A 72,089-nucleotide genomic window follows, 5' to 3' on the forward strand; every position below is an offset into this window, starting at 1 on the left:
AAAGGCTTGAAGGAACTCCTACTAATAGATCAAACCTGAACCAGAAAACAGAGGAATCATATGAAATGAATCCTCTACTAAAGACTGAAAATCAGGAGGCTGGTAGGAGTGACGCAACAGAAATTGATCCACTGGTCTCACAAATATGTGTAACGGGACTCGTGGGAAGCGTGTAAGATCTAGATGCGAGCTTTATTATAACACAGTGTAGTCAAGACAGGCAGGGTCGATCTCCAAACAAACAGATACACATAGGCAAGACAAAAGCAAGATCCAAAATAAACAGGCAGGAGGTCAAAATACAAGTGAGCAGTCCAAAAGTAGCAAAATAAACAAGGCTATATGGGCTAAACTATGGCAATGGATCAAGACAAAACTATGGCAAAAACAAGACAAAAACTATGACTATAAAACAAAACCGTGGAAATAACAAAACTGTGGCAATGAAATAGGAAAAACGCTTAGTAGAGACTGCACATGCAAAACAATACCTCACGATATCTGTTTGGAAATGGCCTCCCTTTATGGCCACCAAACAGGAAGTTACCAACGAGGCAGCAGAGGGAGCAGCAACAGTCAGTTCATGGGTAAGGGCTCCCTTTGCTGGCGTGGCGTTACAATATGATAAACAAAACTTGAAGACTTTCTAAATGTATTCAAGTAGTAGGCTATTTTAGAAAGGAAAATGTTAAAGAAGAAAAAGAGGAATTAGGGACAATCAATTAATTGTGAATAATTTATTTTTATTGTGTAAATAAACTTTAATCATGCAATCCATAAAAAGTAACTGTAGTCTTATTACAAGTATTGTAAAATGTAATATAATCTAATTACAAGTACTCCATTTTTGTAATCTGATTATGCAATCCAGATTACATGTGATCAGTTACTACCCAGCTCTGTTGAGGAAATATCTGTATAAAACTCTATTAATGTGGACTCAATTACAGACTGCACCTTTAAACAACTGTCCAAAAGCATCATTACACTGAAAATATCTGTGTAAATTAACTGTCTTGCCTTGAACACAAAAGGCAATACATTCTTGTTGAACTTCAGCCTCTGAATCACATAATCAGAATTCTCATGTTAGTAGGCTATCAGAATTATTGTCAATTTGAAATGTAAGGAAAACATGTACATGATATTAAACAGTTGTTCAAAAGCACATAGATGTTTCTCAGTGTTTCTCAGTCCTACTCCTGGAGAACATTAGCACTGCAAATTGTGTTTGTCTCCTTTATTTGACAAACACTAATTAAGATTATTGACCCGTGACTCTGTAATAAGAGTCACATCCTTTTTATTTGAATGAAATGTGGTTTTTTAGCACAAACAATCACAGATGTACATGACCTGCATGTTGCCATCTTCACTCATGGGCGCCTATATGTTGCACTCATAAATGAACATTTGAACATGGATTTCACCAGTCACTGAATATTTAATATAATAAAATATAATATAATACAAATATATTTGTGCAGATGGTGCAGGATGGACCTGTGCAGCTGTATTTGTGCAAGTGCTGTGGATGATCGCAATGTGCATTGATGAGACTGAAGATCTGGGTAAAATATTAATCATCTACTGCATTTATCTTTCATAAGCTTTTCTATCTCGGTCTAGGTTTATATATGCTTACAGTATGCTACGTGTTTGGAAGTGATTTTCGTTATAATGAATATTTTGCGCTAATAAATTGTCATTGATGGCTCTCTCTGATTGGGGAAATAGCCATTACTTTTACTGTGTGATGCACGCTACCCATAATGCACTCTGATTCACAGTGTTACAGCTGATATTGGTCAAAAATACCAATACACAACTAGTAGTCTAGTCTATATTGCTCATTTGCTGAAAGCCATAAAAATATGAATTTACATTAATGTATATATTGTCACGGGGGCGGAGCAAAGCGACAGACACAGTGGGCGTGACGTCAGGCCTCGGAGAGGCTTTTATTAAACAATAAAACAAAGTGTCCAAAAAAGGGGGAAAAAAGTGTCCAAAACAAAAGGGGGATCTGGTGTCCTCGAAGTGACGGGGTTCCGTGAAGGAGGGGTAGTGTTCCAAAAGGGAAGGGTCCAGGTAAGGGGCGGAGTCCGGCGGCCGCACGCGCTCCCCGCTCAGGTCCGGGGTGCGAGGGGCGGCGGCTTCTCTAGCGGCATCGTCCTCCTCCACCTACGCGGCGCTTCTGGGGGATAACACGGCCCGGCATCCTGGCCCGTCAGCCGTTACGGGTGCGGTCCTCATCCGGACCCGCGGGGTCCGGCAACTCGTCCTGCGGCGCTGGTTCCCTCTTCACCCCTTCCTGGACCCACGAGGACACCAGCGTGCATGCACGGGAAGAGACCGGTCTCCTGAGGAGAGGCGCGCTCGGCATTTTAACAGCGGCGGTGATGAGGCTTCATTCACATCAGGTGTGCCTCATCACACGCCGCCAGACCTGGATGTTTCGGCGCCCCTCCTCCTCCCACACGCCCACTCCCGTCGGGAGCCTGGTGAAGGGCGGCGATTACCGACGGGGTGCAGCTGACAATAAGGGGGGGAGGCAGTCGACTCGTCACATCCCCCCCCCCAAGCGACATCCCCGTCATCCGGTCGCCGCCCACGCAGGAGTGCTACCTTCCTCAACCAGGCTCCAGCGGTCGGAGTGGGCGGGGATTCCTCTCCGGGCGACTCCCTCTCGCAACGCCACCGGACCGGGGACAGAGAAACCGGATTTAGTCGACAGCCTCAACCAACCGCAGGGTAAGTGTTACTAAATGATAAGTCACTTACCCCTTTAGCGGCTGGGAGGCTGTCACCGTAACTCCGTCCCTCCGGGTCCGACTCTTCCTTGAGTTTTGCGAGCGAGAGGGGATGACGTCATCAGGTGATTCCCAACTGCGCTGTCTAGGCTCCGCCCATGCCCGCATTCTCCACCACTTGTCACGGGGGCGGAGCAAAGCGACAGACACAGTGGGCGTGACGTCAGGCCTCGGAGAGGCTTTTATTAAACAATAAAACAAAGTGTCCAAAAAAGGGGGAAAAAGTGTCCAAAACAAAAGGGGATCTGGTGTCCTCGAAGTGACGGGGTTCCGTGAAGGAGGGGTAGTGTTCCAAAAGGGAAGGGTCCAGGTAAGGGGCGGAGTCCGGCGGCCGCACGCGCTCCCCGCTCAGGTCCGGGGTGCGAGGGGCGGCGGCTTCTCTAGCGGCATCGTCCTCCTCCACCTACGCGGCGCTTCTGGGGGATAACACGGCCCGGCATCCTGGCCCGTCAGCCGTTACGGGTGCGGTCCTCATCCGGACCCGCGGGGTCCGGCAACTCGTCCTGCGGCGCTGGTTCCCTCTTCACCCCTTCCTGGACCCACGAGGACACCAGCGTGCATGCACGGGGAAGAGACCGGTCTCCTGAGGAGAGGCGCGCTCGGCATTTTAACAGCGGCGGTGATGAGGCTTCATTCACATCAGGTGTGCCTCATCACACGCCGCCAGACCTGGATGTTTCGGCGCCCCTCCTCCTCCCACACGCCCACTCCCGTCGGGAGCCTGGTGAAGGGCGGCGATTACCGACGGGGTGCAGCTGACAATAAGGGGGGGAGGCAGTCGACTCGTCACAATATTTACATCAACTTAAATGTGTGCTTATTTTTTGTAAACATGTAACTACACAAAACCACATGAATGTAACATGCAGTAACATGTAACAAAAAAAAAAATCAAATAGCTCCTCCAGAACCACACAACAATATCTTAATATAGGAATGATAATAAAATAGAAAATAAATATAATTACATTAAGAATAGTTTAAGATGGATTCTGATTCTAATGGTTAATCAATCATTTTGTCCATAAGTCACTGATGTATGTATTCATTACATTTGATTTCAAGTTTTAGTGCGTAATTAAACATTGTTATGACTCTAAAGAGAATGTATTTTAAATAGGTCATCTGAACAAAGATGTTGAATCTGTTTTACAGATCTGACCTTTAAAAAGATGTTGTATGTGTTTGGATCAGTCGGTGTTGTTTTACTGAACTCTGTTACACTGATGACTGAACTGATACTGAAAGCAGGTGAGTGAACAAAACATCTTATTATGCTACAGTGTTTCATGCTGTTATTATTGAAAAAAAAAATATCATGAAGATGAATTTAAATAATACTAATGATCATAGTGTAATATTTTTATTTGATCTTCAGTCAACAGTGAGCGTACAGTGGGGGATCTGAGAGTTGTCGTCTTCTCCTCTGAAAGTCTCCTTGTCTTTTCTCTGCTGATTTTGTGCATGTTTAAGCCCTGTATGTACAACAGGAATTATTATTTCTGTTTTCATTACAAATCTTCAACATTTGTTTAATGTCCTTTACATTAATTTAAGCAGGTCATTATGTATTCTGGTGTCTTTTGTTCATAATGAAGAATTTCAAGCTGATTTAATGGCTTAATTAATTCAGCCCTTTGTATGTTTGTTAAATTCAGGAATCAGCCATTACCATTAATGGTTTTGTAAAAATATGTTTTCTCTCCTTTCTCTTAATGTACAGGGATTTGTGATATAAAGTGTCGGCCATTCTGTCAGGTTAGTATTATTGCACTGATTAAATATTCACAGTAAACCTGAAATTTAGTTCGTATATTTGATGTTTAGTCATCACACATTTATTACGTCTTATCCATAAAGACGCGAGGTCATCACCTAATGTTCCAGTCACATAACAATATGTTGAACCAGGATTCATCAGGTGATTTATTCTTTTAGATGTTTTTATTGATTTTATAATCAACCTCAATCAAAAGTTATTTGTTACATATTAATATGCCATCCTAAGTCAAGACTGTAACATATGCATATTTTGACCTGAACCCAGACTGATTTATTCCGATACTTATGAATATGCTGACCAGCCAGTCATCATCAAAACAGATGCATAACACAGCAATCATCACTGATTTATTCCTCTCCTAAAGAATATGTTGAAGAGGCTGGTCATCACTGATTTATTCTGTTAACATATGATTCAGTGGACCACAAACATGATTAACATTGAATATGTTGACACTCTTTATCATCACTGATTTATTCTGTTAACTATGAATATGTTGACCACAAGTCATCAAAGATAACATATCCTTATATTGTAATTAAGTCATTTACTTATTTATTTATTTAATTATTTATTTATTTTTAAGTCATCACTGATTTATTCTGTTAACATATGAATATGTTGACCACAAGTCATCACTGTAACATATGCATATGTTGACCTCAAGTCATCACTGATTTATTCTGTTACATACGAATATGTTGACGTCAAGTCAATACTGATTTATTCCGTTACATATGAATATGTTGACCTCAAGTCATCACTGATTTATTCTGTTACATACGAATATGTTGACCTCAAGTCATCACTGTAACATATGCATATGTTGACCTCAAGTCATCATTGATTTATTCCGTTACATATGAATATGTTGACGTCAAGTCATCACCTATTTATTCTGTTACATATGAATATGTTGACCTCAAGTCATCACTGATTTATTCCGTTACATATGAATATGTTGACCTCAAGTCATCACTGATTTATTCCGTTACATATGAATATGTTGACGTCAAGTCATCACCTATTTATTCTGTTACATATGAATATGTTGACCTCAAGTCATCACTGATTTATTCCGTTACATGTGAATATGTTGACCTCAAGTCATCATTGATTTATTCCGTTACATATGAATATGTTGACCTCAAGTCATCATTGATTTATTCCGTTACATATGAATATGTTGACCTCAAGTCATCACTGTAACATATTGTCACGGGGGCGGAGCAAAGCGACAGACACAGTGGGTGTGACGTCAGGCCTCGGAGAGGCTTTTATTAAACAATAAAACAAAGTGTCCAAAAAGGGGGAAAAAGTGTCCAAAATAAAAGGGGGATCTGGTGTCCTCGATGTGACGGGGTTCCGTGAAGGAGGGGTAGTATTCCGAAGGGAAGGGTCCAGGTAAGGGGCGGAGTCCGGCGGCCGCACGCGCTCCCCGCTCAGGTCCGGGGTGCGAGGGGCGGCGGCTTCTCTAGCGGCATCGTCCTCCTCCACCTACGCGGCGCTTCTGGGGGAAAACACGGCCCGGCATCCTGGCCCGTCAGCCGTCACGGGTGCGGTCCTCATCCGGACCCGCGGGGTCCGGCAACTTGTCCTGCGGCGCTGGTTCCCTCTTCACCCCTTCCTGGACCCACGAGGACACCAGCGTGCATGCACGGGGAAGAGACCGGTCTCCTGAGGAGAGGCGCGCTCGGCATTTTAACAGCGGCGGTGATGAGGCTTCATTCACAACAGGTGTGCCTCATCACACGCCGCCAGACCTGGATGTTTCGGCGCCCCTCCTCCTCCCACACGCCCACTCCCGTCGGGAGCCTGGTGAAGGGCGGCATTTACATCAACTTAAATGTGTGCTTATTTTTGTAAACATGTAACTACACAAAACCACATGAATGTAACATGCAGTAACATGTAACAAAAAAAAATCAAATAGCTCCTCCAGAACCACACAACAATATCTTAATATAGGAATGATAATAAAATAGAAAATAAATATAATTACATTAAGAATAGTTTAAGATGGATTCTGATTCTAATGGTTAATCAATCATTTTGTCCATAAGTCACTGATGTATGTATTCATTACATTTGATTTCAATTTTTAGTGCGTAATTAAACATTGTTATGACTCTAAAGAGAATGTATTTTAAATAGGTCATCTGAACAAAGATGTTGAATCTGTTTTACAGATCTGACCTTTAAAAAGATGTTGTATGTGTTTGGATCAGTCGGTGTTGTTTTACTGAACTCTGTTACACTGATGACTGAACTGATACTGAAAGCAGGTGAGTGAACAAAACATCTTATTATGCTACAGTGTTTCATGCTGTTATTATTGAAAAAAATATCATGAAGATGAATTTAAATAATACAAATGATCATAGTGTAATATTTTTATTTGATCTTCAGTCAACAGTGAGCGTACAGTGGGGGATCTGAGAGTTGTCGTCTTCTCCTCTGAAAGTCTCCTTGTCTTTTCTCTGCTGATTTTGTGCATGTTTAAGCCCTGTATGTACAACAGGAATTATTATTTCTGTTTTCATTACAAATCTTCAACATTTGTTTAATGTCCTTTACATTAATTTAAGCAGGTCATTATGTATTCTGGTGTCTTTTGTTCATAATGAAGAATTTCAAGCTGATTTAATGGCTTAATTAATTCAGCCCTTTGTATGTTTGTTAAATTCAGGAATCAGCCATTACCATTAATGGTTTTGTAAAAATATGTTTTCTCTCCTTTCTCTTAATGTACAGGGATTTGTGATATAAAGTGTCGGCCATTCTGTCAGGTTAGTATTATTGCACTGATTAAATATTCACAGTAAACCTGAAATTTAGTTCGTATATTTAATGTTTATCACACACATTTACATACGTCTTATCCAGAAAGCAGCGAGGACTGATAATGTTCCAGTCACTGAAACAAACCAGAACCAGGATTCACAGGTCAGTATCTTTTAGATGTTTTTATTGATTTTATAATCAACCTACAATAAAAAGTGGTTTGCTTCATGTTAAACAGCCATCCTAAGTAAAGATTAAAACATGTATCTTTTCCTGAACCCAGAATGCAGCAGGATCTGATGAAGCTCCAGCCAGTGGATCAAACCAGATGCAGAACACAGCAGAATCACATGAAATGGAAACTCTCCTAAAGACTTTAGATCAAGAGGCTGGTAGGAGTGACATGACAGAAGAAACTCCTGATTCAGTGGAAACACAAACATGATTAACTTTGAGAGGAAAACACTCTTTATCCAACACTATGAGCATTTACTCGAACTCCCACAAGTGCAGAACGTGATTGATGAAAGATCAAGCTTATCCTTCGTTTGTAATTAAGCTTTTATTTATTTATTTATTTAATTATTTATTTATTTTTAAATCTGTTTTCTTGGCTTTGAAAGTAGCTATAAATATGTTAATTGTGGCATTTTTCCCTTTGTGTAATGATTTGCTTTTCAGACAACATGTAAATAGCTGTAGACTAGCTGATTCTAGCTGTAAACCAACTTCAACAGTCCAAATGAAACTGAGAGAGAAGAATTTGTGCTTTAAGAAACAACCAGCTGCAGTGACCTGATGGATGGAAATCAGAAGCAGACTGAAGATTTAATGCATTAGGACATATAATATATTGTTTATATTTCAGGAGATAACAAAGACTAATTTCAAACTAATTTCATCATCATGTTTTGAACTGGAGGGTCTATTTTCCAACATTTAAAGCTTATTCAAAATGACTTTACGATCATATTGTGTCATATTATCAGTCTGTTTAAAGACAAAACTGCCAAACAGAAGTGTACTTTCAAGTTCAGTTCATCTGTATGTTGTGCTGATCTAGAGCTCAGATGCAGTTTCTTGAGTGTTTTGTCTGATCAGAGAGCAGTTTTACAGTGTTCAGGCCAGTGTTTCCTCAGCTCTGTGTTCATGTAGTAATAGATCCATGTGATGAAGGGAAACACAGTGATTCCCACAGCAGTGCAGATCCTGACAGAGCCCACAGAGCTCCTGCAGGACGAAACACACATTCATGATCATAATACAGCTGAAAAACTTTCATACGGAGTCACAGTCATCAGAACAGCATTTATGGATGTTAAAATCATACAATAATGCATTCACCTTCCTGAATGTCGACACAACAGCAGCCAGAAAACTGTCAACGTGAGTCCACAATATTCTCTAAGAGCAAAGAGTGTGCAATAAATGAATTAAATCTGTTTTGAATTGTTGTTACCTTCCTTTCTTTTGTTGGAAAATGTCTGTAATTCTCTCTTTATAAAGTTTCCAGCCCAGAATGACTCCAAATGTAGAGGCTACAAGCACATGCAGATCAGCCATTCTCCTCCATAATAATGACTCTGGAAAGGTTATGACATAACTAAATTCTACCATAATCTCTTATGGTGGTCAAGAAGTGGGATTTTGTATGTGAAAACTGCATGCAAACTGAAACTCAAGTCTTTTGAATAAACTGTTTTTAAACACTTAAATTTGTTTGCACTTATAGTCTATTTGTATTGTCTTTTTAATGCAAAAAGCTTTATGTGGTAAATATTGGAAATCATTGTGTTTTATAGGGTAGACAAATATATAATATAGTTTTATATATTTTATATATCAGATAATACCAAAATCGAATAAAAAATGCAATTATTTTCTATATTGTCATGATAACCGTGTTATTTTTTTTTTACTTCTCCTCCACTAGATGGCAGCATCGCGTTTCATTTTGATTCATGAGACTTCTTCACTTTCTTACCTGTTATTTGTGGTTGACAGCAAAGCAAAAAACACAATCCAGACGGAATGGCATAACCAACCTGCAGAAACAAACACAAAATAATATAATGAGCATTTACACGTTTTACAGTGGCAGAAATGTTTCTCATTTGAGGTGAAAGTGAGTCTTACCATCCACAAAGCAGCATCTGGATAATTTATCTGAAAATAGTCAAACAAATCAGCAGTTAATCATCACTTACCATTTCTTATATACATAAACAAGTGCTTCATTTTCGCTCTTTCAGTGTGTGCAAATAAACCTTAAAGCAACATTTACCTGCACGTAAGCTGCCAGTGAGAAAAATACTGACATGAATAAATTACAAACTCTCCAGATGATCTGAGAGAACGAGACACTCTTCTTGTTCGTCGTTTGGACTCTTGTGCATTTATTCTAATGAGTTTATTAACATTTCTCTGTAACAAAACAAACTGTACGGTTTTCCGGATATGACGACCCGCGGGACAGAGATAAGCATTGTGTGAAATGAAGTTCACGACGTTGGATTCATGAAATCATTTGTAATAACAAGGCAAAAGACTATGAATCAAAAATAAATAAAGTAATCAAAAAATAAATCATTTTAATTAACAAAGCAAACGACTATAAATAAATAAATAAGCTTGACTGAATTCTATTATAAAATTCTATTTTATTCTTCTTATTATTTAAATGTTGTGTCACACGAAATCACATTTTATTCTTTAAAACAATTTATTTAATTTTTCGTTTCATAGTTTACTCTGTACTGTTTCCAACTCATGATTCTATTCTGTTCTATTCTGTTCTATTCTATTCTATTCTATTCTATTCTATTCATTATTTTACTGTAAATGCTGTGTCACATGAAAGCACATTCTGTTCTTTAAAACGATGTATTTTATTTTTCGTTTCATTATTTACTCTGTACTGTTTCCATCTCACAATTTTATTCTTATTATTTTACTGTAAACACTGTCACATGAAAGCACATCTTGTTTTTTAAAACGATGTATTTTATTTATCGTTTCATTGTTTACTCTGTATCAATTCCATCTAACAGTTCTATTCTTTTTTGTTCTGATCTATTCTGTTCTATTCTGTTCTATTCTATTCTATTCTATTCTTATTACTTTAGTGTAAATGTGTCACATGAAAGCACAATTTATTTTCTTTTTCTTTTTACATACTACTTGCAAATCTGTGTGTGTGTACTTCTTTTTGCTACATTGTGGGGACCAAATGTACCCACAAGGATAGTAAAACCTGCGGTCCCCACAATGTTAAAAAATTATTACAAATAGTAAATGATGTTTATCTGAAAGTGTGGCGATGCAAACATGCTTTCTGTGAGGGCTTATATGGCCCTATGAAATCCGTTTTATTTTTTTTTATTTTTTTCTATACTCAGTTTTAAAGGTTAAATTAAATTTTATTAATACAAAAGCCTGTCTAATTAATTGAGTTTTACAGTTTTATTTTTTACAGAATTCTGTGCTTTCCATTACTTTTCTGAATTCAATTTTAATGGTTCCATTAAATTTTAATAATAAAACATTATGTATATCAATTAATTAATTTATTTAGAAATACTGTGTATTTACATTTTTCTCCTAATTAAATTATGGTAAATACTATTTCTGGTAAATACTCCTTAAAAATAATATTTTGTTTATAATTTTATTATTAGTAGACCAGAACATGTGGATATGTTGTCATTCAGAACATGCTGACTTTCTCAGACTTTTGATTCTATTTTCTTTTTATTTCATTTTTATTAGGTTTGTTTACATTGTTACTCTTTTAGTTTTACATTTTGTCAGTGGCTTGTTTACATGTATACTTTTCTGTTATTTTATTTTACTACTGAATGGCAAAGTTGCAAGTTTAAGGAAATGTTCTTAATTAAAATTGTTGATCTTTTGTGGGACACTAATTATTTAGATTAATTGAATAATCACTAAATTAGTCGACAGATTAAGCAATACAAGAATAGTCACTGTGAGCTCTGTTTTATGCTGTTTTTCTTGGTTTTGTAAATAGCTCTGAAATATATGCAGTGTGTTTAATATGTGGAAACACTTTTACTTGGTATACATGTAATGCTGATTTGTTATTTAAAACTAAATAGCTGTAGGCAAAGTTCAACATTGTAAATAAATCAGAAACACTGAGACTGAATAGTTAACCTTCAGAAGGCGTTCTTTATTATCCTTCATTATGACATTATCTAGTTTATGAAAGCATTATGAGACACATTTATACTGTTCATATACTTGAAAGACAAATAACATTATCATGTTTGCAGCACTGAATTTTGTATTTCTACAATGCTTGAATAATTAAAGCTTTCTTCAAGATCAATGGCTGCTGATTGTCTCATCAGTCTCCAGTCAAGTTCAGTTGATCTGTGTGTTGTGCTGATCTAGAGCGTCTTGAGTGCTTTGTCTGATCAGAGAGCAGTTGTACAGTGTTCAGGCCAGTGTTTCCTCAGCTCTGTGTTGATGTAGTAATAGATCCATGTGATGAAGGGAAACACAGTGATTCCCACAGCAGTGCAGATCCTCACAGAGCCCACAGAGCTCCTGCAGGACAAAACACACATTCATGATCATAATACAGCTGAAAAACTTCCATACAGAGTCACAGCTTCAAACTTCAACAACTTCAAAAATCATACAATAATGCATTCACCTTCCTGAATGTCGACACAACAGCAGCCAGAAAACTGTCAGCATGAGTCCACAACATTCCCTAAAAGCAACAATTATGCAATAAATAATTTTATTCCTCTAATGTAATTGAATCTTGGTTAAGAACTCTTCTGAATTGTTGTTACCTTCCTTCCTCTTGTTGGAAAATGTCTGTAATTCCCTCTTTATAAAGTTTCCAGCCCAGAATGACTCCAAATGTAGAGGCTACAAGCACATGCAGATCAGCCATTCTCCTCCATAACAATGACTCTGGAAAGGTTATAACATAAATTAATTTGTAACTCTAAATTCTATCATAATCTCTTATGGCAGTCAAGAAGTGGGATGTTGCATGTGAAAAGTCATGTAGACTGAAATCTACATTTTGTGTCTTCTGAACATACTGTTTTTACACATATATTTGTATTTGTATATCTTTTTATCTTTTTGTCTTTTTAATGCAAAACATTGTGCTTTATGTGTTAAATAAATTAGGTGAATATTGTGTATCATTATCTTTATGGTGTACGTATGAGATATATCGTGTTATTTTGTGATGTACTTCTCCTCCACTAGATGACAGCACCGCGTCTTATTTTAATTCATGAAGAACTTCTTTACTTTCTTACCTGTTATTTGTGGTTGACAGCAAAGCAAAAAACACAACCCAGCTGGAATAGCATAACCAACCTGCAGAAACAAACACAAAATAATATAACCTGCATACGTTTTACAGGCAGAAATGTTTCTGATATGAAAGTGAGTCTTACCATCCACAAAGCAGCATCTGGATCATTTATCTGAAAATAATCAAACCATTTAGCAGTTAATCATCACTTATCATTTCTTATTTGCATAAACAAGTGCTTCAATTGATGATCATCGCTCATTCAGTGTGTGCAAATAAACCTGAAAGCAACATTTACCTGCACATAAGTTGCCAGCGAGAAAAATACTGACATGAATAAATTACAAACTCTCCAGATGATCTGAGAAAACGAGACGCTCATCTTGTTCGTCATTTGGACTCTTGTGCATTTATTCTAATGAGTTTATCAACATTTCTCTGTAACGAAACAAACTGGACTTTATAACTGTACGGTTTTCCGGATATGACGACCCGCGGGGCAGAGCAGGGTGGGAAATGAAGTTCACGACATTGGATTCATTAAATCATTTGGAATAACAATGCAAACGACTATGAATCAAAAATAAATAAGTTAATCAAAAAATCAATCATTTGGATTAACAAAGCAAACGACTATAAATAAATAAATAAACTTGACTGAATTCTATTATGAAATTCTATTCTATTCTTATTATTATATAAATGTTGTGTCACACAAAAGCACATTTTATTCTTTAAAACGATTTATTTCATTTTTCGTTTCATTGTTTGTACTGTTTCCAACTTATGATTCTATTCTATTCTATTCTGTTCTATTCTATTCTATTTTATTCTGTTCTTTTACTGTAAATGTTGTGTCACATGAAAGCATATTTTGTTCTTTAAAATCATTTATTTTTCATTGTTTACTCTGTACTGTTTCCATCTCACAATTCTATTCTTCTATTCTTCTATTCTATTCTATTCTATTCTATTCTATTCTATTCTATTCTATTCTTATTATGTTACTGCAATTGTTGTGTGACATGAAAGCACATTCTGTTCTTTAAAATGATTTATTTTATTTTTTGTTTCATTGTTTACTCTGTACTGTGTACTGTTTCCATCTCACAATTCTGTTCTATTCTATTCTATTCTATTCTTATTATTTTACTGTAAATGCCGTCACATAAAAGCATATTTTGTTCTTTAAATTTTTTTGTTTCATTGTTTACTCTGTACTGTGTACTGTTTCCATCTCACAATTCTATTCTATTCTATTCCTATTATTTTACTGTAAAAGTTGTTGCATGAAAACACATTTTGTTCTTTAAAATTATATATTTTATTTTTGTTTCATTGTTTATTCTGTACTGTTTCCATCTAACGATTCTATTCTTATTATTTTACTGTAAATGCTGTCACATAAAAGCACATTTTGTTCTTTGAAATTTTTTGTTTCATTGTTTTCTCTGTAGTTTCCATCTCACAATTCTATTCTATTCTATTCTATTCTATTCTATTCTATTCTATTCTATTATTCTACTGCAAATGTTGTTGCATGAAACACATTTTGTTCTTTAAAACAATTTATTTTATTTATCGTTTCATTGTTTACTCTGTACTGGCTCCATCTAACTATTCTATTCTATTCTATTCTATTCTATTCTATTCTAATTATTTCACTGTAAATGTTGTTGCATGAAAACACATTTTCTTTACTCTGTTTCCATTTCACAATCCTGTTCTGTTGTACTTGATTCTATTCTATTCTATTTTTATTATTTTAATGTAAATGGTGTGTCACATAAAAGTACCTCTTGATCTTTAAAACAACTGATTTTATTTTGCGTTTCATTGTTTACACTGTATTGTTTCCATCTTACGATTCTGTTCTATTCTATTTTCTATTCTATTCTATTCTGTTCTATTCTATTCTATTCACAGTGTAAATGTGTCACATGAAAGCACAATTTTATTTTTCTTTTCACATACTACTTGCAAATCAGTGTGTGTGTGTGTGTGTGTGTGTGTGAGAGAGAGAGAGAGAGAGAGAGAGAGAGAGAGAGAGCACTGTGCTCTGCTGTTCTGTTCTGCTCTGTACTGTAGGTTGCTCTGCTGTCTGTCTCTCTGCATTGCAGCCAGTGCTGGCTGCTGGAAGTCAAACCCAAATGGCGACATCCAGCCCCAGCAGTAACCCAGCAGCAGCCTCCAGCCTGAGCAGCAGCAACACCGCGCAGCACCACCCGACCCAAAGCCAGCACATCACCACCATGAGCAGCATGCAAGGTCAGAAATCAGCCGAACCGCGCACATCCACCCTACAATGGGATCCAATGACAGTTTACACACATCAGATGAGACTCAATCACACTGCATTACCAGCACAGCTTAGCTTTAGCAAACCTATCGATTTAAATGTGCATTTACACGATTTGAATTGTATATTTTAAACTGGTAACCTCTATTTAGTTGCTTTATAGTAGTAGTTTTAATTGTAATTGTAGAGTCCTGTTAGCCGCACGGCTAGCTGCTCTAGTCAAACACTGACAGGCCCGTGAATATTTATTTTCTCAACGTAATAATTACGTTATTTACTACGTAACACACGTATAAATTAATATTTTGTGAGTCCATATCGCTGTTAGTATTATATTAATTCGTTTAATATCATTGTTCGTTTACTGACTGTCATTGGAGTTTGTTGACATTTTTAGCTGGATGGCTAACGTTAACTGGCTAACGAGACGTTAATGCTAATATGAACTTTAGATAAATGCGAGTGGTTCTTTGGGAATAGTCGTTTCTTCATAAATGGAAAGATTAATGTGCTATTTAAATTATTTATGGAGTGCAGAAATATTACCATTTGATTTCATAAAAAAATGACACTGTTAAATGGCAAGATCACTGTTAGTCTGCATGACTTAAATATCGTAAAGCAGGGGTTTTCAATCATTTAGATGCCAAGGGCTCATAAAATATGATCATCCTCGCTTTATATAACGTTAGTTTTGTGTGTGTGTAAAAAAAAAAAAATAAAAAAATAAATAAAATATATATATATATATATATATATATATAATTTTATAAATGTCTAAAATATTATTTGGATGGTATTTATTTTCAAATATAGTACTTTAATAGTTGAAATGTTAGTTTATAGAGCATTGTTGAAAATGATATATTTTTATTTTTTATTTATTGCTTTATTAATTTATGTATTTACTAATTTATTTTAATACATTTTTATTTGATTTAATCTAATTGTTATTTATATATATCTGCTCATTTACTTTATTATTATTATTATTATTATTGCATGTTTTACACTATTTTTCTCTCAACGTTTTCATGGGCCTTTTATGACTCAAATTGCCACATGATATTTTCACAACTGAATATGAGTCATTTAGATCATTATCTACCATAGCTTTGCATTTAAGGTAGAATGTGAGTTAGTTTAGGACATTAACCAGTGTGAATGTGATTTGTCGTGTTTAACATCAAATGTGGATCTGTGCGGTAAACCGCACAGCTCTAATGAGTTAGTACTAATTTTAGCTTGAAATTTGACTCTTTGAATGGTTTATTTTGGACATGGTGTGGTGTAGTGGTTAAAGATATGGGCTGGTAACTGAAAGGTTTCGGGTTTGAACAAGGACACAAATGTGCATGAATTGTCTCACCAAAAATATCATGACAATTGTTGTTTTGTTTGTCTTGATATTGAAGATGTTTCAGTTCCTCTATGAGATGCGGCCATAAACTGTAATCTGTTATGTGTTAGTTTTGCTCTAAAAGTCACTAGGCCAACCTCAGATGCCTCTTTAATAAAACTGGGTATTCAGTCCAAACTGATGCAGTTCATTTTGATTTTCAGACATCGGCTCATGCAGGAGATTTCAGAGAGATTCAGGTAGTTACTGAGTTTACATTGAACGGTTTGGATTGTAGTTATCATGCAGTGGGACAAATAAAATTCACAGTAAACCTCAATCTTACTCCATGAAGCCTATGTGATGTATGTTAAGGTGAGTCTCATAAAAAAATGTTAAGAAAACATTTTGTTTATGTTTAACCCCAGAATCAAAATGAAAATCAAAATTTACCATTTCTTGTGAGAAAAACTATCGTCATATTGTACACAAAGAGAACTAAAGGTCTTCACAGCAACCCGGCAAAATAAAAGTTTAGTTTAACTTGAAGAAACTGTGACACATACATTATTTAATGGAATGATATTTAGGAAATTCAAGGAATATTTACCACAAAAATGTAAATATACAACACAGTATTTCTGAAAAATAATAATAATATAAAATAAAATAAATTCATTATTTTTGCATGAAATCAATTAATTAGAGATGCTATTTTTGTTCAATTCAACTGAATTTGAGGAGAAAAAAACATTTTGTAGGACCTTAAAAATTAAACTTTTGTTAATAAATTGCTGTTAAATTGTGTACATTTCATATTTTCAATCAATTAATTAACATGGGGGGAGATATTTCAATGGACCCTACATTACCCTACTATAAAAAAAAATGCAAATATTTGAAAGATTATGATGACAAATACTGTCATGATGTCAGTAATTAATAAATATACAGTTAGTGTTATTTATTTATTTTTTTTATTTATGTATATATAATTTATTTAATTATTATAGATCATGATAGTAGTTGGTGGACTGCTTAATACTACTCCACTAATATTTTAAGGTTTTGTAGCAAAACAAATTACAAGAGGACTTGTATTAATTTATTTATTTATTGTTATTGTTTGTTTATTAATTTATTCGTTTATTATAGTTATTATTAGTTTATTAATTACTATTAGAGTTTTTGTACATCATGATATTATTTTTTGTGCTGCTTTTAATTTATTAAGAGTTAAAAAATAAAAAATAAATTTAAATTCATGTTACTATACTTATATTATAAGGTGTTTTAATAAAAATGCAAAAATGTATGTATAAATTATTTATTTATTTAAATTCTGCTTCTGGGGTGAAATATGAGGCTGACTTTTTTTGTGAGATTCACTTCTTGGTGCGTGTTTACTGATTCCTTATTCAGTTTTACACTATTCTGCATTGGTTTGAGGCTCTTTATAGAGCATTTATGTAGAAATAATGTGTGCCCATTTATTTTACTGGTAGGATGAAGTCCTCATTTGAATGTCAAACGCTTCAGTTTTGCATTAGCGTTTAGTCTGTTTTATTTAAAAAACTCTCTTTTTTCTGTGGTTCTCAAAATCTCCACCATCACACCATCATTATCCTGTATTTCCTGAAAGCGCTGTCTGACGTGATTGTGCTTTGGTTGGGAAGGTTTATTCATTTGTTTCACATTTACACAGGAAGAGGAAATATGGATGAGTTATCACATGATATATAAAGTTAATCACTGCGTTCTTATGTTTAGATAAACTTGTTGCGTGAGAAATGCCACGTTTGCCTTTGTGCATCATCTTCATTATGGCTTTGTGTTGCAAAACTTCCTTATTGTTGTAAAAAATTAAGTTGAAATGCGGTTATTGTAGTAAATACTATTTCACTCTTTCTACTTCAAATATCGCATTAATTCAATGTGTTATTTACATTTTCTGAGTGAAAATTGTTTCAAAGTCAATTCTACAGCAAATGTTTTCAGTGTATTTGTCTTGAAATAACCTAATATGAATCTTTTTCCAATATAGACCTTATTTTTACAGTCTGAAGTTCCTAAACTCCAGCTGGACGGATTCTTTTAAATCTGTTATTTAAGCAATGAAACTCAATATTTCCCCTCATGATATTTCTCTCCCTTTATCTCTCGCCTCTTCTTACCCACAATCCTCCCTGATGCCGGACCACGGTGAGACCCTGTGAAATTGTTTTCCCCAGAACAACTGCTGTTTATATTCCCTTTCTGAATGGTTTCATTTTGATTTTTCTCTTCTTCATTTCTCTCTTAGTCTGGTATTTTCCTTTGTTTTACGTTCTGCTGATTTTCCGGTTGCTGTTGTGTGTGAAACTCCTCTGCATGTACACACATTTCCCATGTTTACCGGTTCACTGATGCACATCCCGGCACAAAGGTTTGGTTTGAGCGAGCTTCAGATGCTCAGCGTTAGCTGTTTTATTGTTTTTTTGAGGTTTTATTGAAGAGCAGGTTATGGTGACAGAATTAGCACTGGATTTGAACATATGCAGCAAATGAAGGTGTTTTTCCAGATCAAACCATATCTCCGTTGTTCTTTTCACCACCAGGGTTTCAGATAAACCTGTCTGGACTTCATCAAAGTAAGCCAACCCTTCTGAGCTGTGTTCGCTTGGTTCGGGGAGCCTGTCCTTTGCCAGACACTAATACATTCATAAAACGATTTCTGCTAGACTTGTGCCGGTCTAGGACGGACCATTCTGCATGCTAGTGGTGGTGGGTGGTTAGCTGGTCCATCCTAGAGTCCTAGAACCTATTATCTGCTAGAGGATGCAAATTTTGCAGACGTGTATAACCCTAAAATTAAAAAATATATATAAATAAATAAATAAATAAATAAGAAGAATAAAATATGAAAAATATTGTATTGCTCTTAAAATATATGATGTTTTGCTTTTAAATAACTTATTATAACAATAGCCTATTTGATAAATGATGATAACAAACACAGTCATGGAGTAAATAGTTTTATTTATATATTTACTTATTTATTTACGTATCATGGTAGTATTCATTGGACTGCTTTTAGTTGATGCTTTTATCATTAAAAACTGATTTGTGCTAAACTAGTATTTTGAGGTGCTGTTGTTAACGAATACTAAGAAAAACTATTGAAAAAAAGTAAAATGAAAAAAAGTATTGACTATACTAACTAAAGTATGATACAAGATTAAAGTCATAATATTTTGAGAATAAAGTCAAAATACTGTGAGAATAAAGTCAAAATATTTCGAGAATAAAGAGTATATATTTATTTCATAATAGTATTTGTTGGACTGCTTTTATTTTATACTTTTTTATTAAAATTGATTTGTACTACACTAGTATTTTAAGGTGCTATTGTTAAAAATACTAAGAAATACTAAAATACTAAAAGAAGTATTATTGACTATACAAACAAAGTATTACAGCGTTTTAGTGCCACGTAAATTTTTTTTAAAAAATCTACGATTACGAAATTAAAGTCGAAATATTTTCGACTTTATTCTCGAAATATTTCGACTTTACTCTCATAGTATTTCGACTTTATTCTCGAAACATTCTGACTTTAATCTCGCAATTTAGACTATTCTAAAAAAATATTTAGACTTTATTCTCGTAGTATTTCGACTTTACTCGAAGTATTTCGACTTTACTCTCAAAGTATTTCGACTTTACTTTTGTAGTATTTCGAGTCTTTATTCTCAAAATATTACGACTTTAATCTCATAATATTTTGACTTTATTCTCGTTTCCTTTCGACTTTACTCTCGTCGTATTTCGACTTTACTCTCGTCGTATTTTGACTTTACTCTCGTAGTATTTCGACATTACTCTTGTAGTATTTCGACTTTATTTTCGAAATATTACGACTTTAATCTCATAATATTATGACTTTATTCTCATAGTATTTCGACTTTACTCTTGTAGTATTTCGACTTTACTCTTGTAGTATTTCGACTTTATTTTCGAAATATTACAACTTTATTCTCATTGCATTTCGACTTTACTCTCGTAGTATTATAGCTTTATTCTCGTAGTGTTTCGACTTTATTCTAAAAATATTACAACTTTAATCTTGTAATCTTAATTTATTTTTTAACGTGGCACTAAAACGCCGTCGTACTAAAGCCATCTTATAGTAAAGCAAGAAAATCTCATTACCCTAATATAAAAATACAAATTATATTTGATAAATGATGACAACTAATTAAATATTTATTGATATGTAATTTGTGTAGTTATAAAATATGTAAATAATTTAAATATGTAATCATTTATTTAACAGGCATATTTTTGTTTGGTCATAGTCAACAACAGTGTATCAGCTACACTTAATGTAATAATTTGTGCTGTCCTCATTTGTCATCAGGTTGTATTATGTCTATATCAGCATTATTTAAGACACTCTTCTCTCTAGATATTGTAATTTAGGCCATTGAATAACATATATTGTAAGTATTTCCATTTGAAAACTCCTATTTTTACAATGTACATCTGTATCAAACAACTACATAAAAAGGATTTTAGTGAGAAATCGGCACAAGTCTAAGACTTTGAGCTTCCATTGACTTTGGAGCAGAAAGATTCAATCTCGGACAGTCGATTGGTCCTCACTTTCATTTGATTTAGTCCATTTCATCAAAATCAGCCTTTACTTGATTGAGACCTCTTTAATGATCATGCATGTATGTTCTACACTGATCAGTGGTTGACATACAGTAATGGAAGCTCTGGTGGTTGTTTACTCAGGTATTTTAGACGGCTTTCTACTAACTGGTGCAGTGAATATTGCCTTGTGGGGTTGTAGCTGTCTTCCCTGTTTCTTCGGTTTGCATTTTGTTTAGTGTTGAAGCACTGCTGGGATGTTGTTGGCATGAGCATCTCGAACAAACACGAGCTTGTTGGGACATGGACGCACATGCCGTGAGATTTCAGAAATGTCGTTCCTCTGGTATTCGGATCCTCACATTCTTGCGGTGGAGGGAAAATAGTCCTTAATTTCACAGAGATGTGCTTACCCTCATTTTCCAGTTACTTTTATAAATCTAAAGAAGGTTTCAGTGCTTAGGTGTTGTTTGTTTTATGCTAACTTTATTTTAATTTATCTTTTGTTGTATAACTTAGTTTTCACTTATTTACATATCTTTAGTTTGCAATTATATGGAAACACATGCATTCCATTATAGTTCTGATATCTCTGTAAAGCCCTTCTTATTATTCCTTGAAATTGTGGATTGAGGTGAAATGTGCATCACTTTATTATGAGAAGAGCAGAAATATTGTCACAAAACTGCCCTGTAGATAATTATTATAATGGAAAAAAGGCAAACAAATTACATTTTCCCTTCTCAGAAATTATTTTCAGTATCTATACAAAGCTGAATAGGGTTACAGATCAAAATACAGGGATAAAATACTCAGGGTTCGTACAAGGTGCTTAAAGTGTTTGAAGTACTTGAATTTGACTTTGATTTAATTACATTTTTTTAATAAGCACATATCTTTTCATGCAAAATTCACGCAACTCAAAGAAAAAATCATACCTTTTTTGCTTATTTTAATTAATGTCAGAAAACTAGTAAGCCAAAAAAGGAACAGAATAACCAAATCGGTTGAGTCATTTACGCTGGAGCCGTTTCGATTGATTCATTTCAACCAATTCACTAGCAAGAACCAGCTCAAATTAAAAGAGCCATTAATTTTGGAATTTCAACATTTGTAATGATTTTAAAAAGCACGTAGTGATGGGTAAAATTGAGCTTTTTGAAACTCTGATTTAAACCAGTTAAACCATTGTGTCGCAAAATGATTCTCTGTTTTGAAGCACTCCAATCAGATCTCATATAGCGGTTTCAAATCAGGACTTATTCGTGAATCATTTGATTTAGATTGTGACTTCAGAGCGGGTTCGCAAATCATTTGGCTTAGATCAGGACTTCAAATTGTGTATTGCGAATCATTTGATTTAGATTGCAACTTCGCATATTGCGAATCTTGTGCTTTAGATCTGAACTTCGGAGCGCATATTGATTGATTCAAATCAAATGATTTGCAACAAATCTGATTCAGATCGTGACTTCAGTGTGGGTTCACAAATCATTTAATTCAGTTCAGGACATTGGTGCTGGTTCGCAAATCATTTGATTTAGTTTGGGGCTTTGGAGCACATATGGCAAATCATTTGATTCAGATCGGGACTTCGGTGCAGGTTCGCAAATCATTTGATTCAGATCTGGACTTTAGTACGGGTTCGTGAATCATTTGGTTCAGTTTGGGACTTCGGGAACACGTATGGCGAATCATTTGATTCAGATCGGGACTTCGGTGTGGGTTCGCAAATCATTTGATTCAGATCTGGACTTTAGTACGGGTTCGCAAATCATTTGATTCAGTTTGGGACTTCGGAATGCGTATGGCGAATCATTTGATTCAGATCGGGACTTCAGTGCAGGTTCACAAATCATTTGATTTTGATCGTGACTTCAGTGCAGGTTTTCGAATCATTTCAAAGTATACGCAAATCTCTTAAGAAAATTTACCTTGGTTACATTAGAAGTGAAACTTTACATGTGCTTCACTTAATTTTTGCCATTTTTATTAGTGTATTTTATTTATCTTTTTTTTTTTTTTTTTGAAAGAGTAGACATTGTTTGGTAAGTGAGATCTCTGACTGAAGTCCTCGAAAATCTTGAAAAGTTGTACTTGAAAAGTCCTTAAAAGTCCTGGAATTTAATTTTACAGTATGTGTACGAACCCTGATTACTGAAAAAAGCTCTATTAATATAAAATACTGTGTCATATAAATAGACAATTGCCCACATTTATGTATTAATTTTCAATAATTCAGCAGTCTGATTAATATTATTCCTTAAAAAAGTGGTTATAATCCGTGTTAGATTTGGTTCAACATTTTTTTTTTGTAATTTTTATAGATTCTAAAGTCATAGTATCAAAAAGGGAACAAAACAAAACAAAAAAACAAACAAACAATATTCGTAATATCATTTGTGGTTTCTGTGTTTTCAGTTTAAAAATGTTTTGGATGAAATAGTTTTGGTGGAAACAATGACCAAAACAGTCACATTTATTAAGCTTTTCTTTGATAATGTGTTTTGATGCATTTTCACCATAAGTAAAATGATTCTAGAGTAAATAATTTGTCAAATTATTTGCATTAAAATGCATTAAGGTGAAATATCGAGAAGCCCTGAACAGCATACAGAGTTCAGTTATTCAGATTTACTCACTGAAACTTTATTTTCAGTTTTTAACCAATAAAAATCTAAATTTAGTTTTCTATGTTCCTGTAAAACAAATCAGTCACTGTTTCTGTCATGTTGCATTTGCTTCATTTTAGTGGTGGCTATTTTTAGCGCTTATAAAACACACACCTCTCGCAGTCTAGATAAACCGTGCAAAGTTTGCACGTTACAGATCCATAGGCTAATTTTGTGTTTGGGTTGTGTTAGGTTATGCGTGTGATGAAGGTAAGTTTGTGTTTTTGTTTTCGTTTTCGTTTCCATTTCAGTTTGTCCGTTTTGTGTCCGGATGTGATCAAATCTTCTTAACGCTCTATTGTCTGCCATGAGTGGACGTAGATGGGGAAAGATTTGCTTTATTTGGTGATTTTAAACGCAGGGTTTGAGCATGTCGGACTGCAGTCACTGTCCTCTGCTGCCAGATTTGCTAAAGCCGTCGTCTGTGTTGTGTAATGAAGATGTTAGAAACCTGCAAGCATGTCCTGATGGCTTTAGGAAATCTGGCTCTTGGGTTCCTCTCCTGGTGCTCAGATGTGCATGTCTCTAGTGAACTTTGGTCTCTTCACACGACCCTCCCATATCTTCCATGGCTTAGTTAGAGATCTCATCCTACGGCAACCTGAATAAAATACACCTGCAACTTTATCTTCATGCTGTCTGAGTGTGTTGGTGCGTGTGTTTGTGCGTGAAATTGCTGTTTTCTGACCGTGTTGTTTAACCTGAGGGTCTCTTCCTCCTCTGTCAGGTAAACGTAAAGCCCTGAAGTTAAATTTTGCCAATCCTCCAATCAAACCTACTTCCAGAATCACTCTGAACACTGCCGGACTTCCTTTCCAGAACCCACACATGTGAGTACAGACCGTCTGATGGCCATTTCACCCCAAAAAATGAACATTTGCCGCAAATGTACTTACCTTCAGGCCATTCAAGATGTAGAAGAGTTTTTTTATTGGGTCAAACTTGGAGAAATGTAGCTTTATGTGACTTGCTCACCACTGGATCCTCTGCAGTGAATGGGTGCCGTCAGAATGAGAGTCCAAACAACCGATAAAAACATCACAATAATCCACAAGTAATCTGCACCACTCCAGTTCATCAGTTAACATCTTGTGAAGAGATCCATAATAATGCTTGCTCCAGTGAAAAAGTCTCTCACATCAAAATCCACCAGCATATTTGTTTAGAGGTGCTTGATCTGTGCAGATTTCTCTCCTGATTCAGACCAGATGACGTTTTTACTGAAGAAAGCAATACTATGGATCATGGACTTGTGTTTTAGCTTAAAGCAGTGGTTTGAAGTTAAAAATGTCTTAATGGTGGATTTGTTTCTTACAAACATGCAGCTTTTCGCTTCACAAGACATTAATTGATGGACTGGAGTGGTGTTGTTTTTTGTTTTGTTTTTTTTTTTACTTAAAACCATTGCTTACAGCTTCCATGTTAAGACTTTAGTCTTCAGTTTTGTTTTTTCATCCTCATCCTCAGAGAGCGGCTGCGGACACACAGTATCGAGTCGTCTGGAAAGCTGAAGATCTCTCCGGAGCAGCACTGGGACTTCACAGCCGAAGATCTGAAGGATCTCGGCGAGATCGGACGAGGAGCCTACGGCTCCGTCAACAAGATGGTGCACAAGCCCAGTGGACAAATCATGGCCGTCAAAGTAAGACGCATATCATAAGTAACTGATCAGTTTCAGTTATACTTTAGGTTGTTTTTTTCGTAAAAATTGGCAAGAACTTTCTCGAAAAGGCAAGCTTGCTGGATGCAAGAGTCAGTATAGACCAGGAAAACAAAGTTTTTGTGCAACGACACGAAAAATAAGGTCAAAAAAGGTATAACTAATTGGATTTGTGAGGTTCATGGGGTCAGTCCTTAAATAATTTTTAGTTTGATGCAAATAGTGCCACATGAACAGGAAATCCTTAAACACAGCATGTGTTGTTTGTTTTTAAAAATGTCTATAAAATATTTACTGCTTTTAGTAATTTTAGATGGCTAGAAATTGGGACACAAAAATTTGAGTTTTTCCTGAACAAACTCCTTATTTGCTGCTTATTAATAGTTAGTAAATTAGTTGTTAAGTTTAGGTATGGGGTGGATTAAGGGACCTGAAATATGACCCTGTAGAATAATTGATTAATATGTGCTTTATACGTATTAATAAACAGATAATATACTAGTAATATGCATGCTAATAAGCAACTAGTTAATAGTGAGAATAGGTCCTTAAAAGAAAGTGTTACCATAGTAATTATACATCATTTTTCATTTTAACCAAAAAGGTGTAGACTGAAGACTGAAGATTTTTTATGCTTAAGTCACTTCCACTACTACATTTAATCTATAAGATAAAATAATATACAAAAACAAAGTAGTTACTCAAGAGAGAATTTCTTAAGTCCATGCAAAACTGAAAATAACACCTTTAATAAATTACCGCAGTTGTTATTTTATTTTATATTAATTGAGGTGAAATACATGTTTAATTTCTTGTCATAGTTATTCCAAAGTGTCATGACTTTGAAAGATATACATCTATTTTTTTATAGTTGGTATTTCGTATTTGTTTATTTGTATTGTATTTTATTTTATTTTATTTTAAAGTATGTCATATACTAATTATTTATTTTAAACATGATTTTATTTTATTTTTATTATTGAAGTGAAGTGCATGTTTTTAATTCCTTTTCATAGTTATTCCAAAGTGTCATAATTTTTTTATATATATATTTGATATTTAATATTTTTATTTTATTATATTTATTTATTTATTTTTATTTTATTTTTTAAAGAATTTATTATACTTATTATTCATTTGAAATTATATATTTGTTTTAAACATTTTATTTATTTTCATTTTATTTTTCATTTTTTATTTTATATTATTTCATTTTATTTTGTTTTTGGAGTGAAATACACATTTTTTAATTCCTTGTCATAGTTATCCCAAAGTGTCACCACTTTGAAAGTTACACATCTATTTTATTTTATTTTATTTTATTTTATTCTACTATTTTAAAGTGTCACCACTTTGAAAGATCTTTTTTTTTTTTTTTTTTTTTTTTAATCTTTGTCCTAGCACTTACTGCTTAAAACATTTGCATCTCCCTAAGTTTGTCCTGACATCTCTCAAGTAAATAATATGCTTTATGCAAAATGTTTGCCATTTTGAAATTAACCTGATAATAATAATAACCTGCAATGTGGATCAGACTTTAAGCTGACGGTCTTAATCTGCATGTGTCTGTGTAACAGAGGATCCGGTCGACGGTAGACGAGCGAGAACAGAAGCAGCTGCTGATGGATCTGGATGTGGTCATGAGGAGCAGCGACTGCCCTTACATCGTCCAGTTTTACGGGGCTCTTTTCAGAGAGGTGTGTCCGTTTGGTCTGCTTACCATCTCATACTTTCTTTGAGAGTCTTTCTTCTCAAGACACTTGTTCTGTCTTTGTCTTTCTCAGGGGGACTGCTGGATATGCATGGAGCTCATGTCTACCTCCTTCGACAAATTCTACAAATACGTTTATTCCTCTTTAGACGAAGTGATTCCAGAGGAGATTTTAGGGAAAATAACATTAGCTGTGAGGTTTTTTTTATTCATTTAATCCACTTTGGCATTGATTAAGCGACACATTCGTTAGTGTTCATTAACATGCTGTGTTCTTCTTATCCTTTTCAGACTGTGAAAGCACTTAACCACTTAAAAGAAAACTTGAAAATTATTCACAGAGGTAAGGGAAGCAGAATGACAACGTTTCTCGTTTATGACCTCCATCAGGTTTTTTTGTAGGTTTAAGCAGTTTTAAATATAAATGAGTCCTGTTATACTTAGACTGAAGCTCTTTCCTGGTCTCTCTGCAGACATAAAGCCATCAAATATCCTCCTGGACAGGAAAGGCAACATTAAGCTGTGTGATTTTGGCATCAGCGGGCAGCTGGTCGACTCCATCGCCAAAACCAGAGACGCAGGCTGCAGACCTTATATGGCAGTAAGATTCATTCTTTTATATATTTTATTATATATATGTACACTGCCATTCAAAAGATTGAGGTTAATATGATTTTATGTTTTTGAACAGAAAAAGGTCTCTTCTGCTCAGCAGGGTTGCATTTATTTAATCAAAAATGCTGTGAAAACTCTGAAATATTATTACAATTCAAAATAACGGATATCCATGTCAATATATGTTAAAATGTAATTTATTCCTCTGATCAAAGGTGAATTTTTTTAGCATCATTACTCCAGCCTTCACATGATCCTTAAGAAATCATTCTAATATGCTGATTTGATACATTTTATTTTTCAGGATTCTTTGATGATTAGAAAATCATTTATGTGAAATATTTTTTTTTTCTGCAACAAAAATCTGTAATTTCCTCTCAAATGTTTTGAAGCGTGTGCTGTAGTAGACTGATGCAACTGCAGGAGTGTTTATGAATGAAGCTCGGCTCTGCAGTGGCTCTGCTGCTGCTGCTGATGATGTCATGCTCTAATCTGAGCCGTGATCTCATCATCATCATCCTCCCCAGAGTCTCCTCACTGCATTATGACATCATCAGTCTGTCAGCATCAGAGTCATCAGTGTGTTGACTGACAAGCACAGCTGTTATTATGTGACACACACAGACACGCTGGTGTCTGGACGGAAGTGTGTGACTGGAGCACATCTGTTGTTGTCGTGTTTCGGCCTGTAAAGCAGCTGGATCAGACACAGACTGATGTGCTGGAAAAGCACTCTGCCGCATTTTCAATTCACGGTTATGTATTCATTCAGAGCAAGACGTTTCATTAGTGTGTGTGTCTTAGGAAATGAACACATGATCTTAGGGTTTCTAAAACTATGCTAGTTGAAGCAGCATTGTCAGTACATTTAACCTCAGAAATGTGATGTGTTTCTGAGTGAATTTGAATATTCAGCAATAAATGATGTAGGACGAGACTTGACTTTTTATGTCACTATGAAACTTTTTTTTTTTCAGCCAGTGTTTCAGCAGAAAATTTGATTCAAGAATATATATAATAATTTTTTTAATTAAAATTGTTTTAACAAAACTAATAACTAGATTAAAAGATTGATTATCGTGCTGCTAGCATGATTAACTTGTTAGAATGTTGCTAGCATGTTTCTAATGTGATTAGCATGTTGCTAGCATGTTACTGCCATGTTGTTACCATGATTAGCATGTTGTTAGAATGTTGTTTGCATTTTTCTAATGTGATTAGCCTGTTGCTAACATGTTTCTAGCATAATTAGCATGTTGTTAGAATTTTTCTAATGTGATTAACATGTTGCTAACATGATTAGCATGTTGCTAGCATGTTACCATGATTAGCATGTCTTTAGAATGTTGTTAGCGTTTTTTCTAATGTGATTAGCCTGTTGGTAAAAAATGTTTCTAGCATGATTAGCATGTTGCTAGCATGTTATTGGCGTGTTGTTACCATGATTAGCATGTTAGACATTTTCTAGCATGATTAGCATGTTGCTAACATGTTTCTAGCATGATTAGTATGTTGTTAACATGTTACTGGTGTGTTGTTACTGTGATTAGAATGCTGTTTGAATGTTGTTAACCTTTTTCTAATGTGATTCGCATGTTGCTAACATGTTTCTGACATGATTAGCATTATGCTAGCATGTTATTAGCATATTCACCATGTAGTTAGCTTGATTAACGTAGTTGCTAATCATGTTTCCAGCATGGGTATCATGTTGCTATCATGTTGTTAACATGATGAACGTAGTAAGCATGTTGGTAACATGATTAGCATGTGGTTAACATGTTGTTAGCATTTTTCTAACATGATTAGCATGTTGTTAGCATGTTTCTAGAATGATTCACTCGTTGTTAACATGTTGTAAGTATGAATAGCATGTTGCTAGCATATTGCTAGCATGATTGTTAGCATAATTTACATGTGGTTAACATGTTGCTAAGATTTTTCTAACATGATTAACATGTTGCTAGCATGTTCTCAGCATGATTTACATGTTGCTGACATGTTGTTAGTATGTTTAGCATGTTAGAATATTTCTAGCATGATTAACATATTGTTAACATAATTAGTATGCCGTTAGCATGTTAACATTTTTCCAGCATGATTAACATGTTTCTAGCATGAATTGCATGTTACTAACATGTTGTTAGTATGATTAGCATGTTGTTGCATGTTGCTAATCATGATTCTAACATCATTAACTTGTTGCTAGCATGTTCCTAGCATGATTAAGATGTTGTTAGTAGGCTTAACGTATAGTTAGCATGTTAACATTTTTTAACATGATTAGTATGTTAGTAGCATGTTTCTAGCATGATTGGCATGTTGCTAACATATAACATAAGTTTAGCTTTTTACTACAATGTTGTTAACATGATTAGCATGTTGTTTGGACTTTTCTAACATGATTGTCTTGCTAGCATGTTAATATGATTGGTGTGTTGCTAGCATGTTTTAACATGATTTATCGTATTACTAGCAAATTTCTTGGAGTAATGTGCAGTGGAAAATTATTTCATTTTAATAATAAAATAACTATAATAATAGTAAGTAATGATGATACATACAACATTTGTATTCTTTAGAATAACATACACTGATGATTCGTGCTAAAATTAGAATAGGAAATGTTATGAAAGTGAATAAGTGTAATTTTTCATGTTATGAAATATTTGCCATTTATGTGAGGTATTTCTGAGTAAAACTTTTTTTTTTTTCATTTTATGAATAAGAATTAAACAATATTATTGCTATTTTTTCCTGCAAGTGTTTTAGCAGAAAAATTGGTTCCAGCAATGGAGTAAATTATTTATTCTTTTTATTAATAAAATAAAATCAACACCAGCTACTACTAATAGTTGATCTTTAGAATTGCATGCACAAAAATGTATTTATTTTTTATTAATTTCAGTAATTCAGTGTTGCCGTCATGTCTTGAGTCTTTCTGTATGGTTCACTCTGCATGTTTGTGTGTGTTTGTCCCTCAGCCGGAGAGGATAGACCCCAGCGCTTCCAGACAGGGTTATGATGTCCGCTCCGACGTCTGGAGTTTGGGAATCACACTGGTGAGGACAATGATCTGTCATTTGACCTCAAAAGGAACATTTGTGTGATACTGAAAGTGATTTCTATGTTCTTTCTATGTTAAACCGCTGCAATGTTGTTTCAGTATGAACTGGCCACAGGACGGTTCCCCTACCCGAAGTGGAACAGTGTGTTTGATCAGCTGACGCAGGTGGTGAAGGGCGACCCGCCGCAGCTCAGCAGCTCAGAGGAGAGACAGTTCTCCCCCAAATTCATCAACTTCGTCAACCTGTGGTGAGACACACTCACGCACACACAACCTCAGTCACACTGCAATCTCCACCGTTTCCTCTTTCTCAGAGTTTGCTGACTCAACAGAAAGGATGTAATAACTCAGATTTATTGTGCGATCGCATGATGCACGCGGCGCCTCCTGCTGCTCATTCACAGTAACTGCAGGAACTCAAGATTGAGCTCATGATCAGTTTGACTCTGAAGGGTTTTAATTAAATCTTTTGTTGTTCCAATTTCTAACAGCCTTACAAAGGACGAGTCAAAAAGGCCAAAGTACAAAGAGCTTCTGGTGAGTTCATGTTTCCTGCTGAAAACCACACACACGCTTTTTGAAAGGTTTTCTATCTTTTTGTCATAATCAAACAGTCAGTCAGTTCAATGAGAATTCTTACTGTTATGGAAGACCTGGAAAACCTAGAAATTGGTGTTTTTGTCTATAAAATTATTTCTCCAAATCCTCATCTAAATAAAAAGCCAAGAAAATTTAATTGACCAAGCATGGAGAAACCCTGTGTATTGGTAAATAAAGTTTTAAACAACATTTTTGTAATTCCTGTGTTATATTATATTATATTATATTATATTATATTTTTTTTTATATTATATTATGTTATATTATATTATTGTTATTTTTGTGTTTTTGTTTAGAATAATGTTCATTAATGATTTGTGCCGACATAAGAGCACTTTAAGTATTTTAAGTACTCTTAAGTATTCTTCTTCTTATTAATAATACTAATTATTATTATTATTATTATTATTATTATTATTATATGATCTCATATTATTTAGGAGAATAATATGAATATTATACATTATACAAAATTATACATTATACAAACTAAAAAAAATGTATATGTTGTTTGTCCACCACCTCAAGGCATCATATTTTTATTTTTATTTTTATTTTTATATATATATATATATATATAATTTTTTAAGGGTGGTAACTTATTTAATATTATTATTATTATTATTATTATTATTATTATTATTATTATTATTATTATTATTATTATTATTATTATTATTATTATTATTAATTATTATTATTATTATTATTATTGTTGTTGCAGACCCCGCCCTGGAAGTCTACTCAACAGATGAGAAATGTCTTTTTTTTTGTAGTAAAGAAAGAGAGAGACAAGAGTTTGCCTTTAGTCAAGCAGCCTTCTTTGTTGACTTTAATCAAAATAAATTCATGAAACTTTAACCCATAGTATTCCACATAGGAAAAACATGTATCAGTCTATACAAGCACACAGTAGCAACAAATAAATGGTTAAACGAGGTAACAAACTTCTATCACAGCTTTACACAACTCACACAGCAGACTGGATTCAGGTAAGTAACATAGGTAAGTAACATACGTAAGTAACAACAGTATCTGTTATACTGTATTTTTGTACACACACACTGACAGTTGATAACTTTAACATAAAAACAACCCATCAATAAATATATTAAAATGCTTATTTTATGTACAGTTACTCATAAACTTGACCACTTCAATGTAAGTAATGTAATTATAGTTTTTTTCTTGACATTTGATCATTTTACTAACCTTTTTTTTTGTAGTAAAGAAAGAGAGAGACAAGAGTTTGCCTTTAGTCAAGCAGCCTTCTTTGTTGACTGAAGTCGCCATGGCAACTCTTCTCTCAACTGCCACTCAGTATTTAGAAAATGCAACTTTGTTCTCTTTGAAATACACACTCATAACAATAAAAGTATATAAATACATAGAAATAAACATGCAAATAATAAATACAATATGTACAAATCAATTTTCCTGTGACCTTAACCTCATGTGGGGGTCACATTATTATTAATATTATTATTTATTACTTAAGAGATCTCACAAAAAAATAATTTAATGTCACACCGATGAACTATTTATTTAAAATCTGCAAAAATATGCTTAAAATTTGTGAAAAATTAGTTCAAAGCTTTTGAATTTTGCACTTTCCTTTAAGAATATTATAATTTATACAACAACAAAATGTTGTTTGTCCACTACCCTAAAGCAAAATTTATATTAATATTAAAATTCATATTAATATAATAACAATAATAATAATGAATGAATGAATGAAAATCTATAATTCCAGTATTAATTTTCCAGTAGTTTTTGACAGTTTATTTGGACAGTTGTTGTTGTTGTTGTTGTTGTTGTTGTTATTATTATTATTTACAAATACAATAAAATAAGAGTTTAACATAATTAGAAAAATGTATATTCATCATATAAATTTCCATCACCTATATTTGGTTAATTTCAGTGACTTTTCCAGGTCTAGAAATCGCACCCTGATTTATCCCAGTTTTATTTCCAAGAGTCTCTTAAATAAATGCGACACTTGTTATGATGTCAGTTTATGTCATTTTAGCCATTTTTGCTTATTTAAAATCATATTTTGTCTTATAAAATAAAATAATTTTATTAAAAAAAAAAAAAAATTAAGGAGCTTAACATAATTAGAAAAATATATAGGCTTTATAAAATATATATTTTTCCAGGTCTAGAAATCCAAGACTTTTGGAATCCTATGACAGTTTTTGAGGCAACAAAATAGAATAAGAACTATTATGATGTCAGTTTATGTCAGTTTTAGGTGTTTTAGCTTAATTCAAACCATATTTTATCTTATTTGAACACATTTTAAGCCATCCTTAATGCTTCAGATGTGGTAAAAGCACAGGTCATATGAGATGCATTACAAGAGATGATGAGAAACTCAAGAAGACTAAAGTAGAAGTGCTGCTGAATTGTGAAATGACAGTGGACTTCTCTTTCTCTGTCCGTCAGAAACATCCTTTCATTCAGATGTACGAGGAGCGTACGGTAGACGTGGCCAGCTACGTCTGCAGGATCCTGGATCAGATGCCCGCGTCTCCCAGCTCCCCCATGTACGTTGACTGACACGCGAGCGCAAGACGAGACGCAAGCGTTGGTTTAAACATTTGCTTCATCACAGAACGGCAGTATTAAAACAGGAAAACGTATACGAGGGCATCGCGAGCAGCACTGCGGTGTTCAATTCAAGCTCGACTGTAAAATACCTCCTACCCACGACTCTTTCTCTCTCTCTCTCTTACTGTCTCTCTCTCATCACACACACATACACACACACACACACACACACACACACACCTGTAAAGTGCAAACACACGTATCTGACGGGACGCGCGGTGGCCTGATCTCTCGCGGATGCGCAATAGTGATTTTAAACAGATATTAAATAATGAAATAATAAATAAGCCTGGAATTGTATTTATACTTCTGAAATCACTTGTGGAATATATGATTCGGAAAGCCTTCGACATACTGGAAATCTGCTCGTGTCTCGTCCCTCCTCTTCATGTATGTGATATTAAACGTGTTTTGTATGTTAAGGTGAATGATGATGCAGAGGTGGCCGGGGTTTCTGTAATCCTCACTGTACAACGACTATGTGCTGATATTATAAATAAAACTGAGGAATATGGAAACGACTCTATCTTTGGTGATTTTTAAAATATAGCTCATCTTATTAAAAAAGAAATCTGTTGATTGACATTATCAAATGATTTTATTTACTGCACTGAAGTTCATTTTAAAAATTTATTTATTCACTATTAATATAAATAATAAATAAATAATTTCGTTTACAGTGTAATTATTTTGTTTTATAATTCAGTTCTTCAGTTATACATGACATTTTTATATTACACATCTTTGTTTTTTTAATATTTGCAATGTAATATAAATAAATTTTTAAATATAGAATTATAAATAACGTTATTAATATGAATACTGCTTTTAATTTTTTTAATATTACAGATTTGTATATATAAATTAAAATATAATTAAAATTATTTTGTTTTTTTAATTGAATTCTTCAGTTATATGACATTCTTATATTACAGATTTTTTTTATATTTGTAATGTAATATAAATAAACAATATAAATATATAATTGTAAATAATGTTAGTATAAATGTGATTACTGTTTTAATATTTTATATAAAAGTTTTTATATCACAGTTTATATATTACAGATCTTTTGCAATGGATGTATTATGTATTAATTTATTATTTTTAATTTTATAAAATGTACAGATTTACAAAATATTTAAACTATATTTTGAATAAAAAAATACATTTAATGATTTAAAAAGTATATATCATTCACTTAATATGAATAATTGATGAATAATTTAGTTTACACTGCAATTATTTTATGTTCTAATTAAATTTTTCAACTCTGGCATTTTTATATTACAGATTAATTAATCTTGATTTTTTTTTAATATTTGTAATGTAATCCAAAATGATTAAATGTGTAATTAGAATTAATGTCATTAATATTAATAACAATTATTAATGTATTTTTTATGTATTTTAATGTGATTATTTAATATTTAATACATATTTAATATTTTATAATTTAATTCTTCAATTTTACAATATCACAGATAGATTATGTTTTATTATTTGTAATTTATATATTATAAATAATTATTAAATATATAATTATAAATAATGGTACTAATATGAGTAATAAGAATACTATTTTTCATTTATATAAATTAAATATTATTATTTTGTATTTTATAAACAGTTGCAATATTTTAAATCAAAAATACATTATTTAATTATTTAAAATGTATATTTTTGTATCCATAATCCTAGCGTTTATACTTGTTTCTCCACCAGAGGGCACGTGTCAGCTCAGAAAGCTGATTTCCCCTTGATCCACATTCAAACTTCACGACGGCTTTTCGTTTTACTGCAGAGATTTGTACACTTTAACGTATAATCGTTCAAATTTAATAATAAAAAACCGAACTATTAAGGGTAAATAAAAATAAGAATGCACTACTTAATGACTATTAAACGATTGTTCTGATATAATCTCCCAGCAACTACGAACGACTGTGATTGGTCCATTCTCAACAGCGCTGAGAAAAGTAACAGGTGCAGACGACAGCGCTGAAACAACACTTTGACAGCGCTATCAAATGTACGTATTACTTTTTTCAGCGCTGGTCACAATGGGCCAACTTGAGACGTTTAAATAAAATTGGGGGAACTTTAATAGACATTTAATTAAAAATACGTACCTAACTAACTTTCTGGGCTGCTACGCCTGTTTTAGATATTTTATATTTAACTTTGTAAATATTTTTACGCCGTTCTAGCTAGTTCTATTTCTACGTGCGTCAAACGTCATCATTATGCGTCGGAAGCGCGTCAAGCATCAACACACACGTGAGTCCTCCAAACCGCTGTTCTCTACACAAACTAACAGGACATCGGCTGTGATATTGGGGTTTGCTGAGCAGATAGTCGCTCTGATGAGCCGCTCCTCGTAGCCGCTGCGTGTTTATTATGCTCGCGCGTCTCCGCTGCTCTTTCTTCGCACGCAGAGCGCTCGGAGTCGGTAAAGAGCTTGTGCCGCAGGGACCCGTCAGACTGATGGAGACTCACTCCTGCCGGAAGAGCAGACCTGTCAAAGACACACTGCGCCATGTGAAGATGAAGGAGAACCGCAGGCAGGGCGAGCTGCACGGGCCCTCCACCGTGTATGTGCAGGTGGTCGGCGCCGGGAGTCGAGATAACGGCGCCTCGCTGTATGTCTTCTCCGAGTATAACAGGTGAGCACTGATTCTCACTCAGTATGACAGTGACGTGTGAACATAATGTGCGAAAAGTGTGAAATATTACACTTTATAACCGCCCCCATCAATAACCATGATTACATTTAATGCATAAGTAGTTCATGTTGAATAAAATATGGAAAAATATTAAAAATGTGTGAGGCAGAGTTCAATGACATGTTAACTTATTTAAATAAATTATTATATTAATTGCTTAATAATAATAAATGTCATGAAATATAGGTAAATCTTTGTACTAAGGCTCACATTATGCAGTGCTTAACATATCAGAAGTTTATGAACAGAAGTGTGCATTGCATTTATTTATAAATATGATTAAATGCATAAATGTATGTGTAACCTTTTTGACTTTTTATTAATTTTATTATTTATATAAATGCTTAACTTTCCTTTGAAAAAAAAAACATATTTACAAATATTTGCACACAAATAAAGTAGATAAAAGCATCTACTTGTTCATATTTGAACTTACATGAATCACTAACCATCTAAGCAGTATATAAAATTTGGTGAATTATTAATGGATAAATAATTGAGGAAATTGATTATACAGTGTTAATAAATAAACAAATATAGAACATTAAATGCTTAGTAATAGTAGTAATAATAATAACAACAATAATTGGTGGTAACAATAATAATAGTAATACCGTTGTGTAAAATTACTAATAGTGCAAACATTATTGCATTATGTAATGCTTAACAAAGCAGCACTTTATGAACAGAAATATGCATTATTTACTTTTATATAAATAAATAATAAATCAAACTTGTTCATATGATTTAAAAAAATATATGTATATATTATTTACTGTTAAACTTATGTTATGTAATATAATAGTGTAAGTACATTAGTTGAGGAATGATTTTAAAGATTTTTGCGAAATCTCAGTGCTAGCTGTATTTTTTATATCATCACATTTATTTGATTATTATTTAACTTTATTTGATTATTTATATAATTACTTCTCTTTCAAAAACAACACATTTATAAATATTCTCATTGTTGAAAGATCAGTTATGAAAGATCACATTAAATTCTTGATTCATACATGCATTTGCCTTTGATAATTCGTCTGTTTAATGATTATAGAAATGTATTTCTATAATTCATATATAAGCATTTTTTATCTTTCATTTGCTTTTATTATTTGTAATCTATGTAATATAATTAATTGAGTAGTTTTTTTTAATTTAAAGCATTTTTAATTTTATAAAACGTACAGATTTACAAATAGAAAATAACTATTTTGAATCAAAATACATTTAATGATAAAAATTATTAACTTAAATAATTGATAAATAGCTTACAGTGCAATTATGTGCAGTTATGTATAACATTTTTTATATTACAGATCTTGATTTTTATTTGTAATGTATATAAATAAATTATTATATAATTATAGGTATTGCTATTAATATAAATATGAATGTTTTATAATAGTGCAGATTTTTTTTTAAAATATATAATTTCATTAACATTTTGAATCAAACATCCATTAATGTATTTTTGATGTAATGCATTTTAATTTAATGTAATTTCGTTTTATAATTTAATTCTTCAATTTTGTAATATCACAGATTTTTTATATTACAGATCTTTATTTTTTATTATTTGTAATGTATGTAATATAAATAATTATTAAATTAATACCTAATAATTTTAATTTATAATGTTTTTAATTTTATAAAATTTACAGATTTGCTAATATACTATTTACAAACAGAAAATATTTTGAATCAAAAACAGACATTAATTAATTATTTAAAAATTGTATTTTTTGTATCCAATAATAATAGTTGCTTTAATACACACAGTTTTTTTTTTTTCTCCTCCAGAGGACACCTGTCAACTCAGAAAACTGATTTCCCTTTGATCCACATTCAAATTTCACAACTGTTTTTCGAATGAGAATGCACTATTTAATGACCATTAAACGACTGGTCAGTTATACTATTTTCCCAGTAATCACGAACGACTGTGGTTGGTCCATTATGAACAGTGCTGAGAAAAGTAACGTGTAGATGACAGCGCTGAAACAACACTTTGACATATAGTCATACTTGAATATGCATGAACCACTGACTGTCTAAGCAGAATATAATGTTTGTTGATGAAAGTGATTCTGCAGTGTTATTAATAAAGCATGTGTTTTATGCAGGTATCTGTTTAACTGTGGTGAAGGAACACAGAGACTGATGCAGGAACACAAGTAAGAGATAAAATAAAACTGTTTAAACTACGACGTCTTATAAATATCTGATCAGAGAGGAAAACAAACATTTGATTTATGTGTGTGTGTGTGTCTTGTTTATATCCAGAATAAAAATTGCGCGCTTGGACAACATCTTCCTCACAAGGATGAGCTGGGAGACGGTCGGTGGTTTATCAGGTCAGACTGAAACTGTATTCTGTTGCATTTGAAGCTTTTTCTTCAAGATTTGTACCTTTATGTATAACTAATGCCACATTCGTGGTTGCTTATGAAGCCAATTGAAAACTTTTCTGTCTGATTTGCAACCTTTCACAATCCATGTTTCACAGAGATATGATGCAGTGAATACAGTCTCAGGTCTTGTTTATTGTGATGGTTCATTCTGTGTTTTGTGTGTGCAGGGATGATCCTGACCCTCAAAGACACTGGAGTCCCTCAGTGTGTCCTGTCAGGACCACCACAGTTGGTATGTGAGCAAGTGCAGCCACATGCAAACTGTCTGTCAACATGTGGATTTTATGCAGATCTTTGTGTCCTTCTCACTAAAAAAATTCTAAGCGTTTGGAGAGTTTTCTTTTAGTGTTTACCTGAATTGTGTTTTTTTGTTTTAGGAGAAATATTTACAAGCCATACGGGTGTTTTCAGGACAGCTGGAAGACATTAAACTAGGTGAAGTCCACCATTATCCTCTCATATCGGTTATATGCAGTAGTATTATTGTTTACTCAAAGAAAAACTAAATCTTTTATATGTTTTGTAGCTGGTTTTGTGTGCAACTTTATGTGCTGTCATCTTGACCAGGTCTGCCCGGAAGAAAAGAAAGGATAAATAAATAAATAAATAAATAAATATTGTTAATTGTAATAAATCTGAAATAAATAAGATATAAGACCATATATTAGATGAAAAGCATAAACTAAACAAACTTAAACTAAAATTAAAATTTAACCTCAACTCACTATAAATGAACTTGGCTCAGCTCAGCTAAACTAAGCTAAACTTAATTAAATTTAACTTAGCTCAGCTCAACTCAGCTAAAATTAACTTAACTTAGCTTAGCTCAACTTAAACGTATCTCAACTTAATTTAAGTTAATTGTAACTTAGTTTAAATTAAACTTAGCTGAGGTTAAAACTTAAGCTAAAATTAACTTAAATTTAAATTAATCAGTTCAGCTTAGCTCAGATTAATCAACGATTAATCACAATTAATCGCCTCCAAAATAAAAGTTTTTGTTTACATAATATGTATATATATATTGTGTAAGAAAAAACTTTTATTTTGGATGTGATTTAATCGTGATTATTCATTTGACAGAACTGACTTATATTAAACTGAACGTTTAAATTAAACAACTTGACTGAGTTTGAACTTAACTCAGCTTAACTTAATATAACTCAGCTCAACTGAATTTAACGCAATTAAATGTAAAATAATCTTAAATTAAACTTAAAATAAAAATAAAAAGCTCATGAAACCCCCCAAAAACAAATAAATAAAATTACTAAATAATAAACAAATAAAAAAAATTTAAAGTAAAATTAAAACGAAAACTGGAACTATAAAAATGAAAGCTAACTGAAAATGTTCATATATAAATATTCTAATAGTGTGTAAATAATGCTAAGATAACACTGATTGACTGTGCTTTGATTACTGTACATTTATACATATGAAAGAGTTTTTTATTTCCGTCCGCAGCTGTCAGACCTTATACAGAACCTCAATATAAAGACGACACAATGACCGTCAGTCAAGTTCCTCTGTTCTGTAAGCATCACCTCATCTTTACACCGTTCTCACCCACACTGTTAAAAAAAAAAAAAAAAAGTTGCCTGGCTGCCTTAAAATTTTAAGATAAGTTAAGTCAACTGAACTCAGATAAGTTTAGTCAACTTGAAATGTTAAGTTGTACTAATTAAGGTAACCAGGTAACATTATTTTAAGTTAAAACCACGTTTGTTTGTTTTGTTTTGTTTTATTGCATGAATGTTTAAAACAGGGGTGTCAGTTTGACACCCCTGGTTTAAAATGATTCTCATCTAAAAGATGTGTTTGCTCTGAGCACATCACATATGTGCTCTGTACATGTGTGTTGTCAGCTGAGCGTAAGGCCGAGGCAGGCAGCCATTCCCCAGGCTCTGGGTGCAGCAGCAGTCATAACAGCTATCAGAAGGGGGCACTGGAAGACAGTCAGAGTTTCAGCACCAGCAGAAGATCAGCCAGTCCAGGTGAGACAATGCACAAATATGACACTGCTTTATGAGCTGCTGGATTGGTATGGATCTGTAAACTCTGTATGTTTTACATAGACCTCAAACTATATGTGATTAAATTCAAAATATATTTAATGTATACATGTATTTATTTATTACATATTTTATAATGTTTTTTTATTTACTGATATTATTATTATTATTATTATTATTATTAAAAATAAAAGATCATAATAAGTCAAATAAAAAATGTTTTTCTATTTTCATTTTTCATTGTGTCCTCTATATTGTTATATATTGTCCAATAAGATTAAATTTTGCATTTGAATTGCATCTTTGTGTTTTTTTTAATCCAAGTTTCATTTTGTCCAATATAATATAATATAATATAATATAATATAATATAATATAATATAATATAATATAATTTTGTCCTATCATAATAACAAAGTGATTACAGTTTGTTGATAAATCTCAACATTTTAAATTTAAAATTAAAATAAAATCACTTTGTCTATTGTATTTTGCATCATAACAATAATACTAATAATACTTAGAGTAAAATAGTCATTTTAATTGTATTTTCAAACTTTCCTTTTTCTGTTATTATTTTTGTTAACAACAACAACAACAACAATAATAATAATAATAATAATTGTTATTATTATTAAATAAAAGATCATAAGTAAAAAAAAATGTTTTTCCACTTTCATTGTCCACTATATTTTTATATATTGTCCAATAAGAAGAATACATTTTGCTTATAAATTGCATACTTTGTGTTTTTAATCCAAGTTTAATTTTGTCCATTATAATATAATATAATATAATATATTGTATTATTTGTTCTATAATAATAACAAAGTGATTACAGTTTGTTGATAAATCTCAACATCTCAACATTATTATTATTATTATTATTAAAGTGAGTAAAATAATAAATATTGCATTTTACTTTATATTTTGTGTGGGGAGAAAAAATGTAATGTCTAAATTTCAGCAAACCTTTAAACGAACGTCTCATTTTTACAAAGTGTTTTCATTTACCTGTGCCCCATATTCATGTTTTTGCATTTAAAGAGAGCGGCAGAGCACATTTTTATTTATTTATTTATTTTTATTTATTTAATTCACAGAAGGCAAAGACAAAATGACCAGAGATTCATCTCTTGTGGTGGCTTACGTGTGTAAGGTGAGCAGAAACAGTCTGAAACACATTTCTCCAGCCACATAATGACTGTAAATCTCTTTTCACCTTTTAAGACTCTTATTTTCTGCTCACAACCATATTTTCTGTCTAATGTTTCCTTAGTTACACTCAAAGAAAGGGAACTTCATGGCACTGAAAGCCAAAGAGATGGGCCTGCCAGTGTAAGTGTCTGATATCTGTTCTGTTCAGCTGTCATTATGTGTTCAGAGCTGAAATATAACACACAAACACATGGTTAAGAGCATCATTTCATCGTTTTCTCCTTCACCTGTAGAGGAACAGCAGCCATTGGACCCATAATCGAAGCTTTGAAAGCTGGAAAAACTGTGACGCATGATGGAAAAGAGGTGACTGAGTTTATTTTTCAGTTCTTCACAATAACAGCCTGTTTTGTAGAAAACATCTGTAGTACCTGCAGACTCCAGACTTGATCTGAAGACTGTCAGATCTCCCGGTTTCCCAGCTGAGCATGCAGCATGTTTTTCAGATCAGACCTGAAGAGCTGTGCACACCGGCTGATCCCGGACCTGTTTTCATAGTGGTCGACTGTCCATCAGAGGACTTCATACAGCCACTCTGCACCAATCACGTCTTACAAAGGTGAACAGATGTCTCCTCTAGAGAAATGAGGCCTGTTTTCTCCATACATATCTCATATTATGATGCGTGCAGGTATCAGACCGGCGGATCTGAGGATTCGGCGGCTCTCGTCGTTCACATGACGCCTGAATCAGTGCTGGACACGGATGAGTACAAGAGCTGGATGGAGAGGTAGATATGAAGTGCAGTGATCACAGAGATCTGATCTTGTGCAGTGAGTGTACGTGATGCATCTGTTGTGTTTCAGGTTTCCCAGCAGCACTGAGCATCTGGTGATGAATGAGCAGACGTTCACGCCACACAACACACGCAGTCACAAACTCCAGACACAGCTCAACCTCATCCACCCCGAGATCTTCCCTCCGCTCAAACTCTACAAGACCAAAGTACAACACCACTCATTCACCTCATGCCACTTATTTAACATTAACATTAGATTTTAGTCATCACCAATAGGAACTTATCAATAAATTATTTAACTATTTATTCTTGTGTAATTTCTTATTTTCTTATGTTTCTTTATTACTTTTTGTTTTTCCCCCTAATTTTAATGATTTGTTGTTGTTTTTTTTATAATTTAATATTCTTCCAATTTATTCATTTGATCATTTCTAATTTAAATCCATATTCAATGTTTTTTTTTTTTTATTTAATCTAGTATTAGACTTGTCATTTATTTATTTTCATGTAATGTAATGTATATTTTTAAATGTGTTTCAATATTACTACTTTTTTGTAATATATTCCAAATTTACTAATTTGATTACTTCTAATATAATTTCATATTATTTTTTAATTATTTAAATTAATAATAAACTATTAATTTAAATATTCATATTTAACTTTAAACAACTTTCCAATGTAATTTCTAATTTGTATTTTACATAACATTTTTTAACTTTAATAGGGTTTTTATTTAATATTTCATCTAATTTATTCATATTCAATTCATTTTTATTACATTTAATATCATATATTTTTTACTGCTTATGCTTAATGTACTTGAATATTATTTTTCCGATTTAATTCAATATATTTTTAATATTTATTTAGATTTTTTAATTAATTTCTGATTTATTTCCAATATATATTTCTAATACAATTAACTGTTTACAGTGCGCCCCCCCCGAATCTGTAAGGAAAGATTTATTATTCAATTGTTAATCAGTACGGTGTTTGTTGTTGTTGTAGGAGCCACGGGCTTCTCTCCATGTTCCTAACGTCAGAGCCGAGTGTCTGATGAAGTTTCAGCTTCGGCCCAAACTGGAGTGGCAAAGGTCAGTTCAGGTCAACGATCGACAGCACGTTACAGATGCTGTGCGTAAAACACAGCTTTTAATTGATACTTTTATTGTAGTCTTAATTATCTGAAATACACAAGCTTGTTGTGCAAGCTAATAGGCAAATATAGTGAGTTTATTGATTTTTACAGCTTCCACACACTGGTTCCTAGAAAGTTCTTAGAAATGTCTGACTTCATCTTACTTGAGGAACTTTTCGTGTGTGTGTGTAGAGATGCCATCCCATCTTGCGACTCCGAGGAGTTTGTGAAGGAAGCAGCTGAAGTGCCAAACTTCTTAGAGGAAGTTGAGGAATGCAGGAAGTTCCAGGCGGCTGCGTCTGTCTCCACGTCTGGTGAGCTTTCTACCGAATCAGAGAGGGAGAAGGAGGGATGAAAGTATTGAATTAGAGGAGCAGAAAGACAAGAACACGTCCGCAGCTTGACATTTAATTTCCTCAGAGTAAAACTTTTTTCTTCTCACTTTCACTTTCTACTGTATCTGTATCAGACGCCTCAGATCGTACAAGAGTCAGTGGGTTTGTGTTTCTAAAATGTGGAAAATTGTCATAATAAAAAGGACCTCTGACTGGTAGTCTATAAAATAACTAATCTCTAGGGTTGGGTATCGAATTTCCAAGAACCGAGAATTCGATAAGACACGTGCATTTCGGTTCCGCTTAATGATTCCTGCGTTTGCATTTTAATGTGGTTTTAAAGTTTAAAATTAAACAAATTAACCGCAGGAGGGGAAAGAAGTTGCGCGCCGTTTGTGTGCAGCGCACACATCTGAAGCGCGAGCACAGTTAACAGCGGTCCCGGTGCGGGTTCTGTGTCTGTTCTCGAACCTTTCCGTGCATTTTCACTGCAGAAGGGCCGTTCCAGGCTGGATCTGCCTTCTCTTTGACATTTACTGCCCAATATGCACAAAAATACATCAGTAAATGCATCAGTTTTGCATCATAAACACATCCGTTTTTTGTTGAAAGTGAAAGTAAACAGATGAGAAAGAAAACGCATGTGCAACAGTATTTTTAGATCTGCGTACGTTCGGTGTTAAAGAGACAGCAGTCTAAGAAACATGCTGCCTGTCATTAATGTTAATCTAAGAACAAAAAAATCATTCACCGATCTTAACTGAATAACTTTCGTAACTTTAATGAGGATTAATCTATATTTTATCTATGAAAAGAAAACTATGCAGTGTTTTTAGATTGTTGATTTAAATTTCTATACCTGCAATTTGTTCAGTTGTTTTTTACTGACTGTTTAATTTTTTTTATTGACTTAATGTTATTGGAATCTAAACTAGGAATCGTTAAGAATCGGAATCAATGAGGAGAATCGGAATCGGAATCTATACAATTCAAACTATACCCAACCCTACTGATCTCATAGAGGGTGTGTGGGCTGATTTTGTTCTGTGTTTCAAATGTTTATCAGATTTTTCTTTTAGTTAGTTTGTTTTCTATGCTGGTAAAGGTGAGAAGTTTCCTGAGATCGTGTTTTTGGGCACCGGCTCATCTCTACCGATGAAGATCAGAAATGTCAGTGGAACTTTAGTAAACATCAGGTAATTAAATGTGAAAATCTGAAGTAGAAATATTGAAATAGTATTTTCTTTCTTCATTGATTTGTTTTTTTTTTTCCAACTCTGAAAAGTTATGGTTTGCATTGTGTTGCTGTTTTATAAAAGCAAAAGCAATATCCATCAGTCCATGCAATGCAATCCTTTTACTAGGGCTGCCCCCTAATAGTCGTCTAACCTTTAGTCAACGAAAAAAGGCTTCGACTACAAAAATGTTATTAGTCACAGAAAATAAATAAATAAATACAAATCCACAGTCCCAGTCCATGACCGACAGATCATTAAAGGAGAAGTCCACTTCCAGAAAAAAAAATTGACAGATAATGTACTCACCAAGATGTCATCCAAGATGTTCATGTCTTTCTTTCTTTAGCCGTAAAAAAACATTTCTGCATTTCTGCAAAAACACTTTTTCGACATACCCTAACTGTCTTGAGCTAGAATGCACAGAGTTCAGGGAGAGCAAGACAAGACGAGATTTGAGATTAAAAACTATTTAAATTGTATATATATATATATATATTTTTTTTTTATGAAAATAACTAATCGTTTTGCTAGGTAAGACCCTTCTTCTTCGGCTGGGATTGTTTACAACTGCATTCGGGATCGTTTGAAGCCGCATTTAATCTGCATTTTGAAAGTTTAAAATCGGGGCACCATATCAGTCCATTATATGGAGAAAAACGCTGAAATGTTTTCCTCAAAAAATTAATTATCTGTAAATTTCTGTTCTGGAAGTGGACTTCTCCTTTAATGTCTGGTCTTTGTGGTACAGTACGTAGGGCAGGATATCCAAACGCTCACCTATCATTTATCAATCTAAAATATGGCTTTTCATATGAAAGATGGATGTAGTAACAACTTCACATGGACTCAATCTAATGTTAACCTAGAAAAATGTGCGCTATTCAAGTGTCTGCGGAGTGTGGAAGCTGAACAGTAGCGTGCTCACTCATGACAGATGGAGGCGCCGGTGCGATCACTTGTGTTTAAAATACTCTGTCATTTTTGGTCATACAGATAAAATCTGTAAAGACTACGTTTACTTGTGTGCACTCACAATAACAACGAAACATTGTGCTTTTGTAAAATAATGAAAGCAAATAGGATGCACTTTCTGCCGTCTCGGTCTCTGTGAACTTGAGCATGAAACTCTGTGTATACTTGCCTTACAGACATAAAAAAATATATCTATAGAAAGTGAAATGTCTACTTTCAAATAAGCCAATTCAAATGGAAAACAAATATTCTCAGATTATGAATACGGGCGCATCACTACTGCGGAGATGACGAGCCAGTGTTGCCGACTTCATCTCTCAAACCGAAACCGAAAACAAAGAAAGCTCTAGTTTATCAATAAATTACTAAAATGTTAATGGAGCCTCTTTACTGTTTTTCCATGACACATTCATCAGCCGGTGCGCTGTGGCAAGCAGGCTATGTAGGCAATTAAAGGCTTATTATTATGATTTAAATGGTTTATTAATAAACGTTAAGTTAACTAATGCTTGAAAAGAACGACTACTGGTCGACCAGAAAAATCTTTAGTCGAGGGCAGCCCTAGTTTTTACTGTGGTTGAGGGGGTTTTAGTCCCTCTGGTTCAGATTAGCAACAGAAACACGTCCTGACTATAGTAAAATCACAATAACTCACAGTCTCTTGTGTTTTGTTGCTGTAATATAATTGAGTGAAGTATGTCTGATCTTCTCTGCGTTCCTCAGCTCATCTCAGTCGCTGCTGTTGGATTGTGGGGAGGGAACGTTCGGCCAGTTGTGTCGTCATTATGGCAATGACGTCGACGAGATCCTCTCCAGACTCTCCACCATCTTTGTGTCGCACCTTCATGCAGATCATCACACGGTGAGAGTTACAAACACACCTGATAACATAATGTGCAATGAGGTGGTTGTACTTGCAATACACCAGTTTATGGTTGGTGTCATTATGCTAAAAATACTTAATCACAAAACCCATAATTAACCATTCATGATTAAATATTTAAATAATTCTATTAAATAATAATCTGAAATATGTTTTTGGAATGTTATTTATTGTTCTGCTGACTGTTGATTGCTTTATCTTTTGTCATCCATACAGGGTTTGATTCATTTATTATTGGAGCGAGAGCGAGCTCTGGTATGAATGTATAGTTTTGTATGTATGTTTTGTTTTTTCTTTATGTATGTGGATTATTCTGCTCATTATGGCATTTTCTGTGTTGCAGAACAGTCTAGGTAAAGCGTTCAGTCCCGTGTACCTGATCGCTCCCGTACAGATCATGACATGGTTGAACCAGTATCACGATCACTGCCAGCAGATCCTCAGCCAGATCAAGTACGAGAGAAAAATCTCTTTTAGTTTAGAAAAAGTTTTAGTTTTTCTCTGTTGATCTATGAGAGCATCTGTAATTCTCACAATTTATAGTAAATTATGTAAAGTAAGTTGTCCTTGACACTCATCATTTTTGTTTATAATCGTTCCAGTATTATCCCATCAAAGTTTTTGTTTGATGGTGCTGAGATCCCCAAAGTCAAGACCAAATCCTTAATTCAGGCTGTTCTGAAGAAGAATGACCTTGCTAAGGTCTGTATGGACTGTATAGCCTTTTTGTGATGCAGCTTAAAAATATATGTTGTTGTTGTTGTTGTTGTTGTTTTGTTTGTTTTTTTTTCCTTTGGGCAATGACTAATACAAACCATTTATATGATCCAAAGTACAGTAAAAACAGTAAAAATTTTGAAATATTTTTTACTATTTAAAATAACTGTTTTCCATTTGAATATATTTTAAAATGTAATTTATTCCTGTGATTTTTAAAGCTGAATTTTTGGCATCATTACTCCAATCACATGATCCTTCAGAAATCATTCTAATATTCTGAATTGCTGCTCAGGAAACATTTCTTATTATGGTGAAAACAGCTGAGTATAATTTTTTTTTTTTTTTTTTTTTTTTTTTTTTTTTTTTTTTTTTTCAAGTTTCTTTGATGAATAGAAAGTTCAGAAAAACAGCATTTATAGAAATCTTTTGTAACATCATAAATGTCTTTATCATCACTTACTAAAATTATTAATTCCTGTAAACTCTAAAAAAGCTTTTGAATAGTATGATGTTACATAAGCTTTTTATTGCACATTTTCAGATAAATGCTGATCTTTGGATCTTTCTGCTCAAAGAATCCTGAAAAAAAAAATACTGTTTTAAATGTTGTTGATGATGATAATAATAATAATAATAATAAATATAATAATAATAAATCATTTAATAATAATAAAGAAGTCCATATCCAGAACAAAAATGTATAGATAATGTTCTCACCCCCTTGTCATCCAAGATATTCATGTCTTTCTTTCTTTCTTCAACCGTAAAGAAATTATGTTTTTTGAGGGAAACATTTCAGCATTTTTCTCCATAAAATGGGCTGATATGGTGCATTTTGGAAGTTCAAAATTGGGGCACCATATCAGTCCATTATATGGAGAAATGTTGAGAAATACTGAAATGTTTTCCTCAAAAAACATAAATTCTTTACGGCTGAAGAAAGAAAGACATGAACATCTTATGACAAGGGGTGAGTACATTATCTGTCAATCTTTGTTCTGGAAGTGGACTTCTCCTTTAAAAAAACATTTAATCTTACTGTTCAAAAACGTTTGACTGGTAGTGTGTACATGTATATCTTATGTATCTTAATATTTATGCATTCACTCTGAAGTTATTTTATTTGAGGAACCGTAATTTAATGATATATTATCATTTATTTATATACACCAATGTAAAAATTAATCAGCTTAACCTATTTCTATATTCCCTCAGAGATGCAATTAAAATGTTGTTTGTCTTTTAGCCCTTTTTATACTCACAAATGTATGGGTTTGGTCTTAATGGCCATAAAAATGTGCATTAAAATCATCATAATATACATGATGTTAATTAATTTCATATCAAGAATGGAATATTGTACATAAAACTTTAAACACCCCAACTCTCAGATTACTTTATATTTACAGTGAGTAAACCGTGCATGAGCATGTTGTGATTTATACTTATTGAAACCTCTCTTTCTCGTGATTGTGTAGTTTCAGACGTGTTATGTTCGTCACTGTAAGAACGCGTTTGCCTGCAGTTTGACACATCAGTCTGGTTGGCAGCTTGTGTTCTCTGGAGACACCATGCCCTGCGACGCCGTCGTTGATATAGGTAAAAACCACATGCACACTATGACCACTCATGCACATGTCTGGACCACAAAACCAGTCGTAAGGGTCAATTTTGAAAATTGAGATTTTTACTTCATATGAAAGCAGAATAAATAAGCTTTCCATTGATGTTTGGTTTGTTAGGATAGGACAATATTTGCTCTTAAAACTATTTGAAAATCTGGAATCTGAGGGTGGAAAACAAATTAAAATATTGAGAAAATCACCTTTAAAGTTGTCCAAATAAAGTTTTTAACAATGTATATTACTAATCAAAAGTTAAGTTTTGTTATATTTACAGTAGGAAATGTACAAAATATCTTCATGGAACATGATCTTTACTTAATATCCTAATGATTTTTTCATAAAAAGAAAATCAATAATTTTGACCCATGCAATGTATTTTTGGCTATTGCTACAAATATACCCGTGCTACTTAAGACTGGTTTTGTGGTTCAAGGTTACATATAATGTCATACTGGCCTGAATATTTAGATAAATCAGATAGATGCAAGGGCTAAAATTGACTAAAATTGGTCTTTTAAGTGTTATATTATGATTAGAACATGTATGTAAAAGCATCAGTGCATTGAGTTACTAATTTTTAATGTTTACTTTAGTGATATATTTTTTTCACAAATGAAATAACTAACATTAGTTAACTACATTAGTCATCATTAATAACAATAAAAATACTTATTTTTATTAGTTAATGTTAATTTTGCCATTTAGCAATATGCTATTAACATTTAGTAATATGCTGTTAAAAGCAAAAGAAATCAAAGTTGTGTCTGTTAATATTATTTAATGCGATGTGAACTAATTTAGATTTTTTTAATGTTAAGACATTTCTTAAAAATAACATTTATTTGAAGTAAATTATAAAAAAAACCAGACAAAAACAACAAAATTACTAAAACTTCAAAATTAAAAATTAAAATGAAAACGGAAAATGAAAACCAATTCAAAATTTTAATAAAAACTGTAGAAGTATCTCAGTGATACTAAAATAATACTAAAAAAAAATACTATAAATGCAAAATTTTGCTTATTGTTAGTTAAAATATTAACCAACATTGATCATTAGGATTTTACTAGAAAGCTTTACCTAAATTATCATTATTTCGCAATAAATTTAATAAGAATTTTCGAGAAAGAAAACACATTAAATAACTTTCTAGTGATTCTGAGGTGAAATGTTCTTGATGGGATATGTCAACCCAAACACTCTCAAACTCTCACTTATTAATTTTTTTAAGATGCAGAGTTATATTTCGCATGGCATAAAAGTTATAGGTACATTTGGAGATGATTTTCAGTCTGAATTGTCAGAAAAACCAAATGGCGTCTATTTCCACAGAGAGTTTTGCTCCAAAATATTCTGTCATTCAGAATCTGGCCATTAAAGGCCCATCAGTCCAGCAGGAAAGAGAGTCTGTAATTGCTTCTGAATCTCTATAGTGACTCAAGGATCGATACGAATGAAGCCTGAGTTTAAATGCAGCTTCCTGTCTCTATCAGCAATGTAATCGATCACTTCAGTGCCTTTCTCCCAGTCACAGAAGCCTCTTTAATGGCTCCTGAGGGAGTCCGGCGGTGATGGAGGGTATTCAGCCTGAACCGAGCTCCCCTTCTGAAGCCGGAGATGGTTCGGTCCGCGCGTCTCATTAGGAAAGGCCTTTGTTGTCTCAGCGCTCACGAGTTCTCGTGATTGATTTCTAGAGAGAAAAAATGGAGTGTGTGTTGGTGTGTCAATGTTTGTGTGTGTTTTACAATGGGGGAAAGAGAGAACAGCGTGTCAGCTGTAATTTATCTCTTGGTTTGCTCTCAGGCAAGAATGCAACACTTTTGATTCATGAAGCCACACTGGAGGACGGGATGGAAGAAGAAGCGTGCGAGAAGAGACACAGGTACATGAACACAGGTCAATGACACAAGTTAGTGTTTGTCAAGTCACTTATTTATGTAGAATTTTATGCAATACAGTTTCAAAGCAGCTTCACAGTAATAAATTGAATCAATGATGCAAACTTCAAATATGAGGCAAATCCAAATTCTGCTGTTAAGATTGTCTAACAAGACATTATTCAGCTCCAGTCAGTTCAGTGTTGATTCAGTTCTGTTCAGCAACTGTGTAAAGTTCATCAATTATGAAACATGGTTAATTCTGCAAAAAGCAGCTCTATTTTTTTTTTTAAGCTAGAGACTGTTCAATGTTGAAACAGTTTAATTCTGTTTAATAACAGTTTCAATGCTGCAAAAATTGTGATGTGTGATCAGATTTGATTCAAAGACATATGTGTTGTTAAGAACTTCATTTGGGCAACTTTAAAGGTCAATATTTAGATTTTCAAATAGTAGTATCTTGCCCAAATATTTTTTTTCAGGTTTCGTACAAGGTGCTTACTTTTTTCAATTATTTCAGATAATAAAACGTAGTATAGTTTCAGTAGTTTCAGATAGTATAAAAAAAAAAAACCAAACAAAAAAAAAACATAAAACATAAAACTAGAGAGCTAAGCCACTGACAATGTTGTGTAAACATGGCTGAAGCCGCGAAAAGAGGAACAGATGAACTGAATCAATTGAAATTTACACTGGAACCGCTCCAATTGATTCAAACTTGTGACTTTGATCATTTGTTTCAATCGATTCACTAGCAGAAAAAGGAAAAGATCAAATTTAAAAGCCCCAGTGATGGGTGAAACTGAGTTTTTGTTGAAACTCCAGATCAGTTAAACCATTGCGTTGCAATATGATTCACAGTTTCGAAGCGCTCCAGTCGCATCGCATATTGCAAATCACATGATTCAGATCAGAACCTCGGAGCAAGTTTGCGAATCATTTTAGATTGAAACTTCTAAACGTGGGTTGTGAATCATTTGATTTAGGTCGAAACTTCGGAGCAGGTTCATAAATCACTTGATTCAGATCAGAACTTTGGAGTGCGTGTCGTGAATCATTCGATTCAGAACGGAACTTCGGAACTTGGGAACGGGTTCGAATCACTTGATTCAGATCGGGACTTTGTAGTGTGTATCGTGAGTCATTTGATTTAGATTTTTGAGCGGGATCACAAATCACTTGATTCAGATCTGAACTTCGGAGGGGGTTTTCAAATCATTTGATTCAGATCGAGACTTCAGAGCATGGATCGCAAACCAGTTGTTTCAGATCAGGATTTTGGAGTGACTTTATTAATTGAAAAGTATAAAAACAAAACAAAGAAAAAAGTATATACAAATACAAATCCCTTAAAATTAAAACAAAGAAAATTAACTGTGGTTTTAATTTAGAAGAGAAGACACTGTTTGATAAGATGATCAAATATTCAAATAAAAACCAGTTGTTTTAAACCGTAATAATATTTCACAATATTGAAGTTTTTACTGTAAATACATCAAATAAATGCAGCCTTGATGAGCAGAAGAGACTTCTTTAAAAAAAATTAATAATGATCTTATCGACCCTGAACTTTTGAGCTGTAATTGACATATAAAATAAGTAATGCCGTTATTGCTTGTTCATTGTGGCGCATTTTCCACCAACACCCTATGTAATGAATGCCTTTCAGCATGAATTCTCCTCTATAAATAATGCAACAGTTAATCAACAGCTCTTATCGGACCGTTTTTGTCTTGAGTGAAGAGATTGTATTGGCCATTTGCGAACTAACAAAACAAACAAGATGATGAAACCATCTTTTGATTTGAGAGCTAAAAAATCACCCTCAATCGCAGGCAGAAGGAGAAAATCTGAAATGAAAGTGGTCAGCTTTCCCAGTGGATAATGTGCTTCCTGATGGAGGACTCATTTAAAGCGGGTCTCTCTTGAAGTTGTGGGATTCTCCTCTTAGATGAGCATTGATTAGGTTCCTTGTCGTCCGCTGGAGTTCTGGAGCGCCAGGTCTATGAATGAACTGCTCCGTGTCTCTCACTGGGGCCCTTTCCAATTTAAGAGCTGAATAACGCAGAGAGCTTCTGAGTAAAATCGATTGGAGATTTTGTGGGGGATTCATTTAGGTTTCAGTGCGGAATTGATTGCCTGAGATGGTGGAGAGTGTCTTCCAGATTGGCGAAGGGTCGGTTTAGCTTTATCAGCTGAAATTCACAAATGCACAGGTTTGTGTTGTAGGCTTTGTAGAAAACCGATCCTACCTCAGCCCTTGCACATGAAAAATGGTTGAGGAAAACGAACTGATACTGCAGGAAAGCATTCCTAGGTGTTCACACAGATTTTTCTGATCTCATTTATTGAGTAAACTGAAGTTTAGCCTCATATTTTGGAGTTGGGTTCTGCATTGGTCATTTCCAGAAAAGTTGCGTGATTGTGTCACTGATCATTGTTGAAATGTGAATCTCTTTCCAGCACCACGTCTCAGGCTATCGGGATTGGGATGAAGATGAACGCTGAATTCATCGTGTTGAATCACTTCAGTCAGCGGTACGCCAAGATCCCTCTCTTCAGCGATGACTTCAACAGCAAAGTGGGGATCTCCTTCGACCACATGAGGGTGAGGATATTGTCAAATAACAAGTAACTAACAGCTAATTCTTGAATATCAAGACTAAAATCCATCCATCCTTTCTTTCAGACTTCCTTTTCTTAATTACTTCATTACTTCTATCCTTCCATATTTCCTTAATTCATTGTTTAGTTATTTCCATATTTACTTATTATCCATATTATTCCATATTTCCTTATTTCCTTACATCCTTTATTTGCTTGCTTATGTACTTATTTCATGACTTCCACCCATCCTTACTTGCTTGCTTTTCCTTCTGTACTTCCTTAATAATTTTCCTCCTTATATCATCCATCGTTATTTACTTTCTAATTTCTGTCCTTCTCTTTCCGTTTCTCAGTTACTTCCTCTATTCTTTCCATACTTCCTTAATTCATTCCTTTGGTATTTCCCTATGTACTTCCTCCATTACTTATATCCTTAGTTATTTCCTTATTTGCTTATATCTTTTCTTTTTTTTTTAACTTCCTTATTTACTTCTTGCATTACTACCACCCATGCTTACTTGCTTCCTTTTTTTCTGTTACTTTGGTAACTTGTATACTTTCTTGTTTACATCTGTATTTATTTCCTTATGTACTTACGTCTTTTATTTTTACTTCCTTATTTACGTACTGCGTTACTTCCATCCATCCTTCATTCCTTACTTAGTTATTTTCCTTCTTATTTTCCTACTTTCCTTCAGCTCTGTATTTCCGTAATTTCTTACATCCTTCTTTTCTCAGTTACTTCATCCGTTACTTATGTCCTTACTAGCTTGTTCCTCGTTACTTCCTTTTATAGTTATTTCTTGTTACTTACATCCATTTTTCCTTAGGTATGCCCTTCATTACTTAAATCCCTTGTTTCTGCCTTCCTCGCTTTCATACATACTTATTTTCATTTTCTTTATTTCCTTCTTACATCCTTCCTTTTGTACTTCCTTAGGCATTTCACACATTATTTAATTTTCTTATTTACTTCCTATATTACATTCTTATAATCTTCCTTGCTTGCTCACATCATACCTTCCTTAGTTCATTCTATTCATCCTTCTTTCCTCTCTGCCTCAGTGTTTTAGTTAAGAATTTTTTTACAAATAAAGTTTATTTTTATGTTCCACTTTGAATTAAATGGAAAGTTTGTTATTTTTCTCATGCTTACAGATCCGATTTGGAGATTTCCCAATGCTTCCCCGGCTCATTCGGCCTCTGAAGGCATTGTTTGCGGAGGAGATTGAAGAGATGGAGGAGAGGAGGGAAAGGAGAGAGATGAAGAAAACTACTGAGGCTCCGTCTAACGGAGAGTCCGGAACGAGTCGACAACCTAATGAGATGGGCAAAGGTGCCAAGAGAGAGCAAGACGACCTCAACCAGGAAGCAGCCACCAAACGACTAAAGACAAACTGATGGGCAGCCAATCAGGGTGAAGGTTAGATCAGCCCAACCAATCAGAAGGCAGGCTGGGGAAAAACTGAAGAAATGGGTTATGAACGTAAAATGTATATCATAAAATCCATGTTGGGTAGAAGTCTGCAGAGTCCAACTGGTAAAGGTGAGATTAAAGCAGCTGGAGATTAATCTGAGTTTCAAGCGAGCTCTGAAATACAGCATATTGGTTTCTAGCTGGGATCAGATCTGGAGTCAGTCCCACTGCGATCAATTTGACTAAAGCTGTAGGTTTAACTAAAGTGATGGTGGGAAAGTACACTACCTTAAACCTTTGAATGTTTGCCATTTTAATTTCAGCCTTCCAACCTCTTTGAACCTGAAACATTTCAGCACTTAAGGAAGATGTTAGTTTTGGCATTTTTATTTGAGAGTGATTCAAAATATCAGTTTAGTTTGAATCAGATAGGTTTTTTTGCAAGTAAACTGAGTGCAGTGGTGTGTGGAAAAAAGCACTTGTACATTTCTGTATGTAATATTTTATTTTATGTCTATGAAATGGTTGATCAGCTTAGGCTTTTCTAATTATTTTAGGGAAATAAACATAAACCTGGATAACTGTTTGTCATTATTATAATTATTTATATTAATCCTCCTTGCCAAATTTTGTTAGCACTGCCTGTTCAAACACTACTTACATTTTTTTCTTCAGGAAAAAAAAAAAAAAAATAAATTTTGTTACTTAAGTAAAGTGTGTATAATAGATATAACAGAATACAAATTTAATTATAACTAAAATTGTTTTGCATTTGAAAATATTGCTTATAATATTTTTTTATTGTTTCGTTTGGTGCATAAATGCATATAAACTATACTTGCTAATGTCACATTTATGATGGTTGCAAAAATAACTATGAATCATCTTAAAGCAGACCATTAGTTTATATAAGATTTGAAATTGTGTATTGAACAAAACATTAAGTTTTCATGTTTAAAATAGAGCTGAGAAAAAAGAAAGGCTGAGGGAAAAAATATGCTGTCAGTTGTAGAACGTTCATACAAAATAGATTAAAGTTTGGTCAGAGTAAAGATGTACTCTTTCATGTTGTGGTGAAATTTAAAGTCAACATGAAGTTTTTGCAACACGTTTTTACTTCGATTATGTAACCCATTTCAGGGTAAAGCTGAATGTTTGGTGAGAAAAAATAGGTCAGGATGATACTTTTCACTATCCAGTCAATTCACAATGCATAACAACTATGTATTATTTTAAAGGCTGAGTAAGTTATAAAAAGTTTGTAATAATTTTAATTGTTAAATAATGAACAAGTTGCATGCAAATAAGAGCATGGGACAGATGCTTGGCCTTATGCTTTTGTTTAATTGTAACTCAAACAACACACACAGCATCATCATTTTTCCCCTCAATAGGAACCGATGAAGCTGTCGCTGAAGTAAATGGTGCAGTCAGCTAACAAAGCCTTTGATTTAATGTCACGTCTGTGGGTTTGATGGTTACTCTGTCATTAAGTGTTTCCCGAAGGGAAAACGTGTTTGCTTTGCCGTTTGCGCGTATGTCGAACACTATCTTGTCATTTAATCAAATTTCGCCTTTGAAAAATAAACTGATGTGATATAGCTCAGAGACATGAAAAATTAAGCAATGTCTGTGGCATCTGTCTGATACTGGTATCAATTTATTACACAAAACCCGAATGTTTCTGATCTTGTCGACGGCACTGCATCCCGGTGTTCGCTGCTATGCTTGCAGAGCGGTTTTGATCTAATATTCATCATAGGGGTTCAAACTAAGTTTGGTTTGCTGTGAATTAAATTACAGTGGGAATTACCTGCATATAACAAGCATCTGATATATTTGACGTCGTCTTTTTTAATTTTTTAATTTTTTTTTTTTCATTGGGCAAGAACATAAAAGACTAATGCTGTAGCGTTCTCTGAGGCTCTCTGGTGCCATCAATTTCAAAAATGCCTTTTGGACTTCATGTGAGCTCATTCTTGAACAAACCTCAGAACCTATCAAATGTTTTAAGTTCTTTTAGTTTTCTAAAATGTATGAATTCTGAAAGGAATTTTCTGGATGCAAAATGAGTTCTGTCTGGAGTAGGCTATATGTGGCATTAATTATGTTGAAATCTATGGTGCAAGACTTTTTGATGAGTAAAATGCAAAAACAGGTTATATTTCACTTATATTTTTGTGCAAAATTGAGGCCCATTTACACCAAAAAGGAAAATGTTCCATAACATCTTATTTTAATCACACGCTGCAGTTGTGGCATCTTTATCTTTAAATCAAGCTCTTTAAAGCAGGATAGATTCTAATTGGCTGTCAATATTTATCATTCTTCAGCTGATAAATGCTGAAAAAAAAAAAGGTTTTGAAAGCAATTATTATTCATTTAGACAATTCATCTATGTATACTGACTTTTTTTAAGTCAAAAGTTCACATACACCTAGCAGAATCTGCAAAATGTTATTTTGCCAAAATAAGAGGGATCATACAAAATGCAATAAGCACTTACATGAATAAGATATTTCACATAAAAGACGTTTACATATAGTCCGCAAGAGAAAATAATAGTTGAATTTATAAAAATGAACCCAGTTCAAAAGTTTGCATACACTTAATTCTTAATACTGTGTTGTTACCTGAATGATCCACAGCTATGTTTTGTTTTGTTTTTTTTTGTTTTTTTAACTCAAAAACATTTTAAATTTGAAGATCAGGGTAAATTTTACTTATTTTGTCTTCTGGAAAACATGCATCTTCTGTATTTCTGAAGAGCAGTTCTAAATGGAAAAAATATATATGATATTTAGGCAAAATAAGAAAAATGTACAAAAGATTTCACCCCTCGGCTCATCGTTTTTTCCTACTGAAGCATCGGTGAGCGTTTGAACCTTCTGTAATAGTTGCATGAGATGCATGAGCTGCATGAGTCTCTCGGTTGTCCACAGTGTGAAAAGATGGATGTCAAAATCATACAGACATTGTTGGATAGGGTTCAAATACAAAAAAATGCTAAAAAAAAAAAAAAAAAAAAAAAAGAATTTGTAGGACCTAAAGGATTTTTCTGAAGAACAGCAGGCAGTTTAACTGATCAAGACAAACGAGGGACTCATTACCAACTATCACTAAACAAAACAAACAGCTGTGGATCATTCAGGTAACAACACAGTATTAAGAATCAAGTGTATCTAAACTTTTGAATGGGGTCATTCATTTTTAACTATTATTCTCTCTTGTGGACTATATGTAAAGATATTTTATGTGAAATATCTTGTTCAGGTTAGTAAATAAAAAAAAAAATAAATAAATAAAAACATGCATTTTGTATGATCCCTCTTGTTTTGATAAAATAATATTTTGCAGATTCTGCAAACTTTTGATTTCAACGGTATATCCTCTTAGTTTCTTCTTCTTCTTCTTCTTCACCCCTGCGCGTATTCCTTATTTGTTCCACAAGTAGATATTCACCTCCGTGAGCTCTCGAAAGTCGCGTTTTGCTATTTCATAACATTCCTGCAGTTGTCTGGATGCATTTCTGTTATCCGCCACTGGAGGCCGATCTTTCCTCAATAATTACGTCGAATGTTTCCCACTGAATGAATGAATGAACCAATTATTGACGAACTAAATACTTAATGAAGATGATGAAGTTAGGTCGTTGTGTATGCATTATTTAGTCTAATCACATCTTTAAACCGTTTGGACTGATAATAGGACATTCTGAGAAAGTCTGAAATAGTTTGTGACTTGTTTAAGAGCAGAACGCTCTTTCCTTATGAACTGACTTTTTGTTATTTACAGGACAGATGTCACTGTGGTCCAAACGCGAATTCATCTCATCTGGTATGTGTGACATGCTTTTATTTACAGAGACAATCCCCTGGACAAATCTCAGGTTTCAACCTGAAGAAAATCCAGTTCTGGGCCAGAAAAAATAGCCTCTTTAAACCTGCTGGTCACATATCAGGAACCTCTCCGGCTTCAGCACACCATTTTGTTTGAAAAGAGATATCAGCATTCAGTTTTAACACAACAGTGATGCATTTAGCTAAAAATATTCGTTTGCAATTGAATGTAGCTGCAGACATTCAGGCTCGGTGTGTCCGGCTGCAGTTCTTACAGATTTTGTTGTCTTTCTCCTTTCATCCAGGAAGTATTGTGATGTGCTGTGATTTTTACAGGAGGGACACAACCCCATCATCTCAGTCTCTTGAGTGAGCTGCGTGTTGCTCATGTAAAAGCATATGCGTGTATCTCCCGCTGTGATGCAGCTCTTCTCTTAAGCAGGTGTGTTTTCTCAGCGTCTCGCTTTACAGTAGATATTTGTGGATGTGGGTTTGGCCCCTGAAGGGATTCTTTCTAAATTCAGTTTCATGAAGCTCAGCTCTCCTCTGCTCAGATGTTGCTCTTTTATCACTTTTCACATTTCAACATTAAATTAAGTATCAACTTTGTTCTTTTCAGTGTCCTTCACAGAAATTTAAATTACTGAGTCACTACTTGTCATACAGTAAAACTTGTAAAACTATAAAATGAATGTGGAGAAGCTCGCGATCTTTTGATCTTGGGAGAAGAAATAATAAATATTTGAGATTTTGAGTTTTGACTGTTTGGCATTTTCTGTGCATTGTTTGAAACCTTGTTGATGCATCTAAAGGAGACAAACGAGGTTGCTGGGGGGGTTTTCTCAGGAGAAACATCTCAGAAACAGGACGTTTCAGCACGAGCCTCATTGAAATCTTGAATTTTGGGTTCTTGCTTTTGATTGCAGACATATCTAATCCGTATCTTGGTCAATTTAAGCACATTACTGAGATCTCTTCTGAAACTCGGAAGGAGACGTGAGGTTACAAGCCTCTTTTTGGTAGTAGAAACATCTAAGAACCAGGAGACTTCAGTATTTCCATTTGCAATCAAGTTAATCTCATATTTGTAGAAGCACTTGACATTTTATGATTTTATTCCCCATGTACAGTATATTATTGTCTCAGAGAAGAATGTAAATGCTCCATGGTTGCTCAGTCATATCTCAGCTGATTTCTTGATGTTCTCAGTGTAACTTTGATTATATTTGTGTCATCTTTGCAAATCTGAGCACAGTTTGAGAGATTGAGATCTCTTCTGAAACTCTAGATTTTGCAGCTCTCAAATCAAATATGTTGCATCTCTGACTGCCTCGTGATGTTTGCTCATGAGATCTTTGAGGACCAACAACATTTGATGTTATTGACGTCAACCTTGCACTTATTCGATTGGAGAGCTCCATAATGATTTGCATGAATGCTTTGATTTAAGAGTCATTAATGATATCAGTTTCAATTGGTTCCTCATGCCAGACCATCTGATGACTTCCGAAGATGTGGGAATACACCACACCTGTCCTTTTTGGAGCAGAACATGGAAAAGAGATGCATAAACACTCTTAAAAATTCCATTTGCTGGAAAAAAAAAAATGCAGCATACAGGTTGTTGCTTCTAGAGGAGACAAACAAGGTTAGTGTGGTTTTTCTAAGGAGAAACATCTCAGAAACAGGACGTTTCAGCAAAAGATTCATTGTAATTTATGAGAAACATTTGCAACGCTGAAGAGACCTCATTTGTGAATTTCTGGAACTTATGCTAACAAAACAGCAATTACCTTAAGATTTCATTGCTCAGGAGACTCCTCAGTTATGTGTTAGTAATATCACAAATGTCTATTGTGTGGTTTAGTATGTGAATGGAATCTCAGATTTAGAAGATAGAAAGACATGTTTGAGATCATGTTGTGGTTTCTGGCTTTTGATTGCAGACATATAATGCATATGTTGGTACATTTGAGCACAGTTCAAGATATTACTGAGATATTCTGTAACTATTTTGCAGCTCTCAAATATGTTGCATCTTTGGTGTCATGATGTTTCCTCATGAGATCTTTGAGGACCAACAACATTTGATGTTATTGACATGAAGCTTGCGTGAGATTACAAGGCTCTTTTAAGTAGTAGAAACATCTGAGAACCAGGAGACTTCAGAATTTCCATTTGTACACCATTTAATCTCATATTTGTAGAAACAATGTACAGTATATTGTTACTGTTATTGTAAGTGCTCCATGGTTGCTCAGTCATATCTCAGCTGGTCTTTTGATGTTCTTCATGTTTTGCTATGTTTGCAAATCTGAGCACAGTTTGAGACGTTGAGATCTCTTCTGAAACTCTAGATTTTGCAGCGCTCAAATCAGATATGTTGCATCTTTGATTGCATCATATTTGTTTGCTCATGAGATCTAACAACATTTGATGTCATTGACGTATTTGATTTGATTTGATTTGCATGAATGCTTTGATTTGAGAGTCAATAATGATTCCAGTTTCAGACGGTTCCTCGTTCCAGACCATCTGATGGCTTCAGAGGATGTGGAAGTACACCACATTAGTCGTTTTTGGAGCATGATTAATGGGATCACATGGAAAAGAGCTGTAAAAAGACTTATCAAAATTGCATTCGATAGGAAAAAAATGCTGCATACAGGATTGGAACAATGTGAAGGTCAATAAATGATGACAATTTCCTTTCCATTGCTGTTTACACTCTTAAAAATGAAGGTTCTTTAATGGAACAATTAGCATTGTTCCATTAAAAAATGTTTAACAATCATGGAATCTTTACATTGCACAAAAGATCCTTTAGTGAAGCAGTGAGGTTCCTTTAATTATTAAAATGTTTCTTTTAAGAATTGTTTACTGAAAGGTTCTTCTTGGAACCAAAATTGGTTCTTCTATGGCAATGTTATGAAAACCCTCTTTGGAGTCTTTATTTTTAAAAGTAATAGGAGAAACAACTGCGATATTAAAGCAATTTCATGTGTGATTTGCTTTGCTTTGAGCTACACAAACATCCAGGTAGGCAGGTGGAAGAGTCTGCGACCGACCCAGTCGGCTCCATTGTGTGAAATTTGATTCATACTTCTGGTGATTATAGAGTTCTTCTAAACCTGTCAGACTTTGTCTGCTCGCCTCTGTTCTCTCTCTCTCTCTCTCTCTCTCTCTCAGCATGCAGTTGAGCGGGCACTGATGTGGACAGACTTGTGAGTGTGATTACACCGGAGATCATCGCCTAATTCCACAGCACTTCAACTCACCTGGACAGGCCGGTAATTGCTGGTAGACTCCAAAACTACCTGACCTGCCCGTCAGATACAGATCAGCGTCAAACTCGAGACACGTCACACCTCTGCTTGCTGGAATCTCATGTCTTGTTCCTTAAGAAAAGACAGACTCATCACATGGGAGAGAGAGAGTGAAGCCAGTGTAGGCAGGTCTTTGATAGCTCAGCAACTACATGAAAATGGTCTTCCTGGAGTTTTAAAGAGGCAGGTGTCCGGCTCATGCATGCATTGCGTTACGGGCGGCACAGTGGAGGGACATTAGTATTCAGGATGGTTGGTGCGGGTCGCTCCCTTGTTCCCGCAGCAGGCAGGTTTGTATTAGCAGACTGTCGAGAAGCAAACCTCATCTCTGGGGAGCGAGTTGAGACCAGACGCCCTGCTGGTGCTGCATTTGAAATCAGCCCCGTTCGGCTCCGGATCACAGCTTTTGGATCTGCTCGAAGTCTCGATGCAGGAATGACCTGCAACTGCAGACAGAGAGCAGAGAGAGAGTTTAGGATGTGCTTGATGGTTATGTACTGAATGGCTCTGGGATCTTCTGATCCCAGAACATAAGTGTTCTATCTATCTATCTCTGTCTGTCTGTCTGTCTATCGTTCCATCATTCTATCTATCGTTCATTCATTCTCTGTATCTATCTATCTATCTATCTATCTATCTATCTATCTATCTATCTATCTATCTATCGTTCTATCTATCGTTCTATCTATCGTTCTATCTATCGTTCTATCTATCGTCTATCGTTCTATCTATCGTTCTATCTATCGTTTATTCATTCTCTATATGTATCGTTCTATCTATCGTTCTATCATTCTATCTGTCGTTCTATCATTATATCTATCATTCATTTGTTGTCTATCTATCTATCTATCTATCATTATATCATTCTATCTATCTATCATTCTATCTGTTGTTCTCTATCGTTCTATCATTCAATCTATTGTTCATTCATTCTCTATATCTATCATCTCTGTCGTTCATTCGTTCTCTATATCTATCTATCTTTCTATCGTTCTATCTATCGTTCTATCATTCAATCTATTGTTCATTCATTCTCTATATCTATCATTCTATCGTTCTATATATCATTCTATCTACCGTTCTATCATTATATCTATCGTTCATTCGCTATCTATCTCGCTTTTTCTCTATCTCTCTATCTATCTATCATTCTATCTATCGTTCATTCGTTCTCTATATCTATCTATGGTTCTATCGTTCTATCCATCATTGTATCGTGCTCTGTCTATCATCTATTGTTTTTTCTATCTGTCTTTCTATCGTTCGTTCGTTATCTATCATTATATCGTTTGTTCATTCATTTGTTCAATTTCTATCATTCTATCTGTCTATTCTATCTAACGTTCTGTCGTTCTATCTATCATGCTATTTGTCTGTCATCTATTGTTTTATCATACATTATATCTATTTATCTGTCGCTCAATATATATATATATATATATATATATATATATCGTTCTATCTATTTATTATTCAATCTACAGTATCTATTATTCTATTGTTCTATCCTATATCTATCTATCGTTCATTCGTTCTTTATCTGTGCTGTTATATCATTCTGTCTGTCCTGCTATCTGTCTATCCATTCTTTTATCATTCATTATGTCTATCTTTGTCGTTCAATCTAACATCATCTCTATCTTTCTATCATTTCATTCTGCACTCTATCATCTATCAATCTGTCATTCTGTCTATCTGTATGTGTGTTGTTTTGTCTATCATTCTCTCTACCTATTCTTTCTGTTATTTTATCTATCAGCCACTCTATCTATAATTCTGTCTATTACTCTGTTGCAGCCATTCTTTCTATCTAGCTGTAAGGAACACAAAAATTCAAGGCTTTTTTTTTTTTTTTTTAAAAAAAGACATTTTGCTTTTCTTCCATTAAAACTAGTTACATTTCTTCAAACTCTTTGAATTGTTTCCTTATTTTCATATTGAAATTGCAATTCCTGTTTGCGACCTCAGTACAAATTCGATTCAAATTCAGCAGTTGAGTAGGACTGTAAAAAGCATTCTCAGTTCAAAATTGAATGCCACAACCCTGCTGTTTAGAAAAGCTACCTGAATAATAACACGAACTCTCTTGCTCCATTGAGTATTGAGGTTTGATACCGACCCAGAAACACACAAACATGTTAATGTATGTACAGGAGGACTACATGCTTGCAATGCATTAGCCAAATATTTGTACATCTACATTTGCATACTAATGTAGAGTACGAACTTTGACGTCAGCTGCAGAATCAATCCCTAATTTAAACCCCAGACGTCAGACAGGGTCGCATATTAAAAGATCGAGTCTGAATGTGGGTTTTTTTTTTTTTTTTTTTTTTTTTTTTAACTATTTTTGAAATCCCAGACTGCCTGGAGAGAACAATCAATACAAGCTGCGAGTCCATGATTCCCTAAAGAGTGCTCGCTCTAAACCGTGGATCCCTGCATAGACTAACTCAAAGCAAGAACTTCTGCTCAGCACCAATGGACTCGTCATTTGGAAAAGCTTTTGTCCAAAGTGACTGTCTAAATCTAAAAATGACAACCAGAGTGAAGGACTGCAAAGTAAAGAATTGGGATTCTGGCAGCAATCCCTATTTACATACTTCAACTCACTAGAAGTATGTACTTCACTGCCTGGAGATGGGAAAAGTACATACCTGCGTTTTATTTTATAATACCCTACTGGAAAGCAGCTTAAACCAGCCTGAAGTGGTTTGACCAAATATGCCAGACTGGTGTACTTTTATGGTTTTAGAGGAGTTTGAAGCACTTGGTAGCTGATCAAGCTATGAAGCTGGTTTCCCGACCAGCTAAACCAACTAAAATTGGTATAAAATAGGCATGCACAAAAATAGTTTTGCACTTTTGACATGATATTTTCAATGAACTGTAATTTGAGGTGCACTGTTCTGAATTGCACATCTGTTTACAGATACTTTGCGCATTGTGTGTTTTAACCACAGGAAGCAGGTCTGAAGTTGATGTTCTGCCGTGTTGATCATGGACTGACATTAAACCGTCTTAAGCCCTAGATCTCTAATTTAAACAATCTTTTGCAAGCACAGAAACTTTGGCTAATCCTTCGCTCGTTACTGAGAGAGCCGTGTTTCATATTGGTTCTCTCTCACTGGTTTGCTTCATCAGCGTTTCAGGGCTCCACTGAGACATGTTCCTCTCGGTCTCTCTGAAATAATTGCCTTCAAGCCCACCGTTTTGTTAGAAACAGGGAGCGCAAGGAATCCAGACTTTAAAATGCCTTCAAACTTATGATGGAAAACATACTTTGTGCTGTGTGTTAATTAAGCATTTGCAATTACACTCTTCTCTTGCCTTCAAATAAAGTCATACTTTTGCAAGTCATTTGTTTAATTAGTGGAAGTCAGTCGCTATAACTGTTGTTCATACTTGATGTAGGAGTTTCATGCAACTGCTAATGTCTAATATTAAACCTTCGAAGTTTAAGTCGATGTTTATGTGGTGTATCACCGATTGTTGTCACTTGTCGCAGTCTGATGACCTGTATGGATTGGAGGATGTGATCCGTATTGCTTCCGTTTCTCACTCTGAAAATGAGTGATAAGGAGCCTTTAGCAAAACCCTTGTTCTTGTTACTTTCTCCTTCAGTCTTCAGGTTTTTCCTCCAAACTCCAACTGGACTTTTTACGTTTTATTATTCCCTTTGTGAAGGCGAGTCGTTAAAGCTCATTTCAGCATTTAGCAACGGATGTTTTCACTTGAAGTAATGAAAATGTGTGTATCTTAATGGTCGTAGAATTGTTTAATTCTAATATCTGATAACATGGTTTCAAGAGGTGCAAGAAAAGATAGAGATAATGAAAGAAAAGCGAGTGGAAGGTTAATAAAAAGCGTCTCATAGCGGCGTTCGGATGAGCATGTGTGGGTGAGAAAGGTCAGCGTTCAATTTTATTATGAAAATTATGACTTTCAGCTCCATACCAATATGTGTATGGCAGAGGTTCATTTTTATGAAACTGGCAATATTCTAAGAGCTGAGAGCTAACAGTAAAACAGCTTGAGTTTCAATGACATTGATTTGTCAGAATCAATGGTATCCCGCTATTGTCGGCTCACTACGATCTTGCGCTGGCCTTCACAGCGGTGGTGCTACTCAAAAACAGCCGTGTTGATTTTAAACTCTTCAATAATGCATTGAGTTTGTGTTTGACTAATCGTAGTACATTGCTTAACTTCAGTAGAGCACTGTGGCTCCTGCAACTTGATTCTTCTCTAAGTTAGAAAACTTTTTACTGTGATTAAGCTAATAATTGTCAGCATTTAAGTCTCATTAAGTGTGTTTTTAGTGCTAACGGCACCAGAGCATCTGGTTATGTGAAACTCTGTAAAAATAAAGCCTGATGTATTGTATTACACAGGTGTTTTAACCATATTTTAAATTACGCATTGCGTTGTGTTTTAGAGTTGAATGAATGTCTGTAAAATTGATCTGAAATGTACTGGTATTTTTTTTGCCATGCAGGACAAGTGTTTTTATGCTTTTTATGTTTTTTTATGAGAGAAACTGTACAGTGTATCAACACTCTAAAAACCTCTAAAAATGCCCAATATACAGATTTTTCATTTATTTATTTACAGTTGAGGTGATACTAAAATATGAGGGATCGTACAAAATGCATGTTATTTTTTATTTAGTACTGACCTGAATAAGATATTTCACATAAAAGATGTTTACATCTAGCCAGAAGAGAAAATAATAGTTGAATTTATATAAATAAACCTCGTTCAAAAGTTTACGTACACTTGATTCTTATAGTGATAGTTGTTCATGAGCCCCCTGTTTGTTCTTAACAGTTAAAACGCCTGCTGTTCGTCAGAAAAATCCTTCAGGTCTCACAAATTCTTTGTTTTTTTCAGTATCTTTTGCGTATTTGAACCCGTTCCAACAATGACTATATGATTTTGAGATCCATCTTTTCACACTGAGGACAACTGAGGGACTCATATGCAACTATTACCAAAGGTTCAAACACTCACTGATGCTCCAGAAGGAAAAATGATGCATTAAGAGCCAGGGGATGAAAACTTTTGGAATTTGAAAATCAGGGTAAATGTAGCTTATTTTGTCTTCTGGGAAATATGTATAGTTAGTGTATCCTATAGTTTCTGAATGGCAGTATTAGATAAAAAAAAAAAAAAAAAAAAAAAGATATTTAGGCAAAATAAGAGAAATGTACACTGTTTGTTCTGTTCAAAGGTTTTCACCCCCGGCTCTTAATGCATCGTTTTTTCAGTGAGCGTTTGAACCTTCTGTAATAGTTACATATATGAGTGCATATATGAAAAGATCTCAAAATCATACAGTCACTGTTGGAAAGGGTTTAAAGAATTTGTGGGACCTGAAGGATTTTTCTAAAGAACAGTGGGAAGTTTAACTGTTCAGGACAAACAAGGGAGTCATGAACAACTATTACGGGAGAAAAAAAAAAAATCACACAGCTGTGGATCATTCAGGTATCAACACAGTATTAAGAATCAAGCATATGTAAACTTTTGAACAGGGTCATTTTTATAATTGATCTATTATTGTCTCTGGTGGACTATTTGTAAATATCTTTTATGTGATATATCTAAATCAGGTCAGTACTAAAAAAAAAAAAAAAATAACATGCGTTTTGTATGATCCCTCTTATTTTGGTAAAATAATTGACATTTTGCAGATTCTGCAAGGTGTATGTAAACTTTCGACCTCAACTGTATTTATTTATTTATTCATTCATTCCTTTATAACAGGTGTTTTAGCCTACCTGCATTTTGTACTGCAGTGTTTTAGACCTTTAGCAAAAAAATTCCCATTTGTTTATTTATTTGTTTCACAGCATTTTTTCACCACCATCCAGAATCACATCATAATTGCAATTAACTTCCCAATCTCAACTTCCCAAGAGGCACTGAAGGCAGCATAAGATGGCAAGTGTTTTAGCATCAAGGTCACAAGACTCCTCACTGTTTTCCACAAACTAAAACAAACCTCTGGCTCTCAGACCAGCCTGCATTTCAGTAAACACCGGGATGTGCACCGATCCCAGCAGAGAGCCGATCATTATTTCTGCTGTTTAGTTTGAATAGTTTAGAGGCAGGCAGTGAACTATAGTGGCCTTCAGCTGCAGAGCAATCTCCACCCTCAGACACCAGCAAAATAACAAATAAGGCCTCCTAACAATCCCAAAACCCCTACTGAATTTTCTGCCTTTTGTTTTGTCATTTACATGAACAGATTGCGATAGCGGCGCTGCAGTGTTCGAGAAGGCGGCGGTCTTGTTTGCTGGTTCACTTTTGGGAAGTCTCTTACAAATCAGCGTCTTTTGTTTGCCTGTGTTCTCCGGTCCTCCGGGTCCTCATGTTCTGCGGGAACGTTTGTGGTGAAGGAAAGTGTTTTGTCTGTTAGAGTTAGTGGTTTGTTCATCTATTGTTCAAACTGAATGGAACCGTGTGGCTTTCGGCTCATTCGGGCTGTGGGGTTTCTCAATGAGGACAAAATGAGATTTTGCAAAGTCATCTTTCCTAGGCACGTTGTTCCAGTGTGTTTCGGTATCTAAAAAACATTTGTTCTTTTATACCCGTGTAATTAAATCAGGCCAAATAAATAAGCGGCCATTTCAGAGATTAGATTGTTATCCTTACAAAACCATTCATATTGAGGAAGGTTTGATTTGGCAGTCAGTGTTTGCATTTGTACGCATTAGAATGACAAGACGAGAGGTCAAGATGGTCACCAAAATGGACAAACAGTCTAGGCGCTAAATGGGAACAACCGCAGATAATCTAACAGAGAAACAAACTTAGTGAAACGATATGAATCCATAAAGCTGCGTCCCGCTGTAATGAGGTTTGCTGATGTCTCAGCTTTTATTTCAGCCGATGTGCACGATAGAGGTTATTATCCCCGAAGAGGAATGGAGATTTTATCTCTCTCTCCATCCCGCCGTGCTCGGATGTCCTTGGGTGGTTTTGTTTTAGGGGGCGTCCGCGAATATTTTGGGCCGTGAGGCGATTTAAGATCTTGGCCGCATAACACTGTGACAAAATAATGGCTGTGTTTGGGATTGCAATACTGTGCGGTATACCTCATCACCATTGCACATGAGTGTCGTCCAAGCTGAAATTGTTATTTTTGCATCTTTATTTTAGTATTTTGTGCAAAATGCCATAATGTTGGGCTGTATGATCTAATAAACAGTCCATTTGTCAAAGTAGGAAACTTTAAAATAGTCATTGATGCACCTGTTTATTAGTAACAATTTAAATGCAAGGTGAGTGCATTTTAAATGTGGGGTGCAGTATTTCATGTTTGATCTGTCCTACATTGCACTTTGTGGCAAATAGTGTCATCAGTGTTTTATGCATACTGTAAATTAGCATATATTGTGTACAGTAGACACTATTTACTAGGGCTGTTTTCGACTAAGGATTTTCATAGTCGAATCTGATTCGTTCGATTTTGCCGTAGTCGACTGATAGTCGAACCTTTTTTTTTTTTTTTAGATAGCAGCTAGATTTTTTCCATTTCAAACAAAAGAGTTAAAAAAAACCAAAAGAAAAACATGGTGTGTAACAAATACCTTTTATTCATTTAAAGCCAGATGAACAAAACATATCACACATATATCAAACATCAGAAAAGTTAAAATAGGAACAAATTTCTTCAAAAACAACAACGTGCCAAAACATGCCTTTATCTCTCACTTATGAACCTATTTCTTGGCTTTTAATTCACAGTTCACACTCGGGAATCGGGATAAAATAAATAAATAAAATTAAACTTAGCGCAACAGCCTGGCACTAGTCCAAAAAAAAAGTCATAAACATTTTTCAAAATACAATAAACCTGCCTGAATAAATAAAAACAATTACACAACAACGAAAATAAATATAGGCCTAATATAAGTCATAATCGAATGGGCTTCAGAAAGTGCAAATGCAGCAAAAAAAAGAAAAAAAGAAAAAGGAAAGGATGTCTTCGTTGCTGCGCTTCGCGCGCAGCCTTCAGCTTAAGTTCACATTGTCCCAAATGAAAAAGAAAAAAAAATAACTTCTTCACATATGAAACGTGTTCTAGGCTACTGCACCTGTGGTTGTCTGATTCTTCTGAAGTTGTGTGCAAGGAAAACCAGCTTGTTCACGTTGGTCGGGAAAAGGGCGCTCCTTGATTTATTGGCAATGAAACCCGCCTTTGAAAAAATCCTCTCTGATGGCGTGGAAGTGGAGGGGATGCTGTGAAATCTCCAGGCCTGTAGTGTGCTGCTTCTCATTGGTTACATAACACTTTCCTACTAATCGACTATGAGGTTCATAGTCGAATCAGACGTCTACGAATCGAATCGTCGAATCCTCGACTATTAGAAGTCAGCCCTACTATTTACTGCAGAAATAATAAAAGTTATGTTGAGCCGTTGAGGTCAAAAGTTTACATCCCCCTTTCAGAATAATTAAAAACATTATTTCTGTGTTTTTTGGTTTAGTGATAGTTGTTCATGAATCCCTTGTTTGTCCTGAACAGTTAAATTGCCCACTCTTCTTTAGAAATCCTTCAGATCTCACAAATTATTTGGTTTTCCAGCATTTTTGTGTATTTGAACCCTTTCCAACAATGACTGTATGATTTTTAGATCCATTTTTTTCACACTGAGGACAACTGAGAGACTCATATGCAACTATTACAGAAGACTCAAACGCTCACTGATGCTCCAGAAAGAAAAATGATGCATTAAGAGCAGGGGGTGAAAACTTTTGAACAGAATGAAGATGTCTACGTTTTTCTTATTTGGCCTAAATATCATATTTTTTTCATTTAGTATTGCCCTTCAGAGGCTACAGACGATAGTTACATGTTTCCCAGAAAACAAAATAAGTTAAATTTACTCTGATCTTCAAATTCCAAAAGTTTTCACCCCCCCGCTCTTAATGCATCATGTTTACTTCTGAAACATCATTAGCTATGTTTCCATCACCCTGTTTTTATGTGCATTTTTGAGGTATCACATCAGAAACAAGTGATGGAAACACCAAAATAAAAAATAAAAAATCCCTTAATTTGCAAAAAAAAAATGTTCGC

The 72,089-nt window shown here is 34.2% G+C and overlaps 3 protein-coding genes and 1 long non-coding RNA gene across 10 annotated transcripts; 3 read left to right on the plus strand and 1 right to left on the minus strand.

Annotated features, from left to right (window-relative positions):
- The first annotated feature begins 1,492 nt into the window (after nucleotides 1–1,492).
- LOC127157455 (uncharacterized) lies at nucleotides 1,493–7,087 on the plus strand. 2 transcript variants are annotated; one of them, XR_007825907.1, is made up of 3 exons: nucleotides 1,493–1,571; nucleotides 3,969–4,064; nucleotides 7,006–7,087. It is a non-coding gene; the product is annotated as an uncharacterized LOC127157455 (long non-coding RNA). The 2 variants fall into 2 exon arrangements; XR_007825906.1 differs by lacking the exon at nucleotides 7,006–7,087 and adding an exon at nucleotides 4,192–4,273.
- Nucleotides 7,088–11,544: 4,457 nt separating this feature from the next.
- On the minus strand, nucleotides 11,545–13,186 carry tmem220 (transmembrane protein 220). The gene is made up of 6 exons (XM_051101191.1): nucleotides 12,987–13,186; nucleotides 12,831–12,860; nucleotides 12,690–12,750; nucleotides 12,207–12,330; nucleotides 12,062–12,121; nucleotides 11,545–11,952 (listed from the first exon to the last, which is right to left on the minus strand). Exons 1-6 carry the CDS (start codon nucleotides 13,080–13,082, stop codon nucleotides 11,820–11,822), a joined length of 504 nt encoding a protein of 167 aa, XP_050957148.1. The 5' UTR covers nucleotides 13,083–13,186; the 3' UTR covers nucleotides 11,545–11,819.
- A 1,552-nt stretch (nucleotides 13,187–14,738) lies between these two features.
- On the plus strand, nucleotides 14,739–34,426 carry map2k4a (mitogen-activated protein kinase kinase 4a). 6 transcript variants are annotated; one of them, XM_051105535.1, is made up of 13 exons: nucleotides 14,739–14,956; nucleotides 16,551–16,586; nucleotides 18,924–18,956; nucleotides 24,361–24,463; nucleotides 25,101–25,275; nucleotides 26,871–26,990; nucleotides 27,078–27,197; nucleotides 27,296–27,347; nucleotides 27,478–27,605; nucleotides 30,604–30,681; nucleotides 30,786–30,934; nucleotides 31,178–31,223; nucleotides 33,741–34,426. In XM_051105535.1, the coding sequence occupies exons 1-13, from the start codon at nucleotides 14,839–14,841 to the stop codon at nucleotides 33,852–33,854; spliced, it is 1,272 nt and encodes a 423-aa protein (XP_050961492.1). In that variant the 5' UTR covers nucleotides 14,739–14,838; the 3' UTR covers nucleotides 33,855–34,426. The 6 variants fall into 6 exon arrangements, with proteins under 6 accessions (XP_050961492.1, XP_050961487.1, XP_050961488.1 ...); XM_051105530.1 differs by lacking the exon at nucleotides 16,551–16,586 and adding an exon at nucleotides 23,826–23,843; XM_051105531.1 differs by lacking the exon at nucleotides 18,924–18,956.
- A 1,741-nt stretch (nucleotides 34,427–36,167) lies between these two features.
- On the plus strand, nucleotides 36,168–56,463 carry elac2 (elaC ribonuclease Z 2). Its single transcript, XM_051106667.1, has 24 exons — nucleotides 36,168–36,571; nucleotides 38,758–38,808; nucleotides 38,918–38,988; nucleotides 39,213–39,277; nucleotides 39,423–39,480; nucleotides 40,513–40,581; nucleotides 40,914–41,042; nucleotides 42,164–42,219; nucleotides 42,340–42,398; nucleotides 42,512–42,584; nucleotides 42,725–42,837; nucleotides 42,910–43,008; nucleotides 43,085–43,223; nucleotides 44,029–44,114; nucleotides 44,351–44,472; nucleotides 45,599–45,689; nucleotides 47,427–47,565; nucleotides 47,803–47,841; nucleotides 47,930–48,039; nucleotides 48,189–48,288; nucleotides 49,785–49,905; nucleotides 51,736–51,814; nucleotides 54,273–54,417; nucleotides 55,575–56,463. The coding sequence occupies exons 1-24, from the start codon at nucleotides 36,306–36,308 to the stop codon at nucleotides 55,815–55,817; spliced, it is 2,523 nt and encodes an 840-aa protein (XP_050962624.1). The 5' UTR covers nucleotides 36,168–36,305; the 3' UTR covers nucleotides 55,818–56,463.
- The last annotated feature ends 15,626 nt before the right edge of the window (nucleotides 56,464–72,089 follow it).

This window comes from Labeo rohita, chromosome 3 (assembly GCF_022985175.1).
Source record: "Labeo rohita strain BAU-BD-2019 chromosome 3, IGBB_LRoh.1.0, whole genome shotgun sequence".
Lineage (NCBI taxonomy): Eukaryota > Metazoa > Chordata > Actinopteri > Cypriniformes > Cyprinidae > Labeo > Labeo rohita.

Bases quoted from the DNA above. Each gene is read 5' to 3' on its own strand.
- tmem220 (XM_051101191.1), bottom strand. From the start codon at position 13,082: ATGACGAACAAGATGAGCGTCTCGTTTTCTCAGATCATCTGGAGAGTT. The intron at 12,861-12,986 runs GTAAATGTTGCT...GATTATTTTCAG, and splicing joins CGCTGGCAACTTATGTGCAG to ATAAATGATCCAGATGCTGC. The intron at 12,122-12,206 runs GTAACAACAATT...TGTTGCTTTTAG, and splicing joins TTCCAACAAGAGGAAGGAAG to GGAATGTTGTGGACTCATGC.
- map2k4a (XM_051105535.1), top strand. From the start codon at position 14,839: ATGGCGACATCCAGCCCCAGCAGTAACCCAGCAGCAGCCTCCAGCCTG. The intron at 24,464-25,100 runs GTGAGTACAGAC...CCTCATCCTCAG, and splicing joins CCTTTCCAGAACCCACACAT to AGAGCGGCTGCGGACACACA. The intron at 27,198-27,295 runs GTGAGGTTTTTT...TATCCTTTTCAG, and splicing joins TAGGGAAAATAACATTAGCT to ACTGTGAAAGCACTTAACCA.
- elac2 (XM_051106667.1), top strand. From the start codon at position 36,306: ATGCTCGCGCGTCTCCGCTGCTCTTTCTTCGCACGCAGAGCGCTCGGA. The intron at 38,989-39,212 runs GTCAGACTGAAA...TTGTGTGTGCAG, and splicing joins GACGGTCGGTGGTTTATCAG to GGATGATCCTGACCCTCAAA. The intron at 48,289-49,784 runs GTCTGTATGGAC...GTGATTGTGTAG, and splicing joins AGAAGAATGACCTTGCTAAG to TTTCAGACGTGTTATGTTCG.